Source organism: Talpa europaea (genome assembly GCF_964194135.1).
Source record: "Talpa europaea genome assembly, contig: HAP1_SCAFFOLD_267, whole genome shotgun sequence".
In the NCBI taxonomy this organism is placed as follows: domain Eukaryota; kingdom Metazoa; phylum Chordata; class Mammalia; order Eulipotyphla; family Talpidae; genus Talpa; species Talpa europaea.
In genome coordinates this window covers 1-51,386 of record NW_028167859.1, presented here as the reverse complement: position 1 = coordinate 51,386, position 51,386 = coordinate 1, and the positions used below count along the sequence as shown (strand labels likewise).

Sequence of the window (51,386 nt, the reverse complement as noted above, 5' to 3'; positions counted from 1 at the left end):
CTTCACTCATTGCAGGTCATCCTCAAGTCAGGCATTGTGTGAAGTTATATTCACCACTTTATTCTCAAAACAAACCCCCATAAAGAGGTGTTAGTATTCCCATTTTAAAGACAAGGAAACTGAGGCTCTGAGTTTACAAAATGTGGCCACTGTTTCAGGGCTAGGAAGGGGGGAAGCTGGGTGTGATTCTCAGTGTGCCTTTTCTTTCCAGTGTAGCCCTCGCCTCCCAAGGCTTCATGTATATGTTTTAATCTGAAACGTAAAGGATGGTGCACAAGGGCCTCACTGGTGGCGCAGGGGGTAAAGACACAACCTATGAAACTATCTGCAGCTGCTATAGCACGAGTTCAATCCCCTGCCAGGGAGCTACCCACATGGTGCAGCAGACCTCTCCTGTCTCGCCCGCTGCTCCCCTCAGCAGTGTATTTCAGTCAGTCTGCCTGTTCTGTTCCCCACTCTGTCTCTGGTGAATCCTCTCATCCCCCTGCCATACACACACATCTCTGGCCTGTGCCCCAGCTCTCGTATGCATAAATAAATCTTTTTTTTTTTTTTTTAAAGAATGGTGCACAAGACACATATTTTCTTGTATTGACTTCTGGGATCTTAAGTGAGTGTTGGGAGCATTTCACTGTTCCTCGACCTGCACACTTGAGACAAGCACTGAGCTCAAAGTAATATCCCCCAGTTTTCCAACTCCACGTCCTTTCCTCCAGCCAACTAGAAGTGGGGCACTCAGTCAAGGCACAGAGCTGACCCTCAATGAGTTCAAGGTCTGATAGAGTGACCCAGACAGAAAACAGAGGTCAGGAAGTTACAAGGGCCAAAAGGAAAGTAGGAGCAAGAAAGCATTATAGAAATTTGGGGGAGAGGTACACACAAACACCTGTGCAAACACATAGAGAAAACATGGGCAGTTTCTGGGTGATGGGATATTAGGAGGCTTTTATCTTCTTTATATGACTATATCTTTTCTAATTTGTGTACATTCTGTCAGAATCAGAGAAAAATCTAATTTTTATAAGTAGTCTGGAGGAAGAAATTTTGAGAAAATGAGGAAAGACTCAACTGAGTGAAACCTAGAAAGGGATAACTGAAATGGTGGCGATAGAGGAAGGGAAATATTCTAGGCTGGAGGGAGGGAATTCTGGACTGGGTGTGGGTAGGGAATTCTAGGCTGGAAGAGGAGGCAGCACACGAGGGAAAGCAGCATGGCTAAGTGGTTAGAATATGGGCGCTAAAGTTTCATTCCGAGGGGCTTCCCTGTCCACTGCCTATAAAATCTTCAGGCAGTTTCTCTAATTAGGGGAAGCCTCTGTCTCCTTATCTATAAAATTGGGGTGATGGCACAAATCTCACAGTGACACTGGGAGGATTTATTACAAACACAGCTCATAGACAGTGGGAGGGTAGGAGGTGGGTTGGAGAACTGGGGGGAATCATCCTCTTAGTTCACTGCTTGGTCTCAAAGGTGTAGGCAGAGGAGGAACTGAATGACCTCAACATTCATTTCAGACCCCAGCAATATGTGAAAAGGGAAAATGTGGAAACTGAGGTCAGAAAAGGAAATTGGGACATAGATGTCCACAGTTCATTTATCCTGCCACACCTAGACCCGTTGCAGCCCTGAATTGTTATTTTTCACCCACAGTGCCCTTTCCAATTGATATCATTGAATCCTTATGCCAAATCTTTGAGAGGAAAGGATTTTCCTTATGTACATATAAGGACACTGAATCTCAGAGAGGTGTAGTATTCTGCCCAAAGTCACACAGCAAGAGTGGCAGGGTCTATAACCAGAGACCATTTAGTTGCTAAACCTGGCTTGTCTCCTACACACAGTACACCATCTCTGGTCTGCCTGCCATTTCCACCACACTTTCTTTCTCCAGGATATCTGGGGTACACTTGAGCTCTCACCCAATTGTCCAAAGACTCCAGAGACAGCATGGGCAGATCAGACCACATGACAGTCCTGAGAAGAGCCCATTTCTCACCTCTTGGGGAGTAAGGGGTTCATGAAGCAGCCTTTACACCAACCAGCACAGGCAAAAATGTTCTGAGGCAGGCCCAGAGCAAGCAGGGCCCAGGCCCGCAGAATGGGCACAGAAACAGTACAGTCCATATGTGGAGGTCTCAGCAAGTGATGGGGGCAGAGGCACAGAGAGCTCCAGTATGGCCCATTTGCAGTTCCTCATCAGGACATGGGGCTATCCTCGCATCCCAGTGATTTTCTGGGGCCCCACTTTTTGCTGGCTCCCTGGAAACCTTTGTGGACAAGTAAAATCATTCTACTATAGATATTAATGGCTCTATTCTTTAGGGACGTGGGCACAATGGAATAATCTAGTCTCCAGCCTTGTCCTCAGGGAGCTCAACATCCTGGAGGGGAAAGACACATGAGCAATCACAGTACAGGCACACCTCAGAGGTAGCAGGGTTCTGTCTCAGAACACTGCAGTAAAGCAAATATCGCAATGAGGCAAGTCACATGAATTTTTTTTGTTTCCTGATACATAGAAAAGCTGTATTATTTACAATCTGTAGCTGTGAAATGGCATGATCTCTAAAAAGATGTTTACATGAGCACATCACGTTGGAAAAATGGAGCCAATAAGACTTGCTCAACACAGGGTTGCTCTGGGCTCTGCCATCCCATGCAGAAAAGGCCTGCTTGAGAGCAAGCCCCATCCAAACTGCCTTCCACATTGAACTTGGAGAATATTCCCTGGAATTAGGACTATGGGACCCCAGCCCAAGACACTGGCCAGACTTAAAGGAAAGAACACAGGCTTGGGTCCGTGTTCCACAGGCTGGTCAGTAAGTCACCCAAACTTACTGAGCCCCAGTAACTACCTCTGTGAAATGGGGTGATAATACTTAGTGGGAGCTAGTGGGAGGTTTCAGTGAGATATGTTTGCAATATGTTTAGCATAACAGATGTGCAAACAATATTGGTTGTTTTCTTCAGTTCAGTGCCCTGGGGGTGGGGTGGAGGTCCTGTCTTCCTGTGACATACACATGTTTGTCAGCCAATGGGCAAGGGATCTTCACTGCTCTGAGGGGCAGTTAGTTCACTGGACTGGCAAAGTGACCTCAAACCTCATACCCGGGCTTTCTCTGTTTAAGAAATCCTCTCTGGAGGCAGAAACTCCTCCATACCCAAACACACCATATTCCCCAGTGCAATTAAGGCCCCAGAGACTGAGATTATGGAAAATCCAAGGGGCTCATCTGCCAGCCCATAGTCCCACTGAGAAGCAAAACTTGCCATCTGTGGGATGCAGCACTCAAAGGCATTTTGGTAAAGCAGAACATAGGGGTGCATGCAGACACTGGCCCCCAGGACTTTCTGCTCAGTTCTGCACTCATGAAAAACCTGACATCTTGAATGATAATTTCCTCCCAAGAAATGATTGCTTGGGAAAGCTTGTCTATTTGATGAATTGGTTGCAAAGTTTACTCCTGAATCACCACTGGAAACCTCCCTCAGGTCCCCCTTTGATTTGGCTATTGTGGAGCTCCAAGCAGGGTTTGTGCTACCTGCAAAGCCTTGCTCTGCTGGGGTTCCTGAACACCTTTTACATCCTCTTTATTTCCTGGCTTTCCTTTTCTCAATTTTGAAAAAGCTTCCATTTCAGATGTATCTTTTATCAACTAGCTTCAAGTGCTTTTTAGAAGTAGGTGGATATAAATAATAGATTCACGATGGACTCAGCCTGGGGTTCTGACTCTTTAATTACGATGGTGATCTCTGCCTAGAAACCCACGTTTGCCTGAGTTGTCGCTGGCTCCTGTAAACCCCACTGAATGGTCTGTGTCAGCTTTGCTGATGACCAAGTCAGAAACCCACATCTGTGCTACAATTCCTCACACAGGGAAGTGGTGTGGCTGAGTGAGCATGGAATTTGGAGTCAAACAGAATCAGGTTCGAATTCCAGCTCTGCCATTTATTAGCTGATGAATTAGGGCAAAGAGTTTAACCCTCATTGAAAATGAGAACTATTAACAGTACTTACACCTTGCTGGCTGTCACAGGACGAAATAGTAGAATGTATTCAGAAGATTTAGCCAAGTGCCTGGCATATAGTAAGGGTTTAATGAATATCGATGATGATGATGATGAAAATAATAACTAACTGCATGGACTGAGTACTCACTGAACACTAAGTGGCTACTCAATAAATGCAAGACCATCCTCACCTGAGAAGGATGGCTGCCTACCTACCCACTGTCTCGCTCCCCTGAGCCCAAGGATTCATTTGTTACCTGTTCCAGAAGACAGCCCCTGAGATCTTCTGCATCTCCCCCAGGGTGGCTAGGAGGAGTGAGGACTTGCCACAGCCCACCTGCCCCACAATCATTGTCAGCTGGCCTGCAGGGAAGAAGGGTGCGGGGCGGGGGCGGAGGGAGTGAGGGGTATGAGAAGGAAGCCTGAACTGCGAGCCAGACATACAGATGCACCCAATCCTGAGGCCACCATTTGCTTTCTTCCTACTTGGAATGCCCAGGGAGTCCTTCTCCCCACCCCCACATTGGCCTATTTTTTTGCCCCTGGGAAACTACATTCCTCCTGGCTCCCCAGGTCCTTCTTCACCACTGACATCCCGCCTCTTCCTACACACTGGCTTCTTTCTTTGGGTGTGCTCCAGTGTGCACTCAGCTCCTCGTGGTCCCAGCAAAGGCCACCCTGGGTCCCATCCCCATCCCACCTTCAAGCTTTGCCCATGCTGCTGCCTCTGCTAGAATGTCCACCTGGCTTCGAGGACCAGGGAGCTCATTCTCAGAAAAGTGACCTCTTCCATAATGCCTACCCGGCCATTCAAGTCTGCTCTATTTGTGATGCTCCTATCCTCTCTGCAGCAGATGGCCTGACATTAAGGCCCTGCTGTCTTGCCCTGTCCTTGCTGCTGACCCTCCCCCCCAGCACAGTGGCACCTCCTGGATGAAACCCACTCCCTCTCTAGTGTTCCTGCCCCAGAGCACCCCCAGGGTGGGAGATGAGGAGGGGCACTCCAGACTCCAAGGGAACACCCCCAGAGTGTGATGGGGGTTGAGCTGGACCATACCTCGGGGGATACGAATGGTGATGTTGGACAGTGTGGGGATTCCATCAGGGGTCCACGTGAAGAAGCCTCCAATGATCTTCATTGGCAACACCCCACAGCCCAGAAGAGAACAGAAAGGCAAGGGGTTCTCAGTATGAATAATCTCTTGCGTCTTGTTCCCCATGAAAGCCAAAACCCACATATCACTTTCAGGGCATGCCAACACATCTCTGGGAAAATGACTCTCATGTTAACCCATCCAGGAGAGAAGACAGTGCCTCCACCTGGTGAAGACAGAAGCACTGTCCCTGGTCTCCAGCCTGTATAGGCAGGCAGGATGCTATAGTAGGCAGGCAGGGTGGCCTCTCGGGCAGAGGACTTAGCACACAGCTCTTTAGGTGCTGAGGGCCCTCCTGGAGATGGTGGCTAAGCATGGGGTGCAGGGTCGAGGACTCACCTGGACACAGCAGTTGTCAGGATCCCCGTCTGCACTGGGGGCCAGACTCAGCAGAGGACCCATGAGGCCCTGACAGTCTTCTCGGGAGGGATGCTTTCGGTTCACAACCTTAAGGGGCTGGGGACAGTTAGAAGGAGGTGAGGGCCCAGGGTGCTGGGAGCTGTGCAGGGAAGGGAGCCCCACCCTGTGAGGAAAGGCTGAGGCAGGCCACAGCCGGGTATAAATTGCAGGCATTAGAGAAAAATTTTGTTGCTGGTCTGAGCACTCACCACGGCCTGGTACTTGCTGGCTTGGCCCTGGGGTGGGAGTTCCCGAGGAGCACACTGCTCCTCTCGGATCTCTGCACTGGATAAGAATTCGCTCAACTTTTGCACGCTGCAGAGGAAGCACAGAGATACCCCTCACCCCTGCCAGGGGCAGAGGGGAGGGGAGAAAGTGGAGGGTGAGGCCTGAGAAGGCAGCTCTGAGAAGGTCCTAAGGTGTGGCCCTCCCAAAGCTCACACAGGAAGGATACAACTGAGGGCGTCTTATGTGGGGCAGTGACAGGTGTTACCAGGGTTTGCTAGGGATGACTAGTCAACTGGAGGAAGTTAGGGTCTGGATTTGGCTAGCTTTAGGGCAATTTAATGTTGAAGTTGACTAATAACCCAGACTAGCCAACGTTAACATTAAGTGATGTTGAGTTTTACCAGTTACTGGTAGAGGTAAAGTTGGTTAGTGTTAAGTTTAATTAAGATTATTATTAATCATACTATTAACAATAACTAATATTTATTTATTGAGCATGTACTATTACTGTATGCAAGCACTGTAATAAATGCTTTTATAAACATATAATTTAATCCCAATTATATAATTCTGCTAGGGGAGGTGTGAGGGAATTGTATTCCCAGCTTACAGAGAAGGCTATTATCTCTCCCCTAAACCCTCCACCCCCCAATTTCCCTATGGACCCAGAAGAGGTGTTGGAAGCTTTATTCTTTTAGTTCATTCTCTCTCATTCCTGGGTGTGTGGAAGCTATGACATTTGAAAACTGCGTACCCCTTTCCTCCCTTTTGCTAAAAGTCCAACAGCTCTAGACCAGGCAAGCCCACCAACTCCCAAGGCCCTAATGTCTGGGCCCTAAATGAGCTGTGCTCTTTAGGGGTCCGTTCTGTGTACCACTCCCCACCAGGAGCAGACCTCCAGCCTCCCTGTGCAGCTCCAAAACACACATACACACACACACAAACACACACACACACACATTTACTTTCCCTCTCAGTCCCAGCTCCAGCACTCTCTCAACTGTCTGCAGCTGGGCTGGGAAGGGTGGAGCTGGCTTCTTTTGTTATCTTACTCCTACCTTTGGGCCCAGAATCTGATCTGCCTCTCTAAAAAGGCCTCAGCTACCCTCTTGACAGTGCATTTAGGTATGTCTGCAAATGGGAATGCTTCTGGAGCCGGCAAGGGATTTCCAACAAGTGTAGCATCCTTGAATCAGTAGTTTCTACACAGAATCATAGGACTGAGGGGCGGCTGGGGCAGGTGGGGATTGAGGAGGGGGTGGTCCTTAGAAGTCTCTATGCCTTGGCCAATGGAAATGAGACAGCCTCACCAACCACAGAAATGGGAGCTAATTGATTTCCCACCAGCTACTTCCTAGCCAGATACTCCTTTGATCACAATTATGCTCCTTTCAACCTTGAACCCCTGCCAGAGCTTCCTTGTGTGATTTGCTCCTTCCATCACTACTTTATTAAACAGCTACTCCTCCCTGAAGGTTGCCTAGGATCTGCCAGGGTCTCACAAGACAGGGATGTTGTTTTCCTCATCGTTGGAGGGGCTTGAGTTCTGAGGACATTTGTTACTGTCTGGCCCCATGGGCGATGGGAAAAGACAGAGGCAGCTCTCCCTAGTGGCATGACAGCTCCTTGCTTCAAAGGAGTTTCAGAGGCCCAAGTAGATGTCCCACTCCAGCTAAGGCATTTTCCAGCCTCAGCCCTCTGCCATCAGGCTTTCATTCCAGGGAAGAAGGTGCCTCTGGGAGGATGGTAGAGTCATTCCGGAGTTCTAGAGCCTGGAGGGAGCTAGGGGCCCCAGACCTGGAGGCCAACTGGGGATGGGACATGCAAGCATTTTGGGGAAACTGCTTCACTGACCGGGGCTGTGAAGCTCTGGGACCCGTGGGAAGAACAAGAGATGTTCAGCCTGGGGAAGATGGAGATTCAGTGAATGTCTTCTGAAACCTGAAGGGCTGGCATGTGGGGGAAGGATAGTGCTCATTGTGGGTGGTTCTGAAGGATGAGATTAGGACCGATAGGCAGAATTTATGAGGATATTCCAATTTGGGCAACACCATATATTTTTGCAAAGTTATCTTGGAGATGACTTTGAGATCCCTCTCCTTGGAGGGACGGAAGCAATTTGGCTAGCCCTTTCTCAGGGGTGGCATGGAGGGAAAGCGCACATGGCCTGCGTTCCTCTGAGCAATCATCACCAGCTTCAGCAAGGCCCGTGAATAGGGAGGTGTGTCCTGGACTAAACCACCATGGTCCCAGCAGCAACAGAGCAAGCCAGGGGATTGCCACATGAGCTCCTCCCCTCCCCTCACCAACTCCCCTCCTCTCACCTGACTAGAGCTTTCACTGTTGACCGGACCACACTGGACAGCAGGAACAGCGGCGTGACCAGGATGTGGAAGAGGGAGAGGGAGGCAAAGGCCACGGAGGGCGAGAAGTCAGTCCCTTTGAAGAAGCTGTCATGGCCCACAAAGGTCTGTGAACAAAGGCATCAGTGAAGTGGGGGTGACTCAGAGCATGGGCCCCCTCTCCAGTGGCATTAATTACTCAGCCTCTGGGAAGGAAGCAAGAAGGCTAGAAGAGGGGACCCGAGGGAACCTTTCAGTTAGACACCTTCTTCATCCTCACAGTTATCTCTTGGAAATGTCCCCAGTAAGTTCAGACTTCAAGATGGAGGTCAAGGGCAGCTCTCACCCTTTCCCACCGCATCCTGACTGGGAATGCCCAGGGAGGAGCCCTCAGGCTGGGTCAGCTCCTCAGATGGCAGCCGCAGTCTGGGGAAATGCGAACACAATCATCACAAAACCGCCCCTTGCAGAGCCTGCCCTGCTACCTGGCTGGCTCATTGACCCAAAGTTCTCCGAGAGCCAGGCCAGGAACCAGCCCAATAAATCATGTCGAAAATGAATTCCCAAGCCTGCTTGACAGGCTGTGAACTCACCACAGCTCAGGGACACTAGCCCCAGGGGAAATAAATGCATCTTTTTAAAGAACAGCAGCCGTCACAGAAGCCAAGGATAGGAACTATGGGGCTGTGAGGGGCTGTGGGCTGGTGGGGGTTAGGCCTTTCTGGAGGGGCACCTGCTTGCAGTGCTGCTGAGCTACACACACAGCCTCAGCTGAAGCTGCCCTTTAGAAAAAGAAAAACCACCGTTGTAATATTTAATGACCTTGTGGCCAGAATCTTAAATGTTGAAAAAGCATGTTACAAAACTACATATGCAGCCCAATCCTATTTTTGTAAAAATGTCATATTATGCACCTTAAAAAAAGACTGGAAAGAAATGCATAAAAGATGTTGCCAGTGGATTATGGGTGATTTAAATTCGACTTGAACTTTCCCTTCTGAATTTCCCAACTTTTTTATCATAAACAATTTTCACATTTTAATGAAAAGATTCGATAGCTATTTTGAAAAGGAAATTTAATTTCTCTAAAGACTAAACCTTAAGTCTTCCAGGCTGGGAGGCAGAGGCCCCTGCCCGCCTGGAGTGAGGGAGGGCCCTGCTTCCTGTCGAGACTTCGAATCCCTCACCCTATTTTCAGCCTGCTGCCTGAGCCATCTATGACGTTCCTGAGCAGAATGGCTAAACCCGGGAGCCTCTCACTGCAGACGCCCTCCCAGGCCCCCACCGGGAGAGAGAGAAAGGCCCCACTTACGATGAGGACAGCTGCAATGGGGATGGCCGTGTTCATGAAAACTGCGGAGGAAGCACAAGTTTAGTGTTGGGAAGGAGACAGCTACCCATTTAGTCACCAGGTTGGTCAGGGGCTGCACAGCCGATGGGGTCCTCTCCTAGCCTGCGGGTGGAGCTGGGGTGGGGTAGGCACAGAACACCAGCCCAGTGGCACCTCTGGTTCTGTCTCCCTCAGGACTCTTGCTTCTGAGTCTCAAGTTGTTTTTTTTTTTAAGATTTATTTATTTATGCACACAAGAACTGGGGTACAGACCAGAGGTGTGGGAGTTTGGTGAGAGGACTCACCAGAGAAAGAGTGGAGAACAGAACAGGCGGGTTGACTGAAATACACTGCTGAGGGGAGCAGCGGGTGAGTCAGGAGAGGTCTGCTGTACCATGTGGGTAGCTCCCTGTCCAGGGACTGAACTCGTGTTGCAATGGCTGCAGATAGCTTCATAGTACTGCGTCTTAGTACTGCGTGTTGCACCACCAGGGAGGCCCTGAGTCTTAAGGTTTTTTTTAAAATATTTTATTCATTTTTTTAAAATGTCAGTTGCAGTTGTTTTTTTTTTTTTTAGATTTTTATTTATTTATATAATAACTGGGGTATAGGTCAGAGGCACGGGAGGGTGAGAGAACTCACCAGAGACAGAGCGGGGAGCAGAACAGGCAGACAGACCAAGGACACTGCTGAGGGGAGCAGTAGGCGAGATAGGAGAGGTCTGCTGCGCCTTGTGGGTTTATTCCTGGCTCGCCGGGAATCGAACCCACGCTGCAGAGGCTGCAGACAGCTTCACAGCGGGCAGCTCAACCCGCTGTGCCACCGGGGAGGCCCCTGAGTCTTAAGTTTTTAATGAAAGGCTGACATGCTCCTATTTGGACCCATGTGGGCAGTGTGCAAAGTCCCCTGAGAAAGTGGTGGAGCAGGAATTGGAGAGTTGACTGGCTGTGATCAACTGTGAGATCAGCAACTGTGAGGTGAAGAAACTTCCTAATCTCCCATGGCTCTTGGGAAGGATTTCAAACTCATTCACAATGTTAAATTAAAACAATTTAAAACACATCTCCCTCAACGCTAAAGCTAAAGGGTCTAAACCCAGGCTAGGCATGGGCGCTGTCTTGTAACTAGACCCTTCACATGGATTTCAGGGAGCAAAGAGAGTGGGACTAGAGTCAGGTGGTTTGGCCCCTATTACTTATAAGCTGTATAACTTTGGACAGGCCATTTACCTTCCCTGTGCCTTAGTTTCCACCTGAGTTTTAAAAATTCATACTTCCTCACACATCTTAGCTCTCTCCAAGGTGAGAGGAGATAATGTAAGGAACAGGCTCTCTGTGAACCCTCAGTTTTGCCTGAATATCACACCTCATGAGCCAAAAAGTTGGCCCTGATGCTCAGATCACTGCTGTCCCACCCAAGACACGAGGATGCCTGAGAAAGCCCTGACCCCGGCACTCTGCTCTTCCAGAGTCAACAGCCTTTCTAGAGTAAGAGGTGACCATCTGAGCTGCCACCTTCCCATCTCATCTTCCTGCCGTTCCAGCAACCTCTTCCAGACCGGTCCAGTAAAAGAGTCTGGCTCTGTCATGGGCCAAATTAAAGCAGAGAAAACCAGGAGCCAGGAGCCAGAAGCCAAGGGCTCAGACCACATGGCTCTTGTCTAATGAGTGAAGTCTTTAACACTGATGAAGTCCAAGTGATCAACACCATTCCAAGAAGCTGTCCACTTACTCCAAGACTCTTGTGCCAGCTAATACATCTACAGTGTATGTTGGAGATGTGGACCCCCGAGTGGGTGGGAGAACATGGCCTCTGCCCTCAGGGGGCTCCCAGTCTGAGTGGACCTGTTCCCTGGAAGCCCCTGATATGATGGAGAGACAGGGAACATGCCCCTATGGATTTTCCAAGCACACAGGAAAGACACTGTGTTTATCTTTGGGAATTCCAGTCTGATGGAGGGGACATGGCCTGTGCCATCGGAGAACTCTTGTTCTCCCAGAGAAGCTATGGCTGGTTCCTTGGCACGCTGTTAATCTCTAACCATAAGGCTTCTCATCAACACCATTAAAGCTGGGTAAGGCACAATCATGAAGTGATGATGAAGACTCCATAGCCTCCAGGTACCCACCTCAGTGCTTTATGGTATCTGTCAAGGACCAGTATAAACATTGTTTTTCCTACAGAATAAAGGGCTCATATCTGGGACACAGACCACAACACAGTCATCACTGTCTGTGGAGAGGGAGCATGACGCCTGTGACCATCACCAACCACGTGATTCTAAACACCAGGTACCCTCCCCATCCCCACCCCCGGTCGACTCCAGAGCGAGTTATTCCAAGTAGCTCCCTCAAGGTAGAGTCTTTTCCTTCAGTTCACTCCTTGCCCACCTCCATTAGTTACCAGAGTAGGGGTTCAAACTAGAGAAGGCAATGGTACAACACTCCTTCGCCCCCTGCCCCAGGCCAAGGTCCCTCTCACACATCTTGGGGCTCAACTCCCAGCTAAAAAATCTGCCAGGCGTTAGAGTGTAAATTGGTACAACACTCTCGGAAAGCAATCTTGTGCTTTGGAACTGGGGTCACACAGAAGTTCAGACCTCCTGATCCTGTAATCCCTCTCCTGGGAATTTATCCTGAATAATCACTCAAGAGCAGCACAAAGCCCTGGGCAAAATGGTGTTAGCTGCAGCATGATTTGTCACAGCAAAACAAAACCACAACCACAGCAACAAACCACCCAGAATGAAATAAACTGGAAACTTTGAAGAAAAGAGGCAGTTTTAGTAAATGTAGCACGTCAACTCTAGGGGAGATGATGCAGTCAGAAAACATGTGATAACTGACATTGTGTTCCACTGGATGTTCTGCCTGGTTTGGTTTTTTAAGTTGTATTTTTTCCTATTATATTGTCTTTATTCTTGTAGCTGCCTGAACTCTTTTGAGGAATGAAACAGGCTATAAATAAATTTAAAAATGAGCATTCCAAAGCTGATGCAGCAACATGGAGAATGCTTATAATTAATTGCTACCCTGTTCTGGCTGTGGTACGGAGATGCTAAAGCATGAAAATGTAATTTTTCATTTCCCTCATCCTGTGCTGGAAGGACAGCCTTTGCGCAGGGGACTCTGGGTCCCTCTTTGGGGGTGGGTGGATCGGGGGGTAGAATTATGAATTGTGTGTAGTTTTAAGGGCATCTCTGTAGATCACCCTCCTGGATCCTGGGGCAAAGATGTCTGGGACGAGGGGTGTCAGCATCAGCGAGGAGGCCTGGGGGTGCTACAGGTTTGGACCCTCTCTAAGCTCGGCAGATATTTCTCTGCCCTAGTTGAAAGTGGGGTGGGGATGGAGGATACCCAAACATCTCAGCTACTGTAGGTCGAAGACTTGAGGGTTTGCTTCCATTTTCCTTAACCACATCAGACCCCGTAAGACATTCAAGGTGGTGGGGGAGTGGGAAATGTGACCAAGAATAGATTTCTCTCCAACTTTGGCAAGGGGTGGGCTGACTCACTTTGGTTTCATCTAGGAAAAAAAAGTAGAACATGACAGTGTTCACATATTGAATGTTAAGGAGCAAGAAATACTGTTAACTAACACTAAGTGAAAGCAAAAGATTACAAAATGGTGCATCAGTGTGATGCCCTTCTGAAAAAGGTAGTTGCGTAGACAGGCCTAAAAGGCCACCTGCAGAAGGTGGAAGTCTTGCTGAAATGGGGTAGACATATGAGTAGGTGCTTTGTAGCACCCCCCATAGCCTTTGAGTTATTCATTCAAAAATTATTTTTTCATAACCTGCATCTCCGCCCTCGCCCCCAAACAAAACAACATATCAGTCAAATCCAAAGCAGAACTGAGGTCACTGTACCTTCTGCTTTGCCAGGGAATGCTGCTGGCCTTGTGAGTGCCAGCCCAGCACCAAAATACCAGCTTTTCATTTCCAAAGCATTGATAAATATTTCAAAGCCTTGGTTTCAGGGAGGCATAGCCAACACTTTGTGCCTCTGCTTAACTTCAGCTCTGTGCCCGGAAGGGCCAGGGGAGGGCTGAGGCTCACAGCCTGGGTCTAATTGCAGGCTCATCTGCAGGAGGGCAAAATGGATATTGAAGGGCACAGTGCTATTTCCCATTCAGTCCGGTGGTCAGTCCAAAGGCAGCAGAGGAGGAAGAAAAGCCAGTTCCTGGTGTGTCTACTCCTGGCAGGGGAGGGCGCAGCAGGAGCTCTGCACTGATTTTTTAATTGCTGAACCTCCCCAGCCACTTCCTCACCCCAACAGGCCAGGCTGTGCCTTGGCACCTACTGTGACTGAGGCTGCACCAGCTGGCAGAAGAAAGTACAGATACTGAATAAGTTCAAAGAAGCAAGAAGAGGACGGGAGACCACCATCTACAGGTGACCTTGAACCCCAACACTGGCTGTCAGGCCTCTGAGGAGGAAAGGCGCTCAAGGCTTGGAGAGAAGAGCCAGGTTGTGGGTTGTGGAGAGGGAAGGTGCTGGGATCCCCATGAATGAGGTTCCTGACACCATCCACTCCCCCTCCCATCCATGGCAGATCTGGGTTTGGGGGTTTGGTTTTTGTTTTTTCAGGACATGCCAGTCAGATGCATCCAAGGAAAGCCCACCGGACTGGTTCAGACCCAAATGGGAAAAGGAAGCCCCCTGGCCACAGGACACTGGAAGACACGGCAAACACATCTTCCCTTAATTCAAACTCCCTCTACAGCTCCCCGGCCTCAGAACACGCAGAAGGCTGTGCACCGCACACAAGGTGCCTGTGATCTGGTCATCAAACTATGCCCCAGTCTTGAACACATCATCATCCTTCTCATACCCAGGCCTTTGTGCCCAGCGTGCCTGCCCCATCATCAGCTAGCTCATGTCATCCGTCAGACCCCTGCCGCAGACTTCACCTCTGACAAAGCTTCTCTGACACCCACCACCCCTAAGACAAGTTGGGTACAACTCTTACTGGGGTTTAGGACGCCCCTTTCTGTTCCTGTCACTCATGACACAGTTGTATGTGGGTCTTCCCTGCCAGGCTGTGGGCAACCCGTGGTCAGGGAACTGTATTTCTTCTCATGTCCACATCCCCTATATCTAGCGCAGGACCTGGCACCTAGTAGGGGCCCAGTAAATAAGTGTTAAATCGATGCATGAAAGAAACTAAGGAGGCAGAGCCAAGTGAAGACCACAAAAGAGAAAGCACGGCACTTGGAAATGACCCCACGAGTCTGACCACAACACAGCCACTGCTCACCAATGGGTTCCCACTAGACCATGAGAGTGAGGACCAGACCTGGGCCCCCTCTTGGAAGCCCAGGTCTTCAGTAGAGTCTGGCACAGATGGAAGGTTCTGGAATGGATGCTGCAGAAAGGACTGAACAAACTGGCAGCATGTTGGTGGAGGACTGGCAGGACCTAGGCTACCTTTTTACCCATGTAAGGCTTGTCCTCAAATACATGGCCAGGCAGGATACTTAGAGTTATGCTGCTTCTGCAAGGAGGTTAGGACTGAACTGACTTCTAGGGGAGTGCACAGCACCCACCTCCAGTTTTATCTCCAACTTACTGGAATTCAGCCCAAGTTTCCTCTTGCTAGAAGCTCTGGCGAGCTCTCAGCCCACTGTGTTTCCTTCTCTATTCTCTGCCATTTATTGGCTCAGAAACTTAAAATCTTTTCACCTCATTGGGCCTCTGTCTTCTCTGCTGCACAACGGGAAAACAGAGGTGCACACCTCAATTGTTATGAGGACGAAGTGTTGGACCTGCAAAGCAGACAGCACACAGCAGGCCCACAGAGTTTAGTGCTTCCTAAACTATAGATGTTAGTTCTCACTTCCCAGCAGAATATAAACTGCTTGAGAATGGGGAGTACGTTTTATTCTATCTGGAATCTCTCCCAGTGCTTAGCACAAGGCCAGGCACACAGGGGTGGGGTTCACCCAACAGCCACTAATTCACATTCTTCAGTTCTGGGTTTTGATGGTGGGAAAACTGTACCCATTTCCTTCAACACCCTGCCCTGCCCTGCCCTGTCCTGCCCTACTCTGCCATGCCCTGCCCCCGCTCAGGGCTCCACAGAGGAGCTCTCAGGGAGGCTGACGGCAGGCAGACGATGAGATAGCGTGTCAGGGTAACACTGTGGGCTGCCAGCCTGCCTGCCTGGGGCACTCCGAGCAAACTGATAGCCCAGCAGGCAGCCCCAGGATGGGCCCATCAGGAAACACGACTCTAGGACCCCATGGCTGGCGCCAGGGTTGAGAATGAAAGCTGCCCCATTACCTCAAGCCTAATGATCTGTGTCCTGATCTCTGGTGACAGAACAGAAGGCAGGAAGTCTGGGAGGAGGTAAATGCAAATGCACTCAGAGTATATAGCAGCAGCCCTGGGGGTGCCTCCATCCCAGCACCCGTCTGTTCCCTCCCACTGCCAGCAAACACAAAGAAACCCATCTTAAGAGGGTGAACACTGAGCAAACAACATTTGGCTTTCAAATCTCTGCTGGAGGGCTCTTCCCTTTGCCTTCTTCTGGAGACAGCCTGGGCTGTTCTGTTAATCCTCCTAGGAGACTGAGCCCTGGGCAGGTAAGGTGCCCTGAGCAGACCCCTGTGGCTCCAGAGTCCCTCACTCCTTCCAGAGTTATCTCAACCCTTCACAATAGGAGTCTCTTTTCCTAGGTCCTCCTGGTCCAGGGCCTTCATAAGGCCTTGGTTTGTCTTCTGAGGGCTGGCCTTGGTGAGCTAGGCTTCCGTGGGTCAGCCTGAGAACCTAGGCCTCTTATGACACTATTTACATAAGAAAATGCGTGCAGGCTGCAGTCTGGAATGCAGGAAATGTGCGCCTCCTAGAAGCAAATGTGCATCTCCTGCAAGTGTCTCCTTGCAGCTGCCACCTACCCTCATCTACATGTCCCGAGGCAGCTTCTATCTTGTTGCCACGAATCTTGGGGATCCTGTGCCTTTGATTTCCTTGCTGTTTCCTTTCCTCTGTCTCATTGCAGGGACAGTGAGCCTGCCCCACCCCACCTAGCCATGTTGTTGCTGGGAGATATTACCCGTCTGCAGGGGGAAACCTTACCTTAGCAGCTGTTACCACTGATGGGCTGTCTGGAAACCAGGTGTCTGTAACTTGGGGGGCTGTACACAGTGTGGGGTTACTGTTAACACAATTAGTTCCAGGGGCAGACAAAGAGGGCCCAGCGCTGTAGGCTGGTTTCTCTAGCTCCCAGATGTCCCCTCTAGCCTCCCAATGTTCGCTGTCCAGTGGAGTGCTCAGCCTGAGGGCACTCAGAGGCCCTGAGTCTCACAGGGTCAGGGATGAGGGTAAAGGGGGAAGCCAGCATCTCAAATGAGGAATTCAGGAAGCAATGGCTGCCTGCCATGCTCACAGCCCCACTCTGAGAAAATCACATCATCCTAGCAGAGCAGCGCCTCTGCAGAAAGAGGCCATGGTAGGTGCCATAAATGTTAGACGGCTTGGCCACTGCTGGCTGGACCAGCGTTCCCACCCAAGGCACAGGACATCATGGTTTGGCTAAACACAGGCAGGCGGGACACCTGGGGTGCTCAGTGCAAGCCCTGCCTCATGGGAACCTCCAGGTTGGATGGTGGTCCCCTGGTCCCGCCAGAATCCCTCTCCCAGCAGTGGGAACATCAGGAGCATATTAATGACCTGAGTGCCCCGCCCCCCCTTTCTTCATGAATCCTCCATTGAGGATTTTTATTTATTATTAGCTCATTGTTCTCCCTGAGGCTATCTGGGAGACACAGCCAGCACACCCTCCTTTACTTCCCCCACAGCTGGCACCCCCACCAGGTACACCTCAACCTGGCTCCACCAGTCCCAGCCAGGGGAGGGGGCAGTAGAGTCCAGCTCTCCCACTTTCCTCCTCTATTTTCCACTCCCATCAGAGCCTGATCTAGTTGTTTCTCTTCTATTCAGAGGAAATAGCCTAAAAATGGTGTCCCCCTGTGTCCTAAGCCTTCTCCTCCCCACTTCCCACATGGGTTCCCACCTCTTTGTGGAAAATAGGATGGGGCTGAGAGTAAAAAGACTTGGGAGGATCTAGTCTGAGACTTGCTCTTAACCTCAGGAAGAGATGCCCTCTTGTGACCCAATGTGTGAAACAGTTCTTCACCTCCCAGAAAACATTTTCGTTTACCTCTCCTTGCCACATTCTGTGTACCTCCCATCGATCTTTTTAATTCACAAATTCTCTCTTTGGCTTTGATTATTTATTCAACCTGCACACTGAGTTGCTTCTTATTTCCTTTCAGTTTTTTCACTCTGGAGTTTTCCTCTGTAGTCTTCCTGCAGTAACAGGTCAGAGAAACAGTGTGAGGTCTGCCAGCTCCTAAAAACCTATATTTTAACTGTTCACTCGGGCAACCCCCTTGGGGTGGGTCCATGAGTCACCAGACCACCTGTAAGGTAAACCTGGGCCACAGCACCATCAGCCCTGCCTCTGACCTGGGGATGATCATCCACTGAATTAATTTCAATCACTAAAATTTTAATTTCTAGATTTTCTTTGGCTGTCTACCCCCCCCTTCCTGTTTTATCTCGTGGGTTGTGCATCTGCCTTTAGCTCTTTAACTATTTTTAACATACTTATTTTATTCTCTTTCAGACTATGCTATTATCGCCAAGTATTGAGGGACTAGTTCTCCTATTTTTTGCATTTGCTGACTCTCACCCTGGTGGTGCATTTTTCTCTGGCAGATTTTTATTATTAGCTTATTGTTCAATAGAGAGTTTGCCACTGGAGTCCCACATTCTCTGGAAAATGATCTTAATATGCATGTCTGCTGGGATCCTAGGAGTTTTGTAAATTTGGGTCTTCTTTCTCTGTGTATTTTCTGGATCCGGCATTCCCAAATCACTTGAACACTGTAAACCCAGCTTCTGCACTTGTGAGGACCTCAAGCTTGAATTTGCTCGTTAAAGAGGAACTTCCTCTTTCTCATGGATGTAAATGGGAGCTTCTTTGTAGCTGCCCCTGGGTAGCTTGGTCTGACTTTTTGAAAGGAAGTCCTCTCACTTAGGAGAATTTGAAACTATTGTCATTTATACATTTACTGCTACTCCTCAATAGCATGTCAGCTCAAGAGCATATCAAATACCTCAACTGGCTTTCTCATCACTGCCTTGAGAGCCAGCACAGTGCCAGAGCATAGCAGGCCCTCAGTACGTTTGCTGGATACATGACTGAAGGACCCTGTGATTTCTGGGGGCTCTGCTAAGAGATCGTTTGAGACTCTTCAGGATTCGATGATCCCAAAGCCTCCCCGCTTATGCCCCTAACCCCACCCCATATACCCAAGCCTTGACACCTTCTCTTAGCACATAGGCAGCAACAGTCAGGAACAGCTGGTTGGAATGGACTCACTGGAGATAGAGGTGTAGACGGCGAAGGCTCTAAGACTGGTCATTTCCTTCTTGCGAGTCATCTCTACCCTCGTGCAGAAAATGTTCTCCCAGGCATACAGTTTGAGCAGCTTGATGCCACGGAGCATCTCGTTGGTCTGCTTCAGCCTCTCATTGGAATATTCCTGCCAGGAGTCACGGAGTCAGGGAAGGATTTCCTCTCATCCCATCCCAGCCAAGAGGAAGGAACTGAGTCAAAGCACAGACTTCACAGACAAAGCAAGTGAGACCTGGACCCAAGGTCAAGGTCAAGGACAGTGTGGACATGTGTCTGGGGGAATGTCTGGGGGGATCTGGGGGGTGAGTGAGGAGACCTGCTAACATGAGAGGAAAGGGAGCGGGCAGACACTGGGGGCAGGGTGGGGAAAGGAGCAGGTGCAAACCTGCAGACACTCACCAGTGTGCTCCGCTGGGCCTGGGAGAGCTTGGTGGCCACAAAGTACTGGACAGGGGCCAGCAGTATGATGACAGCCGCCCCAATTAAGGCACTGACTCCGAGGATGTAGTAGAGGAGAATCACGCCCACTATGATCTGAGGGGGAATATGGATGATGCATTCTCTCTGACTTGGTAGCTGGGTTGCCAAGGGGTGAGACTGCTTTGGTGCCCAGGTTTCCAAGTTGCCTCAGTGGGCAGAGGAGGAAGGATAGAGCAATTTCAAGAGGGACGGACATGATGGGCTCTCATACAGTTTCTGGGCTGGTAACAGCATTTGTCTGCAATGTGACTGAAGTCTTAAGTCTCTGCCACTGTTTTCCAGATGGACGTCTCAGAGTGGGAGTTGTACAATGCATGTGAGCACCTTTTGTTCTGTTTGCTGGCTATTAAGACTGATATTTCACTCTATTGGAAAAAATGTAATATGTGACCACATCTGTGCCAAACAAAGCCGGTCCAGGCTCGGGGAGAATCTACTTTCCATTCTTATGCTCTTGCCATCTTTGATTTTTTAATGAAGCTAGCCAGTATTCTCTGAAAAGAGAATTCAATGTCTCTAGATTTATGTAAATGATTGCCTGCTTCTGAATATTTATGAGAAGTGTAAGTTACTCTTGCCAGCGCCTAAAGCATCAAGAAGACAGCTTTTCCAGTTACCTTCAAAAGCAGACACCTCTAAATTCGGGGCTTATTCTAGAGGAACAGATGTGCTGTCTTCTTCAGTTGGAAATAAAAAGGCTGCCTGGGTTGGCCATGCACTCTGAGTGCTATACCACATTGGCACTCAGCTCCTTGCACCACCTCAAGGACAGAGGAATGGGTGGGCGGTTCTGTAATTTCCGTTGATTATAGCATGCCATCTGCATTAGCAGATTGTAAGGGACTGGTAAGTGACCCCTTCATCACCTGCCTCCCAGTGTTTAACTGATGCTAAATGCTGGCTTGGATGGGCAGAAGAGCATATTAAGAGATGAACCTACTATCTCTGCCAAGCCCTCTTCCATCACCCTCCTGGAAAATTATCCTCGGCATCCAGTCTTGTCATTATCTGCCCTCATATGGAGTGCATCACTCAGACACCAAGGAAGCTCCCAGAGTGTTCCAGAGTCATCACCAGGGCAGCCTTTGGGTGTCAGTGCCTGTACCCCTCCACCTCCAGGGCTAGCAGTTGCTGGCACAAGAGTCAGGGACACAGTTGCTGCTGCTGCTGCTGGGCTTCTCCAAATGTTCCACCTACATTGTTGTGCTCCCCCAATTCTCTGTCCAACCCTCTCTTCTGCAGGAGTCTGAATGGATCCCATGGGCAAACATATCAGAAACAAAGGATTCTAAGTGTGCAAAGCAAGTGTGGGGAGCAAGGGGGCAATTTTATCTCCTATTTATACATGTTAGGAAAGCAATCTAGCATAGTGGTGGGGAGAGCGCAGTCCCTGGGCTCTACTAGAACCCTGAGTCTGAATGCAGTGCAAGCACTTATCGGCTGTGCAATCTGGTGCAAGTTACTTGCTGTGAGACCCAAGGTAAGAGCCCCCCTGCACTTTCTGGGTTTTTGAAGCTCATGGGAATGAGGAATCAGGTTCCCACAATGGCCAAGTTCCTTCTCATAGTGTCCATAAATTTCAGGAGGCCCATAAAGCCTCTGAAATTGTAAATAAAGTGTGTTAACTCACATTTGTTCTTCTGAAGGGAAGGGTTCATTAGACTTTCAGTGGTATGTGTAGATTAGTGGTTGCCTTGGGCTGGAGGAGTGGGTGAGGAGAGGCTGTCAGTGGATATGGGTTTCTTTTTGGGGTGATGCAGACATTCCAAAACTGGATGTGGTTGCAATGAAACCATTGACTTGTATACTTTAAATCGCAGAGGTATAACTCATAGAGCGGTTACATATATTTTTAAAAAAGATATGTGACAAAAAATAAATATTACAAGCCAGACGGAGCCCTTGGGGCCAAAGGGATGGGGCTCCTGAGCTAATTTCAATAGTGTCACCAGGTTCATGTGACCTGTGACCAGTCAGGCAGCACACAGAATCCTGGCCAGGTCTAAGGGATTGTACTGATTCTGGGTGGTGACCCTGGTTCTTGAGGGCTGTTCTTAGAAAGCACAGTCTTTGAAGAACTAAGAAACATAAAATCAAATGATACTTCATGATCAATAAGAAAAAGCAAATAATTAGTAGAGATAAAAATTCCTTTTCCTGGGTGTTGGGAGAGTTAATTAGACCAATGAGAGGCTGGGAGAAGGCCAGCCACAGGGCAGGCACTACTAGTTAGGATTAGTATTTCTAGCAATGATGCATGGGAATAAATATTACAAATAAGAGTAAAGCTAGCAATGCAGCAGGTTTGGCGGATAAAGGCTGGAAAGGATAAAAGGCTGGTGATTGTACTCGATGAACTCTCCAAGCCCCGCTGGAGCTTTATTAGTCACTGATTCACCTTAGCAGAGTGGGGTGAGGAGCAAAGGAGTCTGGGCTATGGGGGATTGCATATAAGGCTAATCCCATAAAAATGAGTATCAGATTCCCTGTCCTATACTACCATCTTGTCAAGTTGCCTCCCTGTGAAGTTGTTTTTTTCCTCCATTTTCCTTTAATGGAAAATAGAAAACATTTTTAAGAGCTATATATTAATATATATATAATATATAAGCTTATATATACACATATATAAGCTTTTCAATATAAGTTTTACAGGAAGGAGGCACAATAAAATCATTTGAACTGAACGTTTATGAAATTTACATCCTAAGAAGCAATGGATTCTGGACTGGTTGAAGTCCTCCTCTCTGAATGTACAAGTTAGAGGGATCTGATATTTAATCACTGACTACTCTATGCTGGGCACTGTGCTGGGTATTTGACTGACATGACCTAATTGAATCATCAAAGCAACTCCAGAGGGGAGGAATCATCCCCATTTCATAGTTGAGGAAACTGAGGCTCAGAGAGGTTAAGTATTTGAGTCAGCCTATCTCATCCAAGTCCAGACACTTTCTGCTTACACCAGGCAGACCCCTGGCACCTGTGGAGTGTCTGGGGCCCATCTGCTTTGATCTGAAGCACAGGAGAGCTAAGTCGTTCTCAGGTACTGGACAGGAATCACAGACTCATGGTGGAAGAGCTCTGGATGGGAGATGGAGAAGGTGGGGTGAGGAGTCAGGTAAACCATGCTGAGGATTCTCCTACTATTATCAGGGGAGAGTGTGCCTCCTCCCAGAGCCAGACCCAAAGGTTGTTTGGCTTTAAAAAAAATCTTATTTTTGATTTAAAAAATAATACATTTTTTATTGGGGAATTTAGAAATGCATAAAGAATGTTTATTGGGGAATTTAGAAATGTATAAAGAAAATATAAATCCCTTGTAATACCACCATGGGGCCTTCTAGTTCTTTTTTCTGTGCGAATCTGTGCAGATGTATACCTATACATTCCATCTGAGTACAGAATGCACTGCAACTAATATTTTGTAATTTATTTTTTTTGCTTAAAAAAAAAACCTCATGCACACTATTCGATGCAATTAAAGACTATGCTACAACATAACTTTTAACGTCTGTGAAAGTGCTCCACATACGATTATTATACATTTTTTTAAGATTGTCTACATTTCAAGTCTTAATGACATTGCCTTCTCTGATCAAGAAAGAGGGCTAGCCTATCTACAGAGTATGGGAGAGCACAGGGACCCCGGGGTATATACCTCACAGACACCCCAAGGAATGGAAGGTACCAGCAAACATGGAATGGAAGATGGTGCGCACCTAATCACGTGCCAGCATATTCTGGTTTTGTGTCCTCGGCCCCCAGCCTAAAGCACACACCCCTTACCTGTACTGGCATAGCCCAGAGGTTTGGGCACAAGAAGAAAAACCACATGAGCTGATTGGTATCAATGGCAACCAAATTACAGATTTGCCCGGCAGTCATTTCCCCCATGGATAGGTTGGAGGTGGACAGGTGCATAATTTTATTGTAAATCTTGGTCTAGAAATGAGAGCAGAGAAATTCACATTTGTCATCATCATCGTCCTAATCACCATTCCATATGCCACGTGTCTACAGTGTGCCAGGGGCTTCTCAGACATTTCCCTCCTAGAACCCAAAGCAGCTCTGTAAAGGAGCACCACAATACTGTTTCAAAATTCCCTCAGCGAGGGAAAGGGCTTTGACTACAGATCAAGCAAATGAGAGAGGCAGCCTTCAATGAGGAGCCCAGTATGGCAAGCTGCTTTCCTAGCAAGCTTTCTCCTTTGGGAACAGGACTTAACTCCTAAATCTTAAAAGTAGATCGTCATGTCCAGTTGTATTCTTGATTTACCAAAGGCCAGTGGAGAGCACATTTTATAGCCATAAAAATGAAGTGGGACAGCCATTGTAATGTGTCTCTCATAGGGGAGGGGGCATGCTCTGGGGCTAAACATGTCTTACTGGAGCCTTAAAATAAAGCAAGTATCCAGCCTGGGACAGTCTTGTAAGTGTCAATCAGCCCCAGCACCATCCAGCCACCCGAGGGCCTCACTCTGTGTCTCCAGGGCAGAGGGGGAGAAGCCATGAGCTCTGAACCTAAAACCTTTATGTAAAGTGATGTGCCTCCCAGAAAGATGGCAGTTTTCAGGTTATGTGCTCAATGCATTTCTGTCTTAACTGTCCTATTGACGTTAACGTTCAAATGAAATTTTATTGTGTTTTCTGTTGTAAGGCAATTCCCAACCCTTCTATTTAAAAATCCGGACTTTTCGTGGGTCAGGTTTTCTTAAAGTATGAATCTATTTTATGCTTTTTTGCTGAGTTTTTATATATCATGGGTAAAGTTTAAAATAATGACAATGACTTTTTCTTTCCAATTTATGCACATCTGAGGTTATATGAAGAATAATAGTAAATCTAGTTTCAATGAAGCGGGAGTATGGAGTAATCTATCATTAAACAAAGACTGGGATACAAAGAAATATACAACTGACAGCTGGTGTATGTAAAAAATTAGATGTAGTAAAACAGGAATTTTGCTTAATAACTTTTTTAAGCAAGATCTGTGTTTATTCTCAAACTCATGAAAACAGACCCATACTATAATTTCCCATAAATCGCTGGCAGGAAGGGCTTTTTCCTAATTTGTTTCCATAATTAATGTCAGCATTTCCTTTTTGTGGCATACGAATTATTTTTTCCTATTAATGCAACAGATTCAGATGATTTGGTAAAAATAATTACATGCTAATACATTTAAAATATATTTGGCTCTTTTAGCATAATTGGAAAATATTAGGTCAGCGTGATTTATGACATGCAAGTATGTCATTATAGGCTATTTATAATGTAACAAGTAGATTTTTTTTTTTTAATTACAAAACAGTTCAGTTACAAAATTGACTGTTGCTTGTGGTGGCACTGGGGGGTGGTCTGGGCAGAGGCTGAGCAATAGCTTGGGTTCTCCTAAGTCTGAAAAACTATGATTGTTAGAAGGTCTTGGGTTTTCCTGGGCCCCTCTATCCATTCTCAAATGATGACATACAAATTCCTCTGCTTTACCCATGAAAACCACTGGGAATGAGTAGTGCAGTTTTGTACAGCTGTCTAGGGGTGCCATTCACGTGAACTACATCAAGTCTGGACCCTCACACTGTCTGCAGCCCAGGTCATACCCCTCTCTCAGGCCCTTTCCTGCAGAGTTTCTGGTCCTGGCTCCCAGAGGAACAGCCAATGCTTATGAGTTTGAGGAACTTTCTGAAGCAAGAGGTGGTTTTGGGTTCTAGTCACAACTTCTGAGCATTTCACTGACTTCATGGGAATCACTGGGTGTGACAGAATCTGTTAGATGTCTCCCAATATCCATTCTTTCCTTTTCACAAGAAGAATTTCTAACAGGGGCTTACCTGACTGTCAAGAATAAAGAGGACACTATCTAGCCCTTCTAGGTATGACATGTGGCCAATTTCTCACCAATGGCATGGGAGAGGGTATGTGCAACTTCTGCATTATAGTTTTAAAAGAAGGCAGCATGTCCTCCTATTGCTCCATCTTCCTTCCTGCTGATTTAAATTGACACCGACAGCAATGTCAACAGTCATCTTAAACCAGGAGACAAGTCACATGAGGAGGCTGGCTGAGTAACATTTTAGAAGGACACAAGGTCTCTGATGACTGCATAGCCTCCATACTAGTCCTGACTAAGTGTGAAATGTCTATTGAAACTACTTTCACCCTGGGCTTTCCACGCCAACAAATGAACCAACATGTGAATGAAAACATGGGGAAGGCTTAGACAACTCTCATCACCACCTTGGATAAAGGGGCTCTGAATTTCCCCTGATTTTATCATCCTTCCAACTGATGCTGAGAAGGAAGCCAAGACCTAAAGGACCCATCAACCCAGACAAGTCTCTCTCAATACCACCCTTGATTAAGTAGATCTTAGAGACTATACAGTCTTTAAATGTCAAACACCCTTTTTCTTTTCTTTTCTTTTGCTTTTTTCTTTTTGTCCACCCAGAGAAGACTTCTGGCTGTAGAAGCCTGGAATAGTATCTGGAGAAGGATGCTGAAGCTGCAAGTGCAGTCATCCGCAAACAGTGCTGTGATCCATCAGTGATGATCCCAACCAAGACTGAGCAGTTGACATCTCAGATCTAGTCCTAGACAGAACCAGAGCTGGAGCTATTGCATTTCCCAAGGCACCTTCCACTCTCCCACCCTGCCTTGTCAATAGCCATTGTTTCAGAACATTGTTAAAGGGCAACAAACACAGCCATTGCCAGCGGAATTACTCTTGAGCTGCCTGAAGATGAATAACGCAGTTTTTATTGTGAAATGAAGAAAATCATCACCCAAGTACCTGTATTGCTCCTCTCAAGTTAATTCCGGTTTCGATGGCGACATAGTAGGATGCTTGCAGAAATGTCCTTTGCAGTAGGAGGGCAAGGAACAGAAGCACCGCTAAGACATAGGCATTGGCTAGGAACTCTTGGGATGATACAAAGTAAACCCCGAGAAATTGTGTCTGTTGGAAAGAGAAGTTCAGAGGTGGCTGTCACTGCCAGCAAAAAGATTAGTGCCATTATTAGTACCTGTGATTGCCCATTATCATGTTTGCAAAGCACTGCACAATTGTTTATGAGTGAAAAACCGGACTGATAAATCCAACTAAACATTCTTCTAACAACAGGAAAGGTTGCCTTCACCCCCTTCACCGACTTCATTTAGGGAAACAGAGCATGGCCAGTTCTAACCTCTTGCCCATACACATGATTCTTAGCACTGTGGCCACCAGGCCCAGGGAGCTCATTCTGAATGGAACAAGAATACATAGAGTGAATCACAGAGCAGCCAAAACCAGAACTGCTAGAACAAATCCCATGATGTGTGTTCTCTGCTACAAAAACGGAATCAAGTGAGGCCTTGTCCCACACTCACTAACAGTCTGCTCTGTAGTAATTTCTGGTTAGATAAGACCAGTGAAAAACATGGTCCTGTAGTGCTCCCAGGCGAGAGACGTGAGCTCAGAGATTGAAAAGACCCAACCCCCGCCCCCAGCCTGATGGGCTCCTGGGACCTCCTTTGAAATGTACGGTTCTCCTGTTGCACCTCCTGCAAGATTTCAGATGATAAACAGTGGGAAAAAACCATATGTTTGGTTTTGTTACTAATGATACCAGAAATAACAGCACGACTGTTTCCAATTTCAGCATCAGTGGCTCCCAGGAAAACTTTGATCTTGATCAAGTCCACGGTTCCCCAGCAGAGCCACATCAGTATTTCCATGAAGAAAGAAGTCTTTCCTTTCTGACTCTGGCCTGAACTCTGCAAGCTATTTGGAAGGGTGTGGGAGCTGCTGCAGGGTAAGGAGTGGTGGGAACAGAGATGAGAAGGCTGAGGGTATGTCCATGACCGTGATCAGGCCGAAAGGGTCAGGAATTGAAGAGTCCTCTTCCTGGAGAGGAATGGCTGGATCCCATATACAGGGCTTCCCGGTGGTAGAAAAGTTCCTGCCTCTTTGTTCAGAGCCCTCTAAACCAGCCCTCACTGCTCGGTGGAACTGGTCCTGTTTACAACTGTTTCTTCCTTGCTTGTGGGACAACAGGAAGCAGACACAGGCACATCATGGACCCCATGAAGAATTCTAGAAAAAGGCGAGGTTGAAGGCCCTGACCCTGTCTCATCTGCCAAAGTGTCAGGAGAAAAGCAGTTGGGTGGAAGGGCAATGGCTGGCAGGCAGCAGCAAAGTAGACCTTCAAATTACACTGCGGGGGAGAGACCTGACCTTCCAGGGAAATAAGGGGCAGGCTATAATCTTTCTCAGGTGCAGAACTCCATCCTCACAATACCCTGATGAGAAGAGGACCATTACTAGCTGAGTTCTGCACATGTGGAAATGCAGTTTCAGCATTGCTGAGTGGCTGAAACGTCACATGCTGGTAAGGGTAAACGTGACCATCTTTGATGCCAAAAATACTACCCTGGATCTCCTATCTTAAGCTTCATCCAGCCTTTTGACCTCGAGTCTCCCATTGTCAGCTACGGGCTTGTGGCTCGTAGGCAAAAGGAACAGTCCTCTTGGCTGGTTCTGAGTTAAAATTGAAGGCATGTGGGCTTAGGAAAACCTGGTCCTATTTAACATGCCTTGGAGTTCTTCTGTCCTACCATCCTCAACAGAGTCCTGGCTCTGAAGAATGAAGTATATCATTGCATAGCAATACAACACATCATGGGAATTTATCCCAAGGGAAATAATTAAAAATAAGGAAATAGCTAGACATGCAAAGATGTTCTACTTGTGGATTATATGAGGGATAGTGTGCAAAAATCCATGTAAATGTTCAACCATAGGGAATTGTTAAGTGTATTGTGGTATCATCCTGCATTTCTTAACAGTAAGGAAATATTCTGAGAAATGCACTGTAAGGTGATTTCATCCTTATATGAATGTAACAGAGGGTAACGATGGTCTAATGTAGATGGAAGAGCCTACTATACATCTAGACACATGGTCTTGTATGTGGCCCATTATTGACCAAAATACCCTTAAGTGATGCATGACTGTAATTGTGGGAACATTACACACTCAAGAACACAGACCACCATGAAAGCTCTCAAGCAGCATGGAGTACCACTGGGTTTTGTGTCACAAGGATCAGAAAACACATAGGATGGTGAATGAGGGCTAGAAAAAGACCCAGGGTAAAAATGATGAGAACTACCTTTGATCCCTCACCAACCAACACACCACCCATGCAACCACAATCACTTGCATGGTTCTGAGAGCCTGGACTTTGAGCTTAGCCCTATCTGAGTTTGTGTTTTCTCCTGATATATTATTCATTATGTCCTTAGTTAAGTTTATCAACCTCTCTGAGTCCTAGTTTCTTCACCTGTAAAATGAGGCCATTAAGGGTTTTTGTCTCACAGAGTTACAAGAATTCAATGAAACAATACAGGTAAAAAAAATAGTAAGCACAAACATGCCATGTATGGTAATTTCTGTATTATTCATTGAAGAATCGTTTCTCCTGTACCTCCTGAGTGTCAGGCATGGAGCTGGGTGCTGGGTACCCAGAGGCCAGATATTACAGTTCCTCTCTTAGGGGACTCAGGATCTTAAGGTCTGAGAAAAAGACAAGGGGTGCTTTGAAGGTGCAAACAGGAACACAGAGAGGGGGCATCTAATTCAACGAGAGGAAGGCTTCCTGGAGGAGGTGACATTTCCGTTGGGTCTTTGAAGGGGTTGGCAAGGTGACTGAGAAGAGGTAGGCAAGGTGAAGGGAGGCAGGCCATCCCAGAGATGGGCATCATCAACCCACACACTGTCATCACAAAGCCACAGAAATGCATATAAGTTCAGTCACCCTAATGATCACCACAAATACATGTACCCAAATGGGGACACAGACACCCATGGAAAAAGACCTGCCAAGAGATGCAGGACAAGCAGAAAGACACACATACAAAATCATAAATAGTTCCCAGGAAAACTCATTCAGAAACAAACACTCACAAACCTACACTCACTTTCCCACTGAGGTTTAGAGGTTATTTGAAGCTTTGGCTCTTAGCTCAGAACCAGACTGTTCTTACTTTCTCTGCTTAGCTGACGGCCTTGAGCAGTGCTGGCAGGTTTCAGATGCCTGCAGCTCTTGATGAATCCACTTTCCTCACCTCCAGCCAGATCTGTGACATCCAGGGCAGGTGACAGATTGTGCATGGGGACTGGGCAAGAGATGGGGCAGGAAGGAGATAGATCATGGGTAGTTCCTGCTAGAGCTCAGCTATCTCTGGGGAGTAGCAGAGGAGACAAAAGTGTAAGGATCTAATAGGCCATGACACTGTCAGTAATTAAAGAAGAAATAAGAAATGTTTGCCCTTGGGGATGCCAAGGACAGTATAAATCTTGCCAACTGTGAGTGTTCTAGAAAGGGAAGGGAGGACAGGCCACTGATAAAGAAGTAAACAGTGGGTGCCTGGCTGTGCAGTAGGATGAATTCAGGCTGAGTGGAAAGGACTTTCTCACTGAGCGAGAGAGCTTCCCTCTCTGTAGGCTCATGAAGACCAGAATAGCACCCGTCTCTCTGGACTAAAGCTGCTGGGAGGCAGGGGGATAAAACCAAATGACCTCGATAAATGACCCCTTTCCCCATTTTCTGGATCCAGAAGCCCACATGAGAATTAAGCTGTATCCTAAGCAACCACATGATTGAGGATTCTTTGTGGCTGACACTGGAGGCTATATTTACTTTCAACTCTCGTTTCTATGTCTGTAATTTGCTGGTTGTATCTGGGTTGCAGGGAACAAATATTAAATCTGATAAGGCCTGCTGCCACTGAGGCAGGACCATCTGTCTCAGGGATTTATGTGCTGACAAGTAATCGGGACAAGAGCATTCCAATGAGAAGACAGTAAATTCCAGAATCTGAAGAGAAGTGCTGAGACTCTGAGAGATGGCAAACCTAGTGTTCATATGAATTAAAAAACTGTAAAGGCTGTTCTCACTACCTCTTTGGCACATCCTGCCTTAGAGTTCTCTCCTTAGGAGAATTCCATAAGAGTTTTGAAAAACACAGGAAGAAGACCACATGGACAAGCTGATAAGAGCTCTGGCCTGTGTCATTTCCCCCTAATATGAACAACTGACCCCATGTGTTAGGATTCTCACTGCCGAGAGTTCTGGGGTAGCCTCTGGTCAGACTAAAACTGAAAGTGACTCTTGTAAACCAGAAAGCTGTCCTTTCCTTTTTCATTTTGGGCCAAGTAAAGCTCAGAGGCTCAAAAGTCAGAGAAAACCTCAAAACCTGCCAAAGTTAAAATAAGTAAAAAGAAAAAAAAAGGTCTCTGTATTCTTAATTGAATAAGAAATCGTTGCCTGGTCTATTCCTGCTCATCTATTCTGAGAATCCCTCCTCTATAAAGCCAAGCTGTCCACTGGCTGAGTTAGTTACCCCCCAATACCTCCTAATAGTATTTAACACACAGTATAAAACTGTGTTATTATATTTTTTTCTCCTTCATTGGTTTCCACAATCCTTGGACTCAGAGATGATGACTTGATAAAACAAATAGTCAATTTAATATCATGGCGGTAAGTTCTAGGGTGATGGTGTCTAGGAAACTATAGTTCAAATCAGTCTCTGTCACTGAATAGCTGAGACCCTAGGGGAAGTTACTAACCTCTCTGAGCTTAAAGTTCCTCATCTGTAAAATGGAAATAAAAATACTCATCTTGTAAGTTGTATGGTATGTCAAGTATATCTCAATAATGGAGTGACCAAAAAAACCACACCAAACTTACCCTAAAACGTTGTTTTAAGGATTAAAGAACACAAGAGTAATGCCCACATGCAACCAGCCATGTATTAAGTGATCAATAAGTGTTTGTTAATATTATTAATAATCTTCATCATAACCACTGACTCTGTATTCCCATAGTCCGGCACACAGTATAAACTTGTATGCTGAAGGAATTAGACAAACAGACTTGGAGTGTGTTACATTATTGACTGAAAGTGCTCAGCTGATTAATTATAGCTCTGGAGAAAAAGGAATATAAACCTCCCGAGGATTAAATCATATCTGCAATTCTGGAGCCCATGAGATGAATAACATTACACAAAGGACTGTCATAAATTATTAGAATATCTAATTAGTAATTCTCAGCATCATTTTGGGACTATCTGCTTGTGGTTAAAAGGTTATAATGATTTTTTTCTGGCTGGAAAATTGAAACTCCGAGTCATATTGACAGATGTGAAAAGTTTTCCATTTTGCGACCATCTACACTTAGGTGGCAGTAAAGAAACAGATGAAAAACATCAATAAATGCCTCCCCCCCAAGCGGATGCTATTGCCTCAAGCAGGATAAATAGCCCCCAGAAAGTTGGTCTGTCTCTTTGTCCAGAGAATTTCCAATTGCAGCGTCTCTGGGCTGGGAAGGCCATTAAATGTCATCTAGTCCAAGGACTTTAACTATTTTTAAGAAATGGAACCCCTTTTAAAAAAGAACTTATAATGGGAAAGTCCAACATATTAATAAAACCAGCCAGCTCTGAATGAAATTTGGAGGGAGAAAGAGCCTACCCATGGAGTTTTCCCTCTCCCCTCACCCTCAACCCCAGCCTTCAAGATGTCCCTGCAGAACCTCAAGGGCAATGGACACACAGTATTGAAGAAGACAAATTTCTGCAAAGTTAGAATCTATTAAGATGACAAAAATTAAAAGCCAATACATTCAACAAATCACAGGAGCTCCTGGCACTCAATAAACAAATGCACTTCCAACAACTTTCTGGATGACTAAATACCCAGCAGCGGCATTATGATGGTGATGGTGCGGTCAGGAAAGCAGACACCACACCATAAATCCTCCTGAGTCACCACTGGCCACCTGACTTTTCTGTTGGCTGGATGCAGAGCATTTTCTGGAGGGGATATTGCCAAGGGCTTTGTGCATGTATGAAGAGCTACCCCAGCACAACCACAGCACGTATGCATCAGCCTCTCATACACTCTCATGCACAAGAACAAATCTTCCAAAGGGTGTCCTCTTTTACTGCTGGGTGGGCCTACCTTTGGCTGGAAGACATGGTTCTCCTTCCCAAGGTGGTCCACAATCCCGAAGATGCATAGCGGCCCGGCAAAGCCCAGCAGGTCAGCCAAGATACGGAAAGTGCTGCTGAGGACCAGGCGTCTCCCGAAGGCATGGCAGAGTGCCCGCCAGATGGCCCGGGCACCCTGTGTGCCCTGTGCATCCTTTTGCTGCCCAGAGAGACCCACAGCCAGGTCAGAGTGGCCAAAGGCCCATTCATGGCAGGGTCTGGTCTCCCAGGAAGTCCCTGACTCCTACAAGGAGGTGAGCTCCAGGAAGAAATTATGGAACCACCAGGTGCATGGTTGGATGGGCCCTATCAATGCCAACATAGGCCACATGGCAAGAAATGAGATCAGATGTCAGTCCCATAGCTGGCTATGAGCACAGCACTGTACTGAGAGTGGTATTCTTTACAATCACTCCTGACCACCTGCCACTGCATCTGTCTGTCTCCCCAGTCCCTCCCAAACCTTTTCCCTCTGCTAGGGCAGAGGCAAAACAAAGGAGCACTGGACTGAGAGTTGGGAGACCCACTCTACCTCCTACCAGTGGTGGGACAGCTCTGGATAGAACACAACCTTTCCCAGGCATCAGTTTCCTCCTCAGTGATATGAGAAGACCCCTGCCTGGTCCAACTCATAGAATTACTATAAGGAACAGGCCACTAAAACCCAAGCTCTAAAATGCACAAAAATTCCCACCTTTATTGTCACTGAGCTCCAGAAGGAAACACATAAGGCATGAGGGAGTCCAGGGGGTCCTCAGTTTCCCCATCTGGATAATGAATCTGTTAGATCATATGACCTAAACTATAAGCATTATTCTAGCTGCGATGTCCTGGACATTTTTAGATTATCTTTAGTCCTGGACTTTTCCCTGGTGTGACTATGGGCAAGCCTCTTTCCCTTCTCGGTTTCCCTTGCCCCACCTAGCCCTGGGGTTTGAACTAAAGCCTTCCAAGATCCCCGTCCGTGACTCTAACCCGGAGGGTGGGGAATGGATGGTGTGGCTGTGCCCCCACTGACCGCCTGGGCGTCGAAGGCCTCACAGAGCAGCCGGTAGTTGGTGAGGGCCCTCATGGCAATAGGCAGCTTTCCAATGGCTCGGAGATCAATGGGCTTCTTGTGGGCAGTCTTGATGAAGGCATTCATCCACCAGTAGGTGCCTTTGGACAGCAGGTTCACAAAGGGCTGAAGGAAGCGTACTCCCAGGTCCTGCAGATCCTCGGGGGGTTTCACCTCCCTCGGCGTCTTGAAGAAGATATATCTCTGTGGGCACACGGGCCACCAGGGATGGGTTAGTGCAATTTTTATCACTTTCCACTTTGCCCCAGCTAAGGCCTGAGGTTGTAACATCCCACCTTTCACCTCTAACAGGTGGGGTCAATTTGCCTGTTGTGAGGATGAGGGTCTCCTCTCCCTTTACATCTTGGCTCTAATGCCAAGGTCTCCTAACTTGAAACTCTTCATTGAGGTCTATTCTGAATCTACCTGCTGGACTGGGTTGGGTAAGTTGGGTTTCAGAAAAGCAGAAACCTCCTTCTATAGCGTGTGCTCCAGGAATCTGAGAACACCACCATTTTTTCATGCTGGATTTGTAGGTCATGGAGCCATGCAGATCTGGGTTTGAATTCTGCCTCTTCTGATTACTAGCATGGTGTCTTTGGACAAATCTCATCTAAAATGTCTCCTCGCTGAACGAGAGGGTGACATTTGCATCACAGGGGTGCTATGAGGATCAGTTGAGACAGGAATGTAGATGGCCTCTGTACCCTCCAAACCACCAACTAAAAGCAAAAGAGTTGGAGAAATGTAAATTAAAGTAGAACTTCACATTCATCAGGCCGGCCAAATTAGAAATGGTTCTACTTCCATTGCTGGTTGGAGGAAGGGGAAGGATTTTCCTATTCACTGCTGGTAGATTAAAGTCTTTCCTGAAGATGATCTTCAACACTGATTAAAATTTAAAATACACAAATCCTTTGAACCAGCGACTCCAATCCTTGGACTGTGTTCCATAGAAATACAAATACAATACATGAAAATATAACTGTGTTTAATACAGTATTTGTGAAGGCAAAAACTTTGCAACAAAGTGAATACCCACGCAGAGGGCAAAGTTTGAATTAACTGTGACTCATCTACATGATGGAATATTAGGTAGCCATTAAGAAAACGGAATTAATCATATTAGACTTGGAGGGAGTCCTACAAGATTAAGAAAAGCAAGGTGCATAAAACTGTTTTTAGTATGATTCTATTTTTACAAAATATTGAGAGGCAACACCTGTCTATGTGTATGTGTTGAGAAAAAAAAGCCTGAATAGATACAAGTACATGGTATTATAGTAATAAAAATCGAGGATTGAAGGAGAGAGAGGAAGAGAGGAGGGCACAAATCTGAGAGATGGTAAGAGGGGAATGCAGAAATGAAAAGAAAAGACATGTATACAGCCTGTACTCATTATCCCTCACCCTAGACCCCTCCAAAAAAACAAAATCCTGAGATGCCAGCACCTGAACATTATTTCCTCTCTGAGATGAAACCCAGAATCTTTCACCCTGCCCTCTCCTCTCTCTCTGGAAGCCAAGAGTTGGTCCAATGGATTGTTCCTCCTGAATCTTCTCCCACTGACCTCAACTCCCCTTTGGGGGCAGGACTCTTTCCAGGACTTGGCAGAGCAGCAGGGCGGGGCTCACCCCAGGGACAGGGCACTGATAAGAAGTGTATGCCCTCAGGTACATTTCAAGTGGGCAGTGCTTACCCTCACTCTGATGACGTTGACCTCCACAAGGAACAGCATCCCGTAGAGGACCACCAGCAGCCCCGTGAGGCAGAAGCGCAGCTGGGAGAAGCCAATGGCGTGGTCGTAGAACTTGACAAACTTGATGGTCTTGGTGATGAAGGCCAGGGTCCAGTAGACTAACAGGGCTGCCAAGACGAGGTAGGAGAGGTTGTGTTTGTGTGCACCCATGTGTGTGCAAGTGTGTCAGAGAAAAGAGAGGAGGTGTGTCTTTGCATGTCAACAAGTGTTTCGGTATGAGTGTGCACACTTCTAAGTAAAGGGATATGTGTGTGTGTGATTTTTGTATAATGCACATACAATAAAATGTTCATGATAGGCATATTAAAGATATTGTCTTGTAAGTCAAGAAGGTCAGTCAAATTTCCCTTTATCACAAATAAAAAGAAAAATAGGAAAATTATTTCTTGAATTTAACAGTTACAGGCACTATGCCAAGTAAGCACTTAAAATACATTATCTCGTTTATTCCTTCCAATAACATTGTGAGGAAATACCGCCATCATCCCCAACTTAATAGACAAAGGAATCAAGGTTCAGAAACATTAAATAATGGATCCAAGGTCACGCCCAAAGCCATTAAGTGGCAGAGCTGGACTAGTCTAACTCGACGGGCTTCGCACCCTACTTATGATGGCTTCCTGTGCAATGTCCAAGGTGGAAAAATCTTAAAAGTTCTTCAGTCTTGATTGACTGCTCATTTTACAAATGAGGAAACTGAGGCAGAGAGAGGAGGTAACCTGCCCCAATTCCCTGAAAGCAGTGACAGAGAGAGGTTAAGAGTCTAATCTCTGGGGCCTCCCCTGGTGGCGCAGTGGTTGAGCGCTGGGCTGCAAAGCTGCCCGCAGCCTCCGTAGCACCGGTTCGATCCCTGGCCACTGGCAAGGGTCCCACATGGCGCGACAGACCTCTCCTGCCACACCCACTGCTCCCCTCAGCAGTGTATTTCATTGGTCTGCCTGTTCTGTTTCCCGCTCTGGCTCTGGTGAATTCTCTCACCATCCCGCGCTTCTGACTGCACCCAGTGCATGTATAAATAAATAAATAAATATTTAAAAAAAAAAAGAAGTTTAATCTCTGGTCCCCCCAGTCCAGAGTCCACTGCAGCATGATGATGCTCCTCAGGGAGCCTGGGCAGTGGGAGATAGAAAAAAGAGAGCCATGGTCCGCCAAGACATGGGTGCCCTCCAGTAAGACGCACTGTGCTCAGGTCCTATGATTTGATAATGGTGGGACCATGGGTAAGTCATTTAATTCATCCAAGTGTCAATTTCCTTATCATAAAATGGGGGAAATAATAGTACCACCTCAAAAGTTGTCCTAAGAAATGTCATGAAAACAGTTAGCACAGTGAGCCCGGCACTCAGTGGGTGCTCTTTGGACAGTAGCTTTTAATGTTTTTATTATCTCCAGAATACAGACTTGGGACCATAAACATCAGAAGCTATCAGGGGCTTCTAACTTCTAGATTCCCACCACTGATAAACCACTGTCAGCTGGCTACAACAAAAGCCAGCAAGAAGTCCCCCTTTAGAAGCTGCTTTAAGCACAGGCAGCTCCTTCCCACTCATTCCCTAGAGTCACATGCAGATAAGTTCAGCATATACCTTCAAGAGCCCTCTTTAGTGGAACCACAGAGAAAAAGCCTTTTGTCCTGCCCACCGTGCCTAGGTGCTCCTGGACATGAATGCCAGGGCATCTCTTGGTAGCAAAGCCTGTTCATAACAGCATCATAAACAACAGCCAAAAGATGAAAGCAACCCAAGTGTTCATTGGTGGATGAATGGACAAAGAAAATGTGGTTTATACAGCTGACCCTTGAACAGTGAGTTTGTACCATGCAGGTCCACTTACATGCAGATTTATTTCTATAAGCACAGTTAGCCCTCCATAGCTGTAGGTTGTACATTCATGGATTCAACCAAACATTATAGAGTCTGAGGATGTAGGACCCATGTTTACTCAGAGCCAACTAGAAGTGATCTGAGTATTTGCAAATCCAAAAACCAACTCCCAGGAGAGACCAAGGGGTGACTGTAGTTAAGTTTCAGGGGTTTCAAAAGCTATGTGTAGATTTTTGACTGCACAAGGGATTGGTACCCCTAGCCACTACCACCTTCCCTCACTGAATTGTTCAAGGGTACACTGTACACACAATGAAATATTATTCACCTGTAAAAAAGGAAGGACATGGGCCTCCCCTGGTGGCGCAGGCAGTTGAGCTCCGCGCTGTGAAGCTGTCCGCAGCCTCTGCAGCACCAGTTCGATCCCAGCCGGCGAGAGTCCCACATGGCGTGGCAGACCTTTCCTGTCTCGCCCGCTGCTCCCCTCAGCAGTGTACTTCATCAGTCTGCCTGTTCTGTTCCCCGTTCTGTCTCTGGTGAATCCTCTTACCCTCCCATGAATTTGGCCTATACCCCGGTTCTTGCATAAATAAGTGAATAAATCTTAAAAAAAAAAGTAAGGACATTCTGACACATGCAACCACATGGGTGAACCTTGAGAATATTATGCTAAGTGAAATTAGCCAGTCACAAAAGAATAAATAGTGCATGATTTGACTTATGGGAGTTTTGTATAATAGTCAGATTCATAGAGTCAGAAAGTAGAATGGTGGTTTTGAGGGGCTGAGGGACAAGGAGAGAGAGGGGAGTTACTGTTTAGTGGGTACAGAGTTTCAGTTTGAGAAGATGAAAGTTTTGGAGCTGGATGGTGCTAATAGATGCACAACAGGGTACTTAATGTGAATGGACTTAATGCCACTAAACTGTGCACTAAAAAGTGGTTTAAGTGGTCAATTTTATGCTATGTATATGTTAGACCGCCCCCCACCCCCAAATGCCCCAGCCCAATCCTGAATGTCCTCGGGATAAAGACCAATGCCTGTGGTGTGAACTTCAAGACACTACCTGGTGCAGACCCCACTGCAGCTACGGCCATTGAAGTTCAGTTCTCTTCCATCCTTAGCACTCTAGCTGCTATTTTTCTCCCAGATTTCCTAATGTACTTTGTTTCTCCTGCTTCAGGATCTTGGCACATGCTAATCCTTCTGCCTGAAGCATTCCCCTCTGCCTGCTCAGTTAGTTTCTACCTACCTTTCAGTTCTCAGCTCAAAGAACATTTCACTGATCTTATCTGGGATCTCAGATCAAGTTTCTTTTTTGGAACAATGTAATCCATATTGTGGCCCACCTTTCTGCAGGATTCCTGACCTGGGATCAGTCAGCAGCCTCCTCAGAGGACCAGCGGTTCCCACAATACCCCATGCCTGTCAGTTCCTGTAGCTCATGGGATGTATCCTCTATACTTTTCCCTGTTCTAGAACTTCTGTGAAGGGCAAAGCTAACAAAGGGGAACACAGGGAATGAGACCTTATTCTTAGGACAGGGACTGGTTCATCTACAGGTGTTAATTTGTGTTTAAGGAGAGAACATTATGTACTTTCTAAAAGATGAGAATATGAACTTGCTAGATGGCCCCAAAAGGTGTTTTTGGAGAACTGGTTGGCCAGGCCCTGGAGCTCCTGAGGGGTTTTCTGTGCATCAGGAGAAGCATCATAATCTCCACTGAGAGCTCCCTGAAGCATTTCTTAACATCTTCCTCTTTCTTCTCTTTCCTCTTTTTTCTCTTTCCTGCTGCCTGCTAATCCTTCAATTAGCAGAGGGTCTTCTGGGGTGAGGGGTTCACCCCAGAACTGGGTACCCCAGCTCCTACCTTACAGAGAAGGCAAACCTATGATTAGCTTGAGAGATAACCTCTACCCCTTCACAACTCTCATACTGTCTCTGGCTTAACACAGAGGGTTCCAGACACCAAATGTCAATTAGACACTATGACAGCTAAAAATCATAGTCTGACCTAATAATGCAATCTGAACATAGCCTGATGTACAGCCCTGGCCTTGGACTCAGCCCAACCCAGAGGCATAGTCTGAGATCCTTTAGACATGTAGTCCCAGAAATGGTTAAGAGCCTGCTTAGGTGCCAAGCTCCTGAGATCTAAACTTAGCTCTGCCCCTTCACTAGGTGGGCAGATTAATGCACATCATTAACCTCTGAGCCTCGGTTTCTTGATCTATGAAGTGGAAAAGGCAAAGGTACCTACCTCACAGTGTTGCTGTAAGGATTAAATGAGTTATTAGATGCAAAATGGTTAGGATCGTGTCTGTTGCATATAAGTGCTAAATGAGTATATGCTGTTACTCTTTTTAATCTCTCTGAGTTTCAGTATTAACAAATGTAAAATGCACATGGCAACAGTCCCAATAGGGAGATTGTGGGAATCAAATGAAAAAATGTATACAAAGCCCGGCACACAGTGCATACTTGTAAATGTCAACAGTCATGCTGTTGTTTCTGCCTGGGACCCAGTCATAGTGTCAGAAGCCCTAAGTGGGCATTCCTTCCTGATGTTCCCTAAATGCTGGCAAGCTACGGGCTCGATCCTTGGGCCTTTCTCTTCTCTTTCCAGGTGACCTCACCCAGGTTCAAGCAATAGAGGCCACCTATAAGCCCGTGACTGCTGTATATGTACATCTCCAGCTCTGACCTTTCTCTGAATGCCCGACTTGTTTATCTCACTGCCCATTTGACGCTCGTGTTGGCTGTCTCAAAGTTAACATGCCCCAAGCACCCCCAACCCCTGCTCCTTTGTCACGTGTATTATTAATACCACCTTTCACCCAGGCACTCAGAGCCCGAGCCTAGGAGACTTCCTGACACCTCTCCTGGCCCCTGACCTCATCTCCTATCATTCTTCCCCTGGCCCATTTTGGCTTTGCCCACACTGGCCTCTTTGCCAAGTTTTTCCTATCAGAAGACCTCTGCAATTAATGTTGCATATGCATGAAACATTCTTTCTCCAAATATCTGCATGCTCATTCTTATCAGAGATCTTTCTCAACTGCCTTATAAAGTAAGTACATTACCATCACTCTCTACCTCTTATCCAGTTTTTGTTTTTTTTTAAAGATTTATTTGTTTATTTATACAAGCACTGGGTACAGTCAGAAGCGCAAGAGGGTGAAAGAATTCACCAGAACCAGAGCGGGGAACAGAATAGGCAGACTGACGAAATACACTGCTGAGGGGAGCAGAGGGCATGGCATTTGGGACCCTCACCCGGCGGCAGCCGGGGATCGAACCGGCGCTGCAGAGGCTGCGGGCAGCTTCGCAACCCAGCACTCAACCGCTGCACCACCAGGGAGGCCCAGTTTTATTTTCTTCATAGTATCATCACTACCTATTTGTTTACTATCTTTGTCTTCTCTCACCAGACTGTAAGCTCTAAGGAGGCAGGGATTTTTTTGTTCTCTGCTTTTAAACTTATAGTGCCTAGAACAGTACCTGGCACATAGAAAGTCCATAGCAAATATTAGCTGAAGGAATGAATGAAGTACCTAGCCCTTTCCCATACCCTCCCTCTCCTACCGATCAGCAGCTTGGGGAAGTTGGAGGTCTCGATGTTGTGATAGTAGACCACGGAGGTGACAGCAGCCAAGAACGCCATCCCAGCCGGCATGTACAGGTGGAGATGGCGAGATTCAGTCACCCTGAGATGGGGAAAGAGAGGGAGAGAGAGAGAGAGGATATGGATGTGCTGAGTACCACAAAAGGCCACAAACTTAGGGCTTAGGGCTCAGCACACAGTAGGACATTCAGATCATATGCCAGCTCTACTCCATAGATTGGTAGCTCTGCCTAGTCCATCCCCCAAACACGCCTCTCACCTATGGGCCTGGGAGTCCATACACACAGAGATGCTCTGAGGACTCCGTGTTCAGGCTTTGGATTCACGGCCTTCTCTCCTTGGTCTCATGCTTTCAGAACCTGACATCAGAAAGCCAGCCTTGGCAGTCACAGCTGCAAAGCCTCTGGCCTGGGAGCGCTGTCCCTGGTGTGCCTCGGGCAGGCCAGGGCCTATACACCACAGCTCTCTTAGTGACAGCCCCATTGAACATGAACAGCATAAGTCAACACTGGTCCCTCCCTGGGAGGCACAATAACAACCTGATAGTCAATATTTATTGAGCATTTACCCTGTGCCAGGCACTGTTCTCAGCACTTGATTAACTCACTTAATCTTCATACAATCCCCTGAAGTCAGTACTCCAAGTTTCCTCATTTTTCAGTTGAGGAAACTGAGCCACAGGAAGACAGTAATAAGCTCAAGGTCACTGCTTTTGCTTTATCCTTGGAATAGGGATGAAGGCAGCCCAAACCAACTCACCCCTTCCTCACCTAAACTCATAGAAACCCTGGTGGTGGGTGGACTCTGGTTTGGTGATAAGGCTAGAGCTCACTCCAAGACCTCAGGGCTCACCTTAGTTGGCCCCAATCATGCCCCTCCATGGCTCCCTTGTACAGAAAGCAAACCCCACACTCCTCTATCTGACATCAAAGCTCCAGGTGATGTGACCTCAAGCCACTTTTTCTGGCGCTGCAGACTGTTCTTTCTGTTGAAGTCATGGGGGGGGTGGGGAGGCAGCCATGCTCAGAGCTAACTGACTGGGCCATCTAGGGAAGTGACAGTGCAGATGAACAGAAGGCTGAGAAGACAAAGGAGTGAGCAGAGAGGAGGCAGCATCAGGCTGGATGTAGGAGGATGAGCAGGAGTTTAACAGAGAAGGAGGGAGGACACGAGGAGAGCCATGTGGGGACCCCCAAGTAGTCTGGTAGGACTAGGGTGCTAGTGTATAGCCGCTGCAGACTATTCACCAAATACAGTGTTTCCCTTCATCTCTGCCAAAAGAACCACAAATTTGCTCCAGCAGCAATGTGCCCAGATCCAGGGACTGGAGGGCAATTAGTTCAAGTAGTCAAGCAAATCCACACCCTTTTGTCAGTGACTTGTTTAAAGGTCGCCAGATATTACCTGGTTCTGGCCAAGGAGATGCAAAGGGACATCTACAGAGGATGATCTTCAGCATAAGGAAGGGGCAGGCGGGGACCATGCCCCCTCTGCCCTAGCCACCTCCTTCCCGAGTGAAACCTGCAGCTGGGCAGCCTCTTGTGACCATGGCTGGGCACACAGGATGGTGTAGAAACATGGGAAGAGGCTGGGTCCCGATAACATCACTAAGCCACCAAACCAACTAGAAATAGCAACCTTTTGCTTTCTTTCTAAGTGAAACTGTTATGATATTCTTTAGACCTCAATTAGTGGATATTTGAAGCAAAAGACTGGTACCGAGGTACGAGACCATCAGTCCCTAGTAACACAGAGAACAACCACCCAGGGGTCATTGACACTCCAGCCTTTCTACTCCTTGAAATAATTTTTATTCTATACTCCCTCACACATTTTTAAAAGACATCTGAATGTCATAGCATATGTCTCAATAAATTCTTTTTTTTTGCAACAGGAGGTAAAAATGATAAACATTTTATAAAATTAAATTAGATGAATAAGTATCACTGAAATAAGTGTTTTATGACATGACACAATAACCTAAGTTTAGGCTGCTTTACTGAAAAATATACACTGAAATAGGTAAGAAACTATGTAAAAGTTTTATATCTGGGTTCTCCCAGTGGATGGTAGTCTAGGAACATTCTAGTTATGTTGATAAAAACTTTCCCCAGTAACTTACACCACTTTGGTTATTGTGAATTCAGAGTATCACACATAGAAATAATATCCAAAAGAATAGAGGAAGCTCTATAGGGTTAAAAGACCTTCATCAATCACTAAATAAGCCTCACCTAAATTAGTTCTGCTTTAACCAGCCCCCACTCCTACCTGCCCACTAGACTTCTAGGCAGGTCTGCAATCCAGGCCAGGTAGACTGGAGGGACCACAGGGCAGAGTCTGTGGCTTCTCTTCTGTCTGCTCCCTTTCCCTGTCCTTCCTTCATGTTTGCCTGCCCGAGTGTGAGTCTACAGATGGAGGCCAGCAAAGACCAGGGAACGAGTGTCCAAACAGGAAGGGCTGCCTGACAGGAAGGGCTGACAGTTGGTAGGAAGGAGTCCCCGGATTGACCGATTCTGTGCTATGTGATCTCACCCAAGCCCCATGAAGCTGGCAAGACAGGAGTTATGAAGCTCATTTCACAGAGAGAGAAAGTGAGGCCCAGAAGACTGAGTGACTTGTCCAAAACCCCACAGTGAGCACCCAGCAGAAGCACCAGAGGAAGACCCAGCTCTACCTTTTCAATGAGCAGGTGCTCTCTTCTCAGTCACATTGCTAATTATAACTTGGTGAGTATGTCTGGCCTGAGGGTTCACGAGGCAGCTCTCCCCTTTCCAGTATCTGTGCCCCATTGTTAGGGGGTGCTGTGAAGTGGGGGGTAGGGTGGGAGGCAGACTTGTCACCTGCTAACTATGTGGCAGCACACCTGATCTTCCAGCTGGTTTGGGGGACTCTGATAACCAGGAAGAGTCTCAAGGCAAGAGGTTATCCCAGAGATGACCACTACAGCCAGGATGCAGGAATAGTGGGGGTGTGGGAGGAGTGAAGGAGTATGTTGGGCTGGGGTGTCCCTAGTCCTGCCATCCAGCTGCAGGAGCCAGGACTGGCAGGAGTGGGGTCTGAGTGTAGTCTGATACCACTGAGAATGCTTGGACCTCAGTTGGGACCTCCACCCTCCACCTCCTCACCCAGCCAGTCAATGAGCCTTGTCAATTTCTTGATTCTTCTTTGGTTAAATGTGTGCCTCATCTTCCCTTCTTCTGCACCCCCAACTGCTGGCACACCACTTCTGGCTGCAGTTATCTCTCATGTAGACCACTGCATGCACCTCCTAGGTGACGTTTCTACCTCCAGCCTGTCCCTGACTCAGAGTTCTCACCTAAAAATGCTGTGCTGACTATATCTGTCTTCCTTTCTAAACTAACAAAATTCCACCCTAACACCCAACCTGTCATTCAAAGCCTTCAGAAACATGCCCCCACTCTGATTTCCAAGGCTCCAAGCCACGATTCCCATGGCTTCCCTGCATGTGTGTCCCTGGCACTGCTCCACCCCTACCCACTTTCCCCAGGGAGGCCTTTGTTCGCCTCCCTCCCACCCCAAGGGCCCTCCCACTCCAGAACTCCTCTGCTGTCAGAATCCTAGTCATCTTTCCAGGATCAGCTCAGAAGCTCTCAACCCGGATGCCTGCCCATCCCTGCCTTCCTCTCTCCTCCCAGAGTACTTCCTTATAACATTATTCATTTTTTTCTCTTAAGGAGTCAATAAATGTTTTTGGACTTCATCATGTGTTTCGCACTGTGACTACAGAGATGAATAAAACCCAGATTTCTCTTGTAATGTTTTCTGACTCAGGGGAAAATGGTTTTGCAAATAGTTATAACTTTAAGTAGTGTGATCTGTGTTGTAACAGAGTTATGGGGAGTGTGCCATGGGGCCCAAAGGAAAGGTGGGTGTGGGGTGAAGTCCTTGGGAATGAGGCTAGAGATAGGGGGACTCACTGCGAGGACTCCCAACACCCAGAAAAGGACCTGGGGCCTTGTAAACAAGTGGGAACTAAAGAAAAGTCATAACCAAGAGTGATTTTGATTTTTTCCAAGAAGGGAAATCCAGCAGCTTGTGAAAGTGGCTGGATTTTTCTCACAGGATTTGGTGCACTCCAATAGGCCCTAGAGTTATTTCACTGGGTTTTGGCATGTAGATCCATGTTCCCTCTACTCTGTTGCATGGAGGCAGGGTTTGGGTCTCCCTTGTGTCCAGTGCTTGGCACAGAAATTCTGGCACACAGGAGATGCTGGTTAAACATCTGCTGGATTTATTAGTCAATGATACTGGCTCATAGAATGCAGGTGAGCTGGGGAGGGGGGCAACACCCCCACCCCCACCCCCGGCCTTTCCAGAGAGACCCTGGAGCAGATCTACTCTCCTGAGTCCTTCTAGAGTCACTCACCCATCAGACAGGATGCCTTCTGAGATCTCACACACCAGGACAAAAAGCAGCATGAAGGTCAGGATCCAGCGAAGGTTGTGCCCGGGAAAGTGGAGCCATGTGCTGTGGTGGATGTGTACTTTTGAGCTCTGACTGCCCCATCCTGCAAAGAGAGATGGGAAGATGTGGGAGGCCTGGCTCAGCCAGAGGAGGGTGCATGAACTCCAGGAGAGTGCTTGGACATTGGGTCCATGGAGAGGGGGCAGAACCTACCCATCTGTACACCTGTGCATGTGGATGCCTGAGCCTGGCACTTGTGCACTAAATATCCAAACAAGAAATCTGGAGCTGCGCAGGCTGACCTATGCAGGTAACCCATTTTATATGCTGACCGCTCATGCCACAAGTTACCACATGAATAAACCATTTGACTGAGAACAGAAGTGTGAGTGCTGGTACAATTTCTGATACACATTTGAGAGTATGTTGCATATGATTCTTTTCTATTTCTGTCTGTTTATCTTTGTCAATAACATCTCTTTGCTTCTGCAGCATCATCCTTTAAATTTTATGACAAATTTTCCTTTCTTCCCAAAAGCTGTATATGAATATTAAGATCTGTTTTTTTTTCCCCTCCTCTTAAAATGAATCAACACATTTTGGAGAGGCAAGGAACACCCAACTAGTTGACAGAGCTAGCCAGCTTGGGAAATTCAAGATCTTGCAGAAAGATCAAGGGGACCCAAGTGAAGAGGCATGCTGGGTGGCCCCTTCCAGCCACCATAGCCAACTTTGCAGACTGCTGCTTTTCAAGTAGGGGCATTGGGGGCTATATCCCTGAGTTGGTGCTGCAGGGCACGAGCCTGAGAAGTTGCCCTCTGGAAACCTGCTCTGCTGGGGTAGCAGGGGAAGGGGAACGAGTTTCTCTAGCTCGGTGGGGCTCTCTGAGGTACTGACCGCTGTCTGGCTAGCCCCTGGGAAGTACAGGGGTTCGCAGGGCCTACATCCCGGGCTCAGGAGCTGGCGCAGGCTGCTCTGTCCTGGGCCCCGCTGCGGTGACTGGAAGGGTGCCTTGGGGGAGGGGTGACCTCGCTCAGAACGCAGAGCCCCCCAAGGGCATCGCCTGACCCCCTCCCTACCTTTCCAGAGCTTTCACAGAAACCTCTGCTTTCCCTCTTTTCCATCTAACTCTGGCCGGGTGGTGGCAAAACTTGGGGGGAGGTCCTCTGGGTGAGGATCGGCCTCTGTGTGTGGTGCAGGTTTGGGGGTGTTACAGGGCATTATCGGGGCTGCCCTGTAACAGGGGCACCCGGGGCAGAGCGCGTAAGTGCGGGGGTGAGAGTCCTGGGACTACAGAGCAAAACACAGAACAGGGGCCCCCCCGGGAGCCAGGCAGACGGCGGTCGTGGGGACGCCAGGGGACACCGGGAGGTGGGGCGCGCCGCGCCAGCTCTCCCCCCACCCCCAGCCTCTGCCTTCCCCTCCGCCTTTGCTGTAGGCGCCCGCTCACCGATGAACAGGATGGGGAAGGTGATGAAAAGCAGGAAGACGTGCGGCACCACGTTGAGCGCATCCACGAAGCAACCGTTGTTGAGGACGCCATGGTCCACCCGGTAGGCGGCGGAGTGGTTCTCGCTGCCGCAGAAGGCCAGGGGCATGGCGGTGTGGGCTGGGGCTCGGCTGCGGCTGGCTCCACGCGCCTGCGGTGCCTCTGTGCCTGGCAGCTCCGCGGCCGGGCCGTCAGGCCCCCGCCCCCGGCCCTGCGGGCCCCGCCCCGCCCCGCCAGCGCTCCCGCCACCCCCTTCCTCCCTGCCCCCCACCCCTGCTCCTCTACCTGCGGGGCGGGTGCCTGCAGTCCGACCTGCTCGTGTTGGGGTGCGCTGTGCCCGCGTCCCGCTGCGCGCGTGCGCTGGTGAAGAGGGCCAGGCGGACTGCGCGGTGGGTGCGCTGGGGTCTGGGAGGCAGGAGGGGGCTCGTGGGGGTCCTGAGTGGGGGTGCTCGGGGTCTTCAGTGTGAGCTCACTGGCCCCGGGGCTGAGATGTGAGCTCTCTTGGGTCTGGTGCCCGGGGATGTAGTTAGAGCGGAGCAAATCCCACTCCACGTGGATACGAAAAGCAGTAAAGAACTTCAGCTTTGGACACGGTGGAGCCCTTGGTGTGTTTGCAAAAGTGGTCCCAGGCGCCGGGCATGGCTGGATGCTTTCCCTCCTTACCCATCGCTTTCACTATTTAGGATCTCCCAATAATCCTGTCAATTACAGAGCATAATTTCTCCCATTTTTCGGATGAGGAAATTGAGGACAGTCAATCTGTTAAGACTGACCCAAGTGGTCTCACTGGGGTCAGTGAGGGAAGCATTATTTGAATTCGGTTCCTCATCTCTCCACCCCTAATGACAGTCCCCCACCCCCTCTCCAATCTCCCTCAGGCAGGCTTCCATAACGGTGCAATCTCAGGGTGACTGGCTGGTGAGTGGATAGGGTGAGTCCTGGTGCAAGCCTGGAAAGCAGGTACTTGTGGAACTGTATCCAGCAAAAGTAATGGGAGGCAGCCAGGCGGGGTGGAGGCACCCTAGGCTGTATTCTTTACCAGACATAGGCTTAAGGAGTTCAAGGACCTGGTGAAATTGTAAAGAAAAATGCCAGGCATTGCTACTCTTCTAGTGAGAATAGACTCAGATCGATGGCCCAAAAAAATTTATATACTATGAAGAAAGAAGACAACATGGAATTTGGGGTTAGATTTTAGAAGAATTTCTTGAGTTATGGTAAAAGAGTATAAATGCATATGTTTGGGGGAGGTTGAGCAGGGGACATCAAGATTTCCTCATCTCCTTTCCCTGCGAGCTTCAAGGAGCTTGAGGCTGCTCAAAACCTTTATAGGACACTGTCAAGCACCTCAGCTCTGCCTCAGGCCCTGGGAGAGACTAGGGCAGTAACAGGTACCAGGATGGCGGGCTCATGATTTTTGGGTAAACAGCTTGGAGTAGGCAAGAGTTTAGGGTGTGGTGGCCTCATGTAATTATTGACTTTCAGAAATCTCTGAAGCTGAAAGGCTTTTCCCACAGCATCAACCAAAATAGTGAAAACTTGGCAGTGAATTTCCAGCACCAAGGACAGGAGTTAATTAACCTGGGTGAATACATCTGCTGAAAAAGTGATAGCTGCCAAGTCCATGTAGCCACGCGGGAAAGGCTTAGGAGATCACGTCAGTTGAAACAGCAGGTAACACAATTGTTTGTTTTCTATGATTATAGCCATATTAAATATGTATGCTTATTTTTAAATTATTTATTTATATATATTTTACAACATTGTTCCTCTTTGTACAATGTTTGCTTTCTCTTCTCAGGTGTAGTCCCTGTAAAATTCCCACCACCAATTCACCCGTGCACCATCACCAATGTCCCTTGTGCTCTTCCCTCCCGTTTTGATCCCTTTCCTTCCCCCTCCCCTGCAGAGTGTCTCTGATTTATAGTTGCCTGTTAATTTGGGTTTTCATTTATTGTTATTTTTTACTGATTCCTTATTTAGTTCCCCTATAGTCCTCCTATAAATGAAGCCATCCGATATTTTTCTTTTTCCTACTGTCTTTCACTGAGCATAATCCCTTCTAGCTTCATCCATGTTATTGCAAATGGCATGAGCTTATCTTTTTTTTTAAGATTTATTTATTTATACAAGAACGGTGTACAGGCCAGATGCGCGGGAGAGTGAGAGGATTCACCAGAGACAGAGCGGGGAGCAGAACAGGCAGACTGACGAAATATACTGCTGAGGGGAGCAGCGAGCGAGACAGGAGAGGTCTGCCGCGCCATGTGGGACCCTCGAACCAGCACTGCAGAGGCTGCGGACAGCCTCACAGCACCGCGCTCAACCACCTGCGCCACTAGGGGAGGCCTGAGCTTATCTTTTTTTATTGCTGAATAGTATTCTATTTGTGTGCATATATCACATCTTCTTGATCCAGTCATCTATTTTGGGGCATTTGAGTTGTTTCCAAATCTTACCTATTATAAATAGTGTCGCAGTAAATATAAGAGTGCAGGTATCCTTTTGAGTTAAAAATATGTGTGGGGCCTCCCCTGGTGGCACAGCGGTTGAGCGCTGAGCTGCGAGGCTGCCCGCAGCCTCTGCAGCGCCAGTTCATTGCCCGCCACCGGGGAGGGTCCCACAAAAAAAAAGTGTGTTTGAATGCAAGTCTGCAGGGGAGGCTCAGAGTTGGAAATGCTTGTTGCTTTATTTTTTTTTAATTTAAATTTTATTTTTATATTCCCCATACAATTACAATCCCCTTATTATTACCCCAAGCCCTCCTTTCCCCGCCCCCACCCCCACAGAGTGTCTCTTGTTCATAGTTATTTGTTGATTTTGATATTTTCTTTCTTATAGTTATTCTTTTTCCTGGTCCCTTATTTAAGTTTTCTAGATTCCTGCTATAAGTGAGACCATCCGGTATTTTTCTTTTTCTTTCTGTCTTATTTCGCTGAGCATGATCCCCTCCAGCGCCATCCATGCTTGCTGCAAATTGCATGTGTTTATCTTTTTTGAATGTTGAAATTATTCAGCATTCCATGGCGTATATTCCATGGTGTATATGTATCACATCTTCTTGATCCAGTCATCTATTTTTGGGCATTTGGGTTGTTTCCAAATCTTAGCGATTGTAAATAGTGCTGCTATAAACATAGGGGTGCAGGTGCTCTTTGGAATTGATGTTTCTGTGTCCTTTGGGTAAATACCTAGGAGTGGAATTGCTGGATCATATGGAAGCTCTATGTTTAGTAGGTCCAGAAATCTCCACACAGCTCTCCATAGTGGTTGGACAGTTTGCACTCCCACCAACAGTGCAGGAGAGTTCCTTTTTCTCCACACCCTCGCCAACATTTGTTGTTGCTAGTTTTTTTAATATGTGCCATTCTCACTGGTGTGAGATGGTATCTCGTAGTTTTGATTTGAAATGCTTGTTGCTTTAGAGTGGTGTGCAACTATATATTATTCACCATTGCTGTGCTTGTTTTTGTCATTCTCTTTTTGTAAAAATTATACAACCCAGGGTCAGAGATCTACCATGATATGCCCATAGTCACCTAACAAGATTTTTGTGTTTTTTTTTTTAAGATTTATTTATTTTTATACAAGAGCTGGGGTACAGGCCAGAGGTGCAAGAGGGTGAGAGGATTCTTCAGAGACAGAGCGGGGAGCAGAACAGGCAGACGACTGAAATATGCTGTTGAGGGGAGCAGCGGGCGTGGCAGGAGAGGTCTGCTGCGCCATATGGGATTCTCACTGCCGGCCAGGAATCGAACCTGCGCCTCAGAAGCCGCAGACAACTTCACAGTGCTGCGCTCAACCCACTGCACCACTGGGGAGACCTGATTTTTGTGTTTTTAGTTGCACGTTTTTTCCAGTGTTGCCATGTTGGTTTTATAATTACCATATCAGTTTTTCACTTTAGCAGTGCTATTTTTCTTTTTTAGTAAAAAATGTATTTTTATGTATTAATATGTATTTTTAGAGAGCAACATTCCTACACTGGTTTTCAATTTTCTCATTTGTGAATGGGGGAGATAATAATACACGCACAACAAATGATTAAAATTGGTATAAATGTGCTTTGCAAGCCAAGAAGATAGGCCAGGCTTCTTCATCCCAGAGGAGCCCACACATGGGATCCCCTCAATCAATGAAAGTTATCTAGTAGTCTTTCCCTCCCACTCACCGTACAGTACCTGACACAACCCACACATTTATCTTTTCTGGGCCATTTGAAATAAACAAAACCCTGTTCAGTCCAAGCTGATCCAAAGATAAAAAGCCTTGAGGGAGCAGCAACCCGGACTCAGTGTTGGATCTGAGACTGGAGGGAGATGCTGCATTTGCCATCTCTAGGACAAACCTACAGTATGTGAGCCAGTGAGGGACTGACATTTCCTTACACCTAGTTTTAGAGTGAGGATACCCATCACAGTGCCCCCACATGGGTGCCAGAGTTGTTTTGAAAACTGTGGAGTCAGGTGCATAAAAAGACGCGAAATGACTTGAAATGAAGAAATGATCATAATCTTCCCAAGATTATGATCTTGGAAACAACCCAAATGTCCATCAGTGACGGGCTGGATAGAACACACATCCATACTGTGGATTGCTGTGAGACAAGTAAGAGGCTAAAGTAGGTTATACATACTGGCGTGGAAAGATGTCCAAGATGCAGAGCTGCCTGTGCTGCAGGAAGCGATTTATTTTTTGCAAAACAAACAGACACAGGCACATGCCTCAGTGGGGCGCTGGGTCTCCGGCTTTCCCACCTCCCGTAAAGCCGGGCTAGCTTCAGATATGCAGG

The 51,386-nt window shown here is 47.4% G+C and overlaps 1 protein-coding gene across 1 annotated transcript; it reads right to left on the bottom strand.

The window, feature by feature from the left end:
• Positions 1-4,269: 4,269 nt before the first annotated feature.
• LOC311188118 (ATP-binding cassette sub-family C member 8-like) lies at positions 4,270-46,703 on the bottom strand (the record flags this gene model as incomplete). The annotated part of the gene is made up of 16 exons (XM_084259874.1): positions 4,270-4,375; positions 5,070-5,145; positions 5,506-5,622; positions 5,775-5,880; positions 8,118-8,263; positions 9,448-9,488; positions 18,855-19,017; positions 19,290-19,424; positions 23,160-23,315; positions 26,164-26,328; positions 32,383-32,571; positions 33,430-33,672; positions 35,169-35,335; positions 40,637-40,758; positions 45,067-45,208; positions 46,556-46,703. Coding segments are annotated over 16 exons (2,222 nt in total), but the record flags the coding sequence as incomplete, so codon positions are not given.
• Between the last annotated feature and the right edge of the window lie 4,683 nt (positions 46,704-51,386).